The sequence below is a fragment of the Nuphar pumila genome, chromosome 9, assembly GCF_984573655.1.
Source record: "Nuphar pumila chromosome 9, dmNupPumi1.hap1.1, whole genome shotgun sequence".
In the NCBI taxonomy this organism is placed as follows: domain Eukaryota; kingdom Viridiplantae; phylum Streptophyta; class Magnoliopsida; order Nymphaeales; family Nymphaeaceae; genus Nuphar; species Nuphar pumila.
Window position 1 is genome coordinate 2,206,563 of NC_143257.1, and position 66,744 is coordinate 2,273,306.

General features: G+C 38.8%; 2 protein-coding genes and 2 pseudogenes across 3 annotated transcripts; 2 read left to right on the plus strand and 2 right to left on the minus strand.

Moving 5' to 3' along the window:
• The first annotated feature begins 1,592 nt into the window (after positions 1–1,592).
• Positions 1,593–28,607, plus strand: LOC149828184 (uncharacterized). Its single transcript, XM_090018126.1, has 13 exons — positions 1,593–1,724; positions 1,985–2,299; positions 2,762–3,051; positions 3,337–3,568; positions 3,795–4,011; positions 14,906–15,087; positions 15,186–15,296; positions 15,385–15,613; positions 26,245–26,321; positions 26,582–26,896; positions 27,354–27,643; positions 27,927–28,158; positions 28,383–28,607. Exons 1-13 carry the CDS (start codon positions 1,593–1,595, stop codon positions 28,605–28,607), a joined length of 2,847 nt encoding a protein of 948 aa, XP_089874252.1.
• Positions 28,608–41,589: 12,982 nt separating this feature from the next.
• On the plus strand, positions 41,590–42,021 carry LOC149828185 (copper transporter 6 pseudogene; annotated as a pseudogene).
• Positions 42,022–49,009: 6,988 nt separating this feature from the next.
• Positions 49,010–49,751, minus strand: LOC149828186 (F-box protein At4g18380 pseudogene; annotated as a pseudogene).
• A 12,748-nt stretch (positions 49,752–62,499) lies between these two features.
• Positions 62,500–64,941, minus strand: LOC149828187 (uncharacterized). 2 transcript variants are annotated; one of them, XM_090017434.1, is made up of 5 exons: positions 64,593–64,941; positions 64,081–64,446; positions 63,443–63,758; positions 63,222–63,335; positions 62,500–63,116 (listed from the first exon to the last, which is right to left on the minus strand). In XM_090017434.1, the coding sequence occupies exons 1-5, from the start codon at positions 64,818–64,820 to the stop codon at positions 62,983–62,985; spliced, it is 1,158 nt and encodes a 385-aa protein (XP_089873560.1). In that variant the 5' UTR covers positions 64,821–64,941; the 3' UTR covers positions 62,500–62,982. The 2 variants fall into 2 exon arrangements, with proteins under 2 accessions (XP_089873560.1, XP_089873559.1); XM_090017433.1 differs by having other exon boundaries at positions 64,081–64,449.
• Positions 64,942–66,744: the final 1,803 nt, after the last annotated feature.

The following is a 66,744-nucleotide window of genomic DNA, read 5'->3' on the forward strand; positions in this document are numbered from 1 at the left end:
TCTAGCATGCAAGATCATGAGTATATTACAATGCAATAAATATTTTTTTTTCTGATGATAAACCCTGTGTTTGAAATCTTTAAAAGGAGACGCATCCCTCTTCCCTATAAGGATCTCACCGGAAGGCTAAAGAACAGTTACTTCAATGAAAATCCAGAACTCCAAAGTTCTTATATAGCAGGCCAGTAACTCATAGTAAGTTTCTTCCTACACAAACATGTAAATAATATGTAGAAGCTTACTCCAGGAAATTCTTGAAAGAAAAAATAATTAAGATAGACACAAGTACAAAACATGCACAATGTGCACTAATTATATGGTAAATAATTTTCGCTCTCCAGAACATGCACAAAGTTCAACTGACATGCTTCCAATGAGTCTTGCCCATAAATGCAACTCTACACTAGATATAACCAAGAGAAGTTCTCACGCTCTTCAATGTGTGACAAAACCTATGAAAATAGAGATACATCCACTAAATTAGATAAATGTAAGGAAAAGAAAGACAAGGCTAAAGTTCTAAACTTAGTAATTTTGAGACAATACCCCAACAATGCCATGGTGGCTTACAATGGGTGAATTGTTAGAGCTTATGCCTGAGGGCCAATTCTTTCTTTATGTTTTTGCACAATTAAGTGATACCTCATCACTTATTGTAATGGTCTAATTCTTCCAATATTTTAATATAAGTCCGATTTCGTTTCTTAAAAAAAGAAATGGTGCACACAAAGAAAGAGGTCCTCTTTTTGCATCTATGTGAAGCCCCATGCTGTTGATCATTGTAGCCTTCATTGGATGGGCCTTGTTTGATGAAAAGTTGCATCTTAGAAGGTACTAAGAGCACTCACTCTGTTTTTCTTTCGTATGGCAATTTTTGGCCACAGATGGTAAATGTCAACGTCCCTTTTTTAATCATGTTAGGCCCTTGGAAATGTTTAAAAATTGGAAAATTTTGCCCTAACAGGCATCGTGAAATTTTAAACGTCACTTTTCCTTGGAAAAGAATGCAATAAATATTATAGCAACGACAATTGAATTATCACAAGATCCTTGAAACTACCAAGTGTTGTCGGTTGCATCTTACTGTATGTCTGGTCATCAAACGAAACCTCACCAACTAAGTTCATTTACAGGCTTTTTTAGTTAGACTCAGAGAAGGCTGATTCATGAGCTTGATCATGCTTCTTTTGACATATATATGTATTATGATTTTGTAAAAAAATTGAAATTGTGATAATAATGCTTGATTGGTGAACGAAGTGGGAAAGCTGAATCTATCCACTGTTTGCAAAACTATTTAGAGCCCGAAGTTGGTGGTTCTTTATTTAGATTTACGTGACCGAGGAAAACATATGGTTAAAAAAAAAAACAGCATATTTTAGTGTGGTGAAGACATTTGGAGCATTCGCTGCTTCATGTGTGGATTTGAGTCGCACCACCAAGCAATCACCTCTCTGGTTGGCCATGAGATTTTAGTCGATGGTTGGTTAATTTCCAAATTAAGATCCGAAGAGAACCTATAAGATGTTGTTTGTCTTCCTTGTTTCTTGTACTTCAAGTTGATTGTTTTCTTCTTAATATTTCTCATCTCAATGGATCTGAAATTTGTTGTGGTGCTTTTCACATTGGCTCTTTGTGCATACTCAGGCATTGCAGGCGATGGAACGACTTTCAGTGTAGACGACAACGGTGCCAAAGGAGATGGCCAAAGCGATGATACCCAGGTCAGTTGATTTTATTGGTTCTTTGATTATTGGCTCTTCAACCTTTATGCTTTCAGTTCTTTCATGCATTGATGACTAAACCAAAAAATCAATATGGATAAATAGACATGAAATTGTGAATTCTGCTTATAAGAATGTCCAGGTGAATGGGAGATAATAGACTTTTAGTTTTGGTTTCTAGTTATAATATATCCCATATACCAACAGATGTGTTCTTTCTCTAAATATTCGTTTGTTTTGATTATTGGACATATCTGCAGGCATTTACGAAAGCTTGGAGCGCGGCTTGTGGGGCCTCCGGGAGTCCAACTCTCGTAATTCCCAAGAAGAAATATTTGGTGGGACCCCTGGTGTTTGAGGGGCCATGCAAGAACACGGGTGTTTTGACGGTGCAAGTGGACGGAGTGGTGCTAGCATCAACCAACATAAACCTGTACAAGGGGCAGGAGTGGATACTCTTTAACAAGATTACCAACCTCAAGGTCACCGGAACTGGAACCTTTGATGGGCAAGGCAAATCAACTTGGCCTCTCGCCCAATGCCCTTACCAGAAACAGTGCAAAGTCTTACCAGTTGTAAGTTTTCAATTAATTATTGGCACCAATATATATATATATATCTATAGAGAGAAAGAATCACTAGAATATAAGAACTAGAAATATGGCCATTTTCAACAAATTTTTTTTTTGCAAATCCAACCATATGGATGGAGCTTGACATGGTGAATTTGCTAGGAGTCAACCATTGGATTGTGTACTTTCGATGAAAGATGTGATTTGTGAATGCTTGAATAGTTATGAAGATTATGAGCCATTGATTTTAAAGCCTTAAAAAAATCTCATTTATGCATCAAAATCGGAGTGGGTTCTTATAAAACCAAGCATGTAGAACACATCTCTGATTCAAGAGAAAAGAACACAAAATTGAAATTCCTGGTTCACACATTAATTAGTTCTCACATATATCTACCACTCCTTTCTTTTGTTAATTTGATTTACTACCTAATTCGGTTGTTGGCCGTTCTCACTTGTTGCCAGTCACTCAAGTTTTCTTTCTTGACCGACGCCGAAGTTGGGGGAATAACCTCATTGAACCCCAAGTTCTTCCACATGGCTCTCTTGGGCAACAAAAATATCAAGATCCACAATGTCCACATCACTGCACCAGAAGACAGCCCCAACACTGACGGAATCCACCTTGAGACCTCCACCGGCGTCAAGATCATGGACACCGACATTGGTACAGGCGATGATTGTATTTCTGTTGGACATGGCAATGAAGATGTCTACATCAGTGGTGTCAACTGCGGTCCGGGACACGGAATCAGGTATACAAGGAGGCATGGTTCTGTGATGGGGCCGAACACATTCAATGTGTTTGGCCCTTTCGAACGGGGTCGGACATACTTGGCATCCAGTGGTTGGGGTTGAATAATGTGTTCGGCCCCAATCACCAGATATGCTCATGTATACAAGCTGTTATTGACAAAGGCAGGAACAAAATAATACATACACATATGCACACACACACACAAAAGAAACTAATTATACAAGGGTTAATATATCATAGACTAATATGTTTAATTATATTCACCTTACTTTGGAACCTGCAGTGTGGGTAGCTTGGGCAGGTATTCTTACGAGAAGGATGTAAACGGGTTAATAGTAACAGGGTGCACCCTCACCAACACCATGAATGGTGTAAGGATCAAGACATGGCAAGCATCCCCAGCCACGACCTCTGCAAGAAACATGACCTTCGACCACATTACCATTCAAAATGCTGGCAACCCAATCATCGTCGATCAAAACTATTGCCCTTTCAAAACCGCTTGTGCTAAAATGGTAAATTTAACCTCTTTCACCCTTTAATAATTTCCAATTTCTGTCTTTTGTTCACATAAATATCGAATCCTCCATGCAGTAAGTAGCATGCTACAACTACCAACAAGACAAAACGGATGCTCCCCTTTGAATATATATATTGCACGTTTTTCGTTAAATTGCATTGCCATCTTCACTTCTCCATATTGATTAATCATTCATGAAGCTAATTAATCATCTTCTGCAGGCGCCGTCACGTGTTAAGATCAGTGATATCACATTTAGCAACATCAAGGGGACATCCAGCACTCCAGTGGCAGTGACTCTACAGTGCAGTGATGGGTATCCCTGCCAGAACATTAAAGTTCAGGAGATTAACCTCAAGGGCCCTGGAGGAGGGGCTGCAACTGCAGCTTGTGCCAATGTCAAACCCACCTACAGTGGAGCACAGAATCCTCCTCCTTGTAAATGAAGAACAGTAACAACAAACTTATAAGTTAGCTCACTCCCTGGCATGGACAAGTGCTTTGAGTGTAGTGATTAGTTTATTGGCACACACGGCCTAAGATAAGCTGATTTTTTTTTCTTCTTTCTTTTTCATCTTTCTAACAAACGACCAACATGTTGGTTTTTAACAGAACAAAGCCACATGTTTGGTTCTTATGTATGACTGTTTTATAATTGAAAATATTATTTTTCTTGACACTGTCAATTTTGAATCTCATTATCTCTCTCCAATGATGTATTGTAATAAATATATATATATATAAGCAAGCATATATCACTCTTTCATCTTGGATTATTGGAATACCATTCTACCAAATACTAGAAGCTTATAAAAGTCGATTCAACATCACAATATTTTTGGCACACCAACAGTGAGAAGCATATATATATATATATATGGAAGGAGGACCGTTCAATCAAAGGAATATCCAAAATCTACAACTAATGATAATAGAGGGCGTTCCTTCTCTATGTGATTGAGTTTTTCATCAAACGGACTTTACATACTGGATTCATATAATGAGCAACATTTTTTTGGATTATGAATTTTTTATGTTTAGATGCATTTTTGAAAGCACTAAAAATCAACGGCCCACAATACTGTGTATATATTGTAAAGTTTTAAACTCATTGTTAGCATCAACTTTTCATGTTTCAAAAAAACATGCCTATATGTACTAAAGTTTTTGTGTAAAACATATTTCTTGCTAAATAAATTATAAAGAACAAATATATGAGGTCCCATCGATGAGATGCTCAAGAATTGAAGAAGGAAAGTTTGATCGCGTTTGGTTGTAGATTTTGAACCTTCATTTGTTGGACCTTCATCATCTTTTTACCTTTTCTTTTTCCATGAGGACCTTCATGCTCAAGAACTCAAGTTAAATCGCAATCCAAATTATAACAATGACCTTCATCATCTTTTTACTTTTTCTTTTATTTATGAGGATGAATGATTACTTTTTAATTTTTAAAGGACAACACAAATAATAAAAAAAGTCATGTTTTTCCTAAATAGAATGCTTTGGCTTATATTTGAAATTTTTTCTTATGACAAACTGACAAATTATGACCCCTGGCAAAGCTTGCAGTGCTGGGCCAAAGGCAATGTAGAGACTGGCATGAGATGGGGGCTGATTGGAATCCTGCAACTCATTCATGGTAACCTGATTTCATTAATGAACTAGTAGGGGTATGCCTAACCCCAGCTTTTCTTCCAAAAAAAATGACAAGTGATAACAATCATCAACAAAATTAATACCAAGCTAATACGAGCAATATTACTATTATTATTACTATTATTAGGGTTCTTGTTGCTATTATTTTTTTGGATAATCCTAGAGAAAAACCTCCCATCACCGACCTCATATTGGCTCGCCTCCAGTTGGTAAAACACTTGAGGTCTCCCTTGCCTAAGGGAAGCATGTTCCACTCATGAGTTTTGAACTTGTGACATCGCGTCAACAAAGTGGCTTTGATAGTCAATTTTTCACTATTAACCATAACAAACACTATATATATATATATATATATATATATATATATATATATATATATATATATATTAGTTTTGAAATATGAATATATATTAACAGATTTTCAATGATTCTAATAAGTAGATTAGACATATGGTCACCTAAAACACAAGGCATATATTTAGGCATCTAGCTAGATGTACCAAACTAAATATAAAATTAAATGTGTTACTTCATACCAATCACTTTTAACCTTCAATGTTGACACCGTGTTGCAATCTATTGCTTTAAAATGGTCATAAAATCATCTTAGTGGGTATAACAACTGAGCATTAACCAAGTAAGTATGTTCGATGGTTGCGTGTGTGTGTGTGTGTGTGTGTGTGTGTGAGAGAGAGAGAGAGAGAGAGAGAGAGAGAGATCCCCAATTAGCTAAAGCCCTCGGAAGGCTTAGGAGCTCAATAGAGGTAGAGAGGCATGGAGTGGAAGAGGAGAGGAGAGAGCTTGAGTTGATGAAGATAAAGGGAGAGGGTTGGGGTATGTATAGGCCTCAGCCCAACAGCTAGAAATAAAATCCTAGAAAGGTCATTATGTGTGTCCAAGCGGCTAGTAGAGGAGGGGTTATAGCTGGGTTCAATCAACAGACAAGAAGGGTAATTTGCGAGTCCAAAATGACCATGCGAAGTCCAAAAATGTCCAGAAACCAAGGTACAATCAACGATCAACTGAATTGAACGGCAATGACACATTACAAGAAAAACTGTTTTTACTGGCACATCCGTGATAACCTTTATTGGCGCAAGAATGCCCCAGCAGCGGGGCCAGTAAAAGTGTTACCATTAATGCATTTCCTGGCGCAACTTTACCTCGCCAGGAAATGTTGTTTTTACTGGCACAAATTTGAGCCAAAAAAAAAATTAATCTTGCGCAGTTCCGTGCCAGTAAGGATCTTGTCCCAAAAATGGAAAGATCTTCATTGGCGCACTTTTTGCGACAGTAATTTTTTTTTTTAATTATATTCCTTGCACTAAAGATATTGAAAATGATTGGCCATTTTTCTGCAATAAAAAAAATCATTATGCTAAATCAGAAGGTTATAGAAGCTTGATGAACATAGTATCAGCTCGGAGGACAGAATAAGCAAAATAAACAAATAAAAATAAGAATGAAGCTAAAATCATGATTAGATTTCTGCAGTAAAGGGCAGTTCACTAAGCTGGTAAAGAACAATCATACAAAGTTCCATAACATATGGACAAAAGGAACATAATTTTTATTCCATACCAAGAAAGAAAATTTGTTGTCCTTAAGCAAACATATTTAAATGCATGTGTGCATGAGAAAGAGAGAGAGACCTGAATATTTGTAAGCAAAGGAGATGCAAGTTTCTTAGGGTCTGGAGCAGACCAAACAAGTTTGCACATGCAACATTTAACATGCATAAAATGAATGCACAGAAAATGGTGTAGCAAAATTTAAAAGAAAAAGTAGCCACTTTGCGGCATCAGAGCAGAATAAATTAAATTGATGTACAAATTACCAGAACCATCATGCCATGACATGAAGCTTGAAAGATGAGCCAAGTTTTGCAGCTGGAAGGTGAGCTTTAGATTTTATTTTCACAATGGCAATATCAGAGTGGAAGTCTGCATTAACCACATGACCTTCAAATGTTCGACCATCTTGCAATGTGACATCAACCTGACATTTTCAGTTCAAGAAAAAATGAGATGTATAGAAATATGCAATGTGAAAAACATTCATATATAGAACCACCAATTGTCACTATGTTTTCTCATAAACAGATGACACCATAAAGTATGTCTTTTATGGGAGTAGGTTATATATTTAACTAGGTATATCAAAAAATGACAATAAGAGATAGGATCCTTCTGCAAATCACAACACACACAGACAAATAAAAGAAAAAAAATAAGTAACAAGACAAATTATTCTGCAGCTCCCTTTATAAAGCATGGCACATGTCAATGCACTCCATTCTATATGGAAAAAATAGGAACAAAAAATGAGAATTAAAAGATTGGCCAAGGAAATACTACTCAACCAAATGAAAATTCCCAAGGACAATCTACCATTTGTTGCATGTGCTTGTCATCCAACAGAAAGACATGCAAGTCCATCAATTGTTACCTAAGCAAGACAATTAGAAGCTTCTCTCATTGAATTTACTTCAAAAGATTGTGTTGCTAATACTCCAGTAAAAGTCATCATAAGAAATATGAATATATTGTCAATGACAGGTTGGCATGATATTTCACTAAAACTAGAGCCTGCAATAATTAATCAAGTCTTCAGAGGAAAAAAAAGCATCTGCAGCAGCATAGATGTCTCAAATCTCATGCCAATTTTCTGCATTTAGCAACTATATTTCACCAAACTAGTAACCAAGACTATAAGAATAAAAATAAACTACAGCTAACTTGGGGACTGGGTTATAGCTTTGGGATGCCCTTTTTCCTTACATAATACAATAACAGGTAAAATTGCTGCAAAAGATATTCTAAGAAAGTTTTAAGTTTAAGCCGAGACTGTTTTAAGTTTATATCTTTGGGATGCCTTCTTTTCTTACATAATACAATAACAATTTTAAGTTTAAGTTTTTAAGTTTTTAAGTTTTTAAGTTTTTAAGTTTTTTTTTATTTCATTTTAGATTCAGAAGTTGTTTATGTCATGTATGTTGTCTTTCACCTTTTATTATACAATATACTATCGTGGTATAAAACTCATGAGCCATACTATGAAACTTTGGGAGAGGGTGATTGAGTCTAGGTTGAGAAAGGTTGTCATGATATCGGAGAATCAATTTGGTTTTATGCCTGGAAGAACAACTATGGAAGCTATACATCTTCTTAGACAACTTATTGAGAGAAATAAAGAGAGGAACAAACATTTGCATATGGTTTTTATTGATTTGGAGAAGGCATACAATAGAGTACCTAGGGACGTTCTCTGGTAGACAATGATGAAGAAAGGTGTCTCTCAAGTACATTAGTATAATTAAAGATATGTATGAAGAAGTAGTAACCAATGTCCGCACTTGTGGAGGGGTGACAACCAATTTTCCTATAACGGTTGGGTTACATCAAGGATCTGCTTTAAGCCCTTTCCTATTTGCTATAATGATGGATAAGCTTACGAGATCTATTTAAGAAAATGTGCCGTGGTGTATGTTGTTTGCTGATGGTATTGTTTTGATTGATGAGTCTAGAGTCGGGGTTAATGCTAAGTTAGAATTATGGAGGCATGCATTGGAAGCAAGAGGTTTTAAGTTGAGTAAGAGTAAGACACAATATATGGAATGTCGGTTTAGTAAGCAACGAAGTAGTGATGGGAGTGTAGTGAAGCTTGGTGAGCAAGAAATACCGGTGGATAATTGTTTCAAATATTTGGGATCTATCATTCAAAAGTAAGAAGAAATTGATGGAGATGTAAATCATAGGATAAAGGTTGGGTGGATAAAATGGAAAAGTGCAAGTGCCATTGTAGAATGCCATTGCGGTTGAAGGAAAAGTTTTATACGACGACTATTAGGCCTGCTTTACTATATGGTACAGAATGTTGGGCTGCTAAGAGACATCATATTCAAAAAATGAGTGTAGCTGAGATGCGTATGCTTAGATGGATGTGTGAAAATACAATAAAAGATAAGATTCAGAATGAGGAGATACGTAAGAAGGTAGGCATTGCACCCATTGAAAATAAGATGAGAGAGAATCGTTTACGGTGGTTTGTACATATTCGGCGAAGGCCTAATGATGCTCTAGTTAGAAGGATGGAGAAATGGAAAAATATATTAGTTAAAGAGGTCGGGTTGGCCTAGGAAGACATGGATGGAGATGATAGGAAAGGATATGAATGCTTTGAACCTCACTGAGGACATGGCATTGGATAGAAATGATTGGAGGAGAAGGATTCTTGTGGAAGACCCAGAATGATTTTCTTTTTTGGTTCATATCGCCGACCCCAATTGTTTTGAGATGAAGGCGTAGTTGTTGTTGTTGTATGCTATATCAAATCAATCAGTTTAAGCTTAGACTGGGAGTAGAAATTACAGAGAATATACTTGAAGCCAGTTTTATTGCTTATCTTCCATGTCATGGTGTTGCTTGTGCATTGTAGAAATTTATGCATAAAAAATAAAATATTTTCTTTCTTGTTATATCCTGCAAAAGCACTTAGTTGTTACTAACCTAACTGTTTTTTATACTTTGACTTAGTAACGGTTTTTGCCTTCTTTGTATGTGTCGAAAACTGGTTATGGAAAGTTGTTACTAACATGACAGTTTTGTTCTCTAGGTTTCCTGGGTACAGTGCATATATATGTAAGAAGGGAATATATCTTGGTAGTGGTACATAAGTTTGGGCTCTTTGTTAGTGGGTGAGATTAGAGTTGCAATAACATGTGTTCCAGATACCTCATGCAAGGATGATTGGATTGTATAGACTATGCTATGAGCTATCAATGATAACATTTATGCTACCTCATGTGAATGATACCTCATGATAACATATGAATGATACCTCATGCATAATCAAGCTTGCATGCAACATTAATACCTCATGGCACTTTGGATCCTCATGGCACTTTGGATTGTATAGACTGTCAATTACATATATTGCAGTTACTATTCCTTGCATGATAACATTGATCTTTGTTCTATGTCATTCATTCTTCTGAACATATATTTGCGGATATTTCTCTAAATTTAGACTCATTCCTATGAAATGACAAATGAAGTTTTTGTTGTTCAATTGGATTCAACAAAAGAGAAATGTCGTCATGAGCAAATTGATGAGTACAATCTTTAAGGATTCAATAAATAGAGTGTTGACTGGAAAACTACAACAAACAAGCATTGCAGCAAAAATTCACTCTAAGAAGGTAATGCTTCCTCTCTCTTATTATGCTTTTCAGAATTTATCTTCAAAACAAGATTTTTCATTGCCATGGTATTGTGTCAGTAAAGCCTTGATTGTATCAAGTGTAATGCATGATGTATATTGCATCTCTATTTTTTAATTTTTTCTATTAGCACTTTTGCTGGCTCACTAAATAAGTGTGCAAGTAAAAAGATTTTCACTAGTGCAGACTCAGCGCCAGTGAAAACTAGTTATTGGCCGGAACACGGCGCTAGTGAAGGGAACACCACAAGTATCCAGTTTTCACTCGCAACATGTTTGCCACCAGTGAAACCGGTTTCACTGGCTCTCATTTTGAACCAGTAAATAACAACTTCACTGGTGCAATCTTTGCATATTTTCATTAGCAAATGTAATTTGTGCCGCTAAGACCTTTACCGGCGAGAATTTTACTGGTGCAATGAATACACCTGTAAAGACTTTTAATCATGCAAAAGTTGCACCAATAAAAATTGAATTTCTTGTAGTGCAAGTAGGACCTACAAATTTTGAAGAATATTTGAATAAAATATTAATCTAAATACTGGTAAAATTTTAATTCGTTCACGATTAATTTTTATTTGATTTATTAGCACATTTTCAGGTAAACACTAGTAATTTCACTGTTAATAATTGTTTGCAATTGATTGGCAAGTAATGGTTAATTCATACTTTTATGAGGCTCACAAATAAATTAATGATTTAAGAGATGATAAAATTTAATTTCATCCAATAAGCGAGATTTTAATTAAATTCAAATTTACAAAGTTTTAAAAACATATTTGGCTTTGGATCCTAACGGAGGATCCAAGAGAATCAACCCACATATACCTAAGTTTGAAATGCCTGATTAGGGTACACAAGATCCACTAGATCTTAAAATAATATATGGATTTAGATCTTGGTAGGGGATCCAAACAGATCAACACACTTGATTGAGATGGGATCTAAAAATCATTCAGATACTGATCCTGATGAAGTTCCAAGATGACCACAAGTAGGATAGTTTTGAATCTAGTTCAATTAGAATCCACACTATTTGGATCCTAGGGTTCATGGTTTTGGACCCAGTTCAATTAGATCCTTAAAACTCTCCGTATTGGATATGGATTTTTTAGGGGCCAACCCACTTAAAAAAAAATTGGGTTTGACCCAAGAGGGAGTCGATCCACAGGGTTTTGGGTTGGATCTATTTGGGTGAACCCAATCCAAACTAACAAAACATAATATATATATATATATGGGATTGGATCTTGGTCAGGACCCAAGAGGGTCAACCCACATTGGATCCATTTGGATCCCATCAAGGGAAAAGACCCAAGTCTTCCCCTTTTTCCTCCCTAAAACCCTCACCAATCTCCCTAATTCACTCACCAACTCCCCCTCTCACATCACTCATTTTTCCCTATTTTTGTCCCCCTTTCCTCTCATGCTTTCATGCATGAGAGGGCTATAAATACCCCTTCCCCTCTCTTTGTTCCCTCATGTTCTCTCTCTCTTGTAAACCCCCCCCCCCCCTTGTCACCCTCTTTTGTGTTCACAAGAGTTGGTCGGAGGCCAACCGCCTCCTTGTCGAGCCACCACCCTACTGCCAATTGCACCCAGCTGCAGCTGGGGCACCTTTCTCGCCTTCCCTCTCTTCACTGCCTGTAACACCCCAAAATCCTAAACTTGTAAACTTTTTAGGAAAATTTTGAAGCTTTGCAATCAATCCTTATTCAAAGTTTAAAGTGATAGGTCAGCAAAAAATAGTATTTGAAATAATAAGTCAACGAACCTTGGGCACATTACAGGCGAACATTCTATTATATAGTAGATTTGTATCTCCATATAAGCATTGAAACCACATACATTCAAAATAAGGTTTTTGATAATTAATATTTATACAAAAGAGAAATTTAAAAAAAAATTCTTATGCAAAATTACAAGACGTGCTCAAGAGCAAAACAACAGAGAAATAATGGGATCTTAATATCATCACGTCATTGCTCCATTGTTTGTCGTATCGACCTAATCATCACATGTACCCCATAAAATAGACCAGACTTATAAAAATTTGGTAGGTGAATTTATATCAAAATTCAAAACATGACTAACATATGTGTTGTTCTTTTTGTGATGTGCAATTCAGAATAAGTAAAATGAGCATGATAATCTTGTTTTGATAATTAATTGTTTTGAGGGTACACACAAGAAAACTATAGAAATAACTATGATTGTTCGGGGATTTGTTATTCTATGTATTTTGATAACTCAGACAACTAGCTGAGTCTGCTCCTAAGGGGACAGCCAATGACTAAGAGAGAATTATCCATATGCATTAATGGTAAGGGATTTGTCCAAAATTCTGCAAAATTCAATGAAATCTACTACCTAGGATAATATTTGGTAGCCTAGTCCCCTAACTATGATGACCGGGGACACCAAGTCATTGTTACTCGAGGAGCGTAGTTGTTAACAACTTGTCCATGAGAGTTTTTGTACCATCTCATCCTCTCTCTTGACCAAATATAGGCTAACATCTTTTCCTATTTTATTGTTCTAATCATAGGCCATAACATTGAAAACGTTTTGGATAAAAACGCACGTAACAAAATGTTACTCGACAGAGAAGATAAAGATAAACTCAAAGAGAGCGCATGGGATGAAACTATATTTACGCTCAAAAAATACCAAATGGAACAAGATCAGGGTACGCTTCCTAAAATGAAGGAGACGGTTGGCAAATATGAGATGAAAAAGATCGATAAGGCAAAGATTGTGATAGGGATAGATCAGTTGGAAACTGATCGACCTTATCATGTTGCACAGCATGAGACTCCTAAAGTGGTTGAAGAACAACCTTACTTGGATTCATGATATCATATCCCTAAAATCAAGGAAAAATTGTCTCACATTTTATTCTTCATTTGTATTGGTGTCATCTGTTTTTTGACAGCCTTCTCAGTGTATTTATTTGTGAGTTTTTACCCTGTAACATAACACTACAAGAAAAATGCAGATTAGCGACAGACGCTTTCCATCGCTCGTCTGTTGCTCATCCATCGCTAACGTGTTTAGCGATGAATTAGCGACGGAAAGCGTATGTCACATAATCCTGATCGCTAAAATGCAATAGAATTTATCTGTCACCAATCCATTGCTAATTAGCGATGGACATGATCGGTCGCTAAATAAGGTATGATTTGGTTTTGCGAAGGAATGTATTTTGTTGCTAATCCATCATTAAAATTTAACGATGAATATGTATCCGTCGCTAATGTTCGTCACCAATTTAGCGAAAGATTAGCGATGGATTAAATTCTGTTGTAAAATATTGACTAATTTAAATTGGCGACGGATAATATTCGTTGCTAATCTATCACAAATTTAAAAAAATAAAATAAAATAATTTAAAATATGAATATCGAGAAAAAATTCTCGTTATACAATTTATATAACATGTTTATAAAAACAAAGTACACATAAAAACTACATATATGTGAAGAAAATTTAATACAAGTTATAAGTTAAACATATTTAACAACCCAGTGCAGTCCTTGCCAAGTTCTAATTAGTTATAAGTACGTAAAACAAATTAAACACATGAATCTAATCCTTGTCAAGATTTGGGGCATCATCTTCTTCATTGTCTCGAGTCGCCCCTCCATCCAAGCCTCCATCAGCTCCTCTACGCTGATCATCTCCAGCATCCTACAAGAGAACCAAAATATTTGTATTGATAAACAAAATATAATGAAATAAATTATATGCAATGCACCTAATTTAATACAATCAAAGTAAATGGTTGAATGACACATAGACTAGCAATAAAGTAAAGGACAATAACAAACTTCCGATATGTGTTCTAAGATTGACAAAAAAAATTCATAGTGATTCAATCATGCAGATATGTCTTCTAAGGTTGTCAAAAAAAAATCACAATGATTCACGCATGCATATAAAGTTTATAAGACTGTAAAATAAATGTGTTATGTATCACAATCATGCATATATGTGCTATAAGGCAGTCAAAAAACTTTCATAGTGATGAAATCATGCTTACATGTGTTCTAAGGTTGTAAAAAAACTTTCATAGTGACACTAAAAGAAAAATCGTGATTAGCGACGGAAATTTGTGATGGATTTTTTCCATCGCAAATTTGCGATGAATTAGCGAGAGAAAACTATCTGTCGCTAACTTTCAAAATATTTGTGAACTTAGCGACGGAAAAAACTTTCATCGTTAATCCATCACTAAGTAGCAACAGATTGGCAACAAAAAAAAATTGTCTCAATATTTGTCGTAACTTAGCGACAGATAGGCGGCAAAAATATTTTTCCTCTAATCCGTCACTAATTAGTGACGGATTTAGCAACGAAAAGTTTTCCTCGCTAATTCGGTCGCTAATTTTTTATTAGAAATGCCAAATTAGGGCACTAAATTCTCCCTCCCTTTCTCTCTCTCATTACAAAGTGCTTAGGCACTTCACCGCCCTCCTCCTCCAGGTTGACACCGTCGTCGTCTGCGTCATCTCCGGCGATGGCGACGGCGACGACCCCTCTGCCGACGGTGGCACCAAGTCAAGCGGCGTCCTCGTCACCAAGTATCTCTCTCTCCCTCATTCTCTCTGTGTGGTTTTTGTTCTATACTTTCAAGTTAGTTCTGGGGCTAAATTTGGGGTTTTCGGGATGCAAGAATGTGTGTTCGAACAAGCCGTTCCTCATCCATTTCTGCCACAAATGCTGTTGAATAGGTGAGCTTGAGTATTTCTGGTTGCAAGTGTATTGCTGCCATTAGCCAGCGGCTGCATCATCCGCGTCTTCTGCAAACTCTGACAGGGTGTCTTCTCTCAGCAATCCCTTCGGTGGGCTCTCCTTATGGTTCAGAGCATGTTCTTATGGCGCTTTTTCCTCTTTCGGTTCTGACCTTTTTGGTTCTCGTCTGCCTTTCAGTGCTGCGAGGACCAGGCTTGCCTTACACTGAGGCAAGATGGGTCTAGGCGCATGAAGGCAGCGTTCAAGGAGGAGGAGTCAGAGTCGGTCATGATGAAGCGAACGCTGGCTGAGAGCGTGGAGATGGTAGTGGAAGCCGAAGGGGAGAAACAGTGCATGTGGAACACATCAATCTTCATGAATCCGAGGAGGAATTCCCTGTTTATGAGGTCTTGGATGTCGTCCAACGGTGAGATGAAGTAAGCTTCTCTCTTTCTCTGTAGCTTTTCAGTTTCTCGGTTAGGGTTTCATTCACCATTGTGTTCTTCATCATTTTTTTGGCTTGAGATGAACTGGCTATCCATGTTTTGTTATAGTTTCACATTTTTACTCATCCTCCCTTGAGTATGGACAGCTATGTTTTATTGATTTTTTTTAAATTTTTCCACTTTTTTATCATTTGTCTAATAATGATTAAACAATTGTTTTATGTGAATTTATACAGGGGTGTCAGATGGTATTCTATGGAGATGGATGGAGTTGTTACTTATATAGGAGCTAAAATTATTCAAAATGCTTGATTGCTTGTTGAAAAAATTTGAAGACCACTTGAACTGGATACAGAGGGGATTTGGTGTGCACTGCCAGGATCGTTCCGTGAAAACTTCACATTTAGAACAATGTAAATTTCCTCTCACTTGTGATTGTTCTTTGGTAAATTCATTAGCATTAAAATAAATTTCCCCCTCTGGTTGCCAGAGGGCCGACGAGCCCCGCTTGCCCGCAGGTAACCCTTCCCCTTTCCCCTAAGATGGAGCCTCTTTCTTCCCCCTATGGTTGTCGGAGGGCGAGCAGAGGCCTGACAGCCTCTGTCGGACCCTCCCCACCCCTCTCTAGACGGTGGGGGTTGGCAGAGGCCCCAATCACCTCTGTCAGGCCCTCCCCTTGCCCCGATCTGTTGGGCTCTCCCCACCCCTCTCTAGTAGGTGCACAACTGCTCACGCACGTAGATGTGACTCAAATTTCATGCACACAAGCAAGGATAAAGCTATACGAGTACAAGCACTGCCTGTTGAGACTTCCACAAAAGCTCACATTGACACTGTTCACACATTGATGTGTGAATATGTCAGCATACGCGCAATTGCGCAATAGAGCGATATACTCAGGCGAATGTATTTGAATGCCACGTCGCTCTATTAATTATCAAAGTTTGTAGATCAATCGAGATAAAGATTAATTGTAAATTCTGTATGCACTTAGCTGAAGTTCACTGATTAGTGAATTGAGCAAATGCTCAGCTTTACTGAAGGTTGAAAGATTATCCTTTCGCTTCAGCAATAGAGATCTACTTGTCTTATGCACTTGCAGGAGTTAGATCATTCTTATAGTCAACCTGTGAATGGAAAACTACTAAGGAATTTTCAATCGAAAATAGTTTATATGTAATCCTTGTAATCGCACTTAGCTGCAATCAAAATTTTAGTGATTTAGAGCTCAAAGACTCTAGAGCTCGCCGAAGGCTTTTCTTTATCGATTGATTATTTTGATCTGCATTCGATCTTTGCTTCAATGAACTTCTAAAAGGCAACCTTCAGTTTTGTAGAACCGATGGAATGATTGTTAGAATTTGGAATATCGAATGGAGGTGAAAACCTATCTAATCAATGACTGGATTAGTTAGGTCGAATTCCTCTTAATGAGGCCATCTCCTTAGTTGGAGCCAAAACAGAAACTTTATTGATCTAAAATATCACTGTTACAAACTAACTCATTTATAAAAATGGTTGAATGCTAAAATTATAAAAGACTCAACTATTTATAAGTTGAACAAGTGAATGGCGCCAAATGAGACAGGCGGACCAAGATTTAATTCCCTTTAGCGTCAACCTTTAAATCTATGATGGAACCACTTATTCTCTGCATTAAACACATGTTGATTCTCTAACTCAGTTGTCTTTGTTGCTACACTTACTTACCCAGCTAAACTGAACTGTCTTGAACTATATCCAGCTGAACCGTACTGCCTTGAACTTACCAATTGAACTTGTTCAATTGTTCTTGACCCATTCAGCTTGATTCTGCTTGTTCTTCATCTGCATTTTCATTAAGGCCCATATCACTTGTGACATGATGTGAAGCACCTGAGTCCGAGTAGCAGTTGTTGTCACCGCTAGAGTCATTGTGAGGAGTCACATAATAAGCACTGAGAGGAGACATGAGATTGTTCTGAGCATACGATTGCTATTGATAAACATGTTCAGGCTGAATGACCCAGTTTTTCACATATCTGACATATGATACGCAATTTATCATTTTGATATCGACCACCTCTATCATGAAAGCGATCTCAGTTGCCACGGCCTCTTAGAGTAAATCTTCCACGATTTTAGTTTTCATAGTTAGCTTTGAGTGTTGTGTTTACAGTGGCATTAATTTGATCAGGCTCAGTGTCATTGATGCCAATGAGATGTCTTTCTTGAATCAGAAGAAGGCTATAGAGCTCATTTAGAGAGATTTGATATGTACGAGTTTCTATAGAGGTCTTAAAAGCATGAAATTCTGAGGGAAGACCTCTTAGGAGTTGCATAACCAGATCCTCTTCAAGGATCGGTTTAGATGCAACAGTCAACTGATGGAATATAGATTTGGCTTGATGAAAATATTCATCGATAGATTTGCTTCCTTTCTTGAGATATTGAAGTTGACCTTTCAATTGCATTACACGAGATCTTGAATGTGCCACATATGATGCCTTGAGGGTGTTCCAAACCTCAAAGGAGGAACTTAACCCAATCGAATAGATTCACTTAATGATGAAATCAACCAACTCATTAATAGTTGATCATATTTTAGCCAGGCAATATACGAGGGATTTAACTCTGTTGATCCTTTGACATAACGAGTCAGACACGGTTTACTACAGTGGACATAGCCCATAAGATCATATGTGATTAAAATGGGTTTGAATTGCGATTCCCACAGTAAGTAATTTTCTGAAGTTAATTTGATGGACAAGAAATGCTGAAGATTAGTGAGAACCTGGGGAAAAATCAAACTGCTAACATTTGATAAAGGATGTTGATTCCCTGTGCCACTGGATGGAGAGGATGACATCGAACTCGAGGCCATGATCATTGTGCTCTGATACCATAAAAGAACTTTTTTACGTGGTTCGGCCTCAGGATAAAAGCCTATGTCCATGATTCCCTCTCTCTCTCTCACACGATAACATGAGAGAGGGTTTCCATTGATTTTATAAATCACAATACACTTTTTATCCCTTGATTCAAGGGATTTGACAATAAGAGATTTACACAATAATAGGGATTACCTTTAGTAGTTACACATTTCAACAACTTTAAATTTGCACCATCATTATTGTTTCTTCTTTTACCATGTGTGAAAGACATCAATCCAAAAACAAGTTTGGATTCTGGATCCGGATCTGGTTCATGATATCGGCTAATAGAAGCGACCAAAAGATGGTGAAGATAGGTCTCAAGTAAGTAAAGTTCAAATATTGATGTAGCATTCAGAAAGAAGTTGCAAATATTGATGTTAAAAAGAAGCTACCATCAGAAAAATCAGCTCCACAAACAGTGCATCCTCACTTTAACTTATTGTTAAAAATAAGGCAATTATAAAAATCTCCCTTGACATCTTTTATTAAAGACATAACACAAAGAAAGTGTCTTTACCACGAACCCCTAATCCATCATATTGTTGGGTTACCAACAAAGAAATGTTTTATATATATATAGAGAGAGAGAGAGAGAATAACAACTATAGTCACCGAGTTTCCAAACAAATGAAGGGATCTCCTTTATACTTCACCCAATTCACTAACTCAAAAATAAAGGAAGTTTAATTTTTAACATGGTTTCCCAAACCCAATGAAAAGTGGGAGTTTTTTTATATATAAATATATATTTTGGATAAAAAACTAAACAAAAAGAAAATAGCTACCCAATATAATCATGGATTCACAACCACCATCAATTTCAGACAAACCCTACTCAAATTGTGCCTAATGCATGCCACTATCACGTAGGGAGGGGTCAGCACCTCCCTAATTTGCAATTCTAATAGGCATAAGACCCAAACATTGTTTCAACCTCATGTGTGTGTCGAATAAGAGGGAGTTTGGGAAGGGAAGGGGCAGCGTGAGAGGGGTTAGGTAAGAAAAGGGGGATGAGAGGGGGTTTGGGATAGGGAGGGGCAGTGTGAGATGGGGAGAGAGAGAATGTCATGAGAGAGATCACAAAGAGAGAGCGAGAGAGATAAAAGTTCATCAGGCCCTTTTAATAGAAATTACTCTATAATGGCGACATAACTATCATCGTTATAAAGTAAAACCCTATAACAATGAGAGCCAAATCTCATTATTATTGATCTATAACTGCAAGATCTTTTGGCTGTTAAAGTGTTTTAACGATAATATCTAACAGCCAGAGAATCTCGCCATTATATGTATATATGTGTGTGTGTATATATATATATATATATATATATATATATATATATATATATACATATATACATATACATATTGGCGAGATGGGTGCAAGGGCAAGGCATTCCATGGGATATCCAGCTCATCATTATTGATGAAGCTAGTAGCTGCGAGATTCATGACCGTAGTAGAGTAATATCAGTGAGATATTTATGTCCTTCTATTACCTATCAATTAGCATGAACAAAAATCGCATCATTATTGCTTTATTAATAGCGGCGCAATTTTTTCTCGCTTTAAAAGAGTCACAGCTATGGACCCTCGTCCTTGTAGTGACACCAAGTGCACAAATCTCTTCATATTTCCTGCACACCAGACAAATAGACAATCAAAAACATTATATCACTATGACTGGCAGCAAGAGAAGAGAACGTCTGTTAGTAATCTAAAGTATAGCAAAATGCTAGTCTGCAAGTTAGCCCTTAAGGATCATGAAACCATGTTTATAACATACCAAAAAGTTAAAACTAATCAATAGTTCAACAAAGAACTATAGTGGATAGTAATTAGAGAATTATTAAAATACAAGCAATACACATTTTGAAACAATGGAAAATTTTTCAGCAGAATTGAGCTCTCCACTTGAAAGAAATATCATGGTCACTTGCAATCATCCAAACTACAAATATTATAGATCATTTCTTCCTATGAAGCCAATAACCATATAACTGCAATAACTGATCAGAAATGTGCCAAAGTTACTTTTTCAGGCTAGCTTAACAAAAAACAAGACATGACCAAGTGAATGCCAGTTCTAATCCTTTAGTGCAAAAAAAAAATCATATCAAGAAATCAAACAGTTACACTTTAATTAACCTTTTTTTCACAAGAATAAATTGTCTTTCCTTATTAACCTCAATTTAGGCGAAAACAAAAATATAAAAAAAACAAGAAATATAAAAAAAATGAAATGTGGAATTCAAATTTCTAGGAAAGATGCATGTAATTCCAACTAGTGGTAGCATCTTCCTATCAACAAGATTGCCGAGGAGGAACCTATATATCAATGTAGTTGACAGTGAAATAAAGTGTGTCTGGAACAAGTCTATATTCTTCGCAGACCTGAAATCAAAAGGAAAACACATGATGAGATACGAAATAATATCAAACAAGGCTATTTTTTTACAGACCAAAGACCAAAAAACAAAAAGACCCTAATCAAACAGGGATGCTTCCAAAGTCAAATTAGATAGAAATTGCAAGACGTTCATGCTAGAACTATGATTCAGATATAATCAAATATATGCTTGTAGTCATATTTGATTGTGCTTTAGCTGATAGTCAGACACATCCTTGCATAGGGGTGTCAAGGGCCTGTTTTACCCGGACAAAACCCTATTGGGTCCGGGTATGGTGACAAATAAGAAAGACCAATTAAGACCCGGGTTCGGACCCGAAGGTCCAATTAATACATGGACCCGGGTATAGTTTGGGAAATTTTATACTAGACTCTGGGCCCAACCCGAGTAAGAGCCATAATTTTTCAATGTAAAAATTATACAAAATATTATTTTACCAGGTATGGTCCGGGTCTGGTTCATGTAGTTCTTATCGGGTCCGGGTATGGTTTCTCTTATAGTAGACCTGATAAGACCCAGGTCTGGACCCGATACCATACCCAAAAATCTGGTCCAAGTTGGGTTTCACATGGGTCCGAACCAAACCCGACCAGTTGACACCCCTATCCATGCATCTACTTGCATGTCATGTGCACGCTGAGAGAGAGAGAGAGAGAGACGAAAGTAATTCAATATTACCACTCATGAAGATCAACAAAATGTTGAACCCATGAACTGAACAAGAACAAAAGCCAAAACAAATAAAGAAAGCACAAGAGAAAGAACATTAGACAGATAAAAATGGGCTCACACCATAGCCGCTTGCCCATATTGTGACAAAGGATAGGTAGCATCAGTAGGAGGGAGTGGAAGATCACTAAGATGCATACACAAGATCGCATAAACATCTACCAAAATTTTATGCACCAGGTTTTTAATGTTAACTCGAATATGACAAAAATGAGCATCGTTTCGCGCCATCCAAACAAACCACCAAGAGGTAAGCAACCACGTCCGCCAGATGAACCTCCACCTCTTGCTGCGCCTAATACAAACTGGCCCCAAGATCAGATCTAGCGCAAAGGACTCCTCCTTAACAAATACTTCTGGATGCCTCCAGGTCCTACTAAAGATTTCCATAAATATTGGGCAAGACCAGAACAAGTGAAACGTAGATTCTTCTGCAGCTTGACAAAGCATGCACCAACTCGGGAGTTGAATGCCCCACTTCTTTAAATTACTGTGGGTCTGGATCCTATCGTGCAAAATTAACCAAGCCAGGAGTCGCGAACGGGGGGAAGGACCCTTCGCCCAAAGCACATCCTCGGGCAACCAATCAGCCCCTGGCGGTAGCAACGATCTATAGACTTTTTTGGTGAGAAACTCTCCGCTTGGTGCCAACACCCACTGCAACCACTGACCAAAATTTTTGGAGACCTCAAAATGGTGTCTAAAGCAGGCTAAAGCCCTCAACCACGATTTACGCAAGTGCGAGAGCGCCAAACCTCGGGTTCCCAGACGAACCGGAATAAGAGTTGGATCCCCATATTTAGCAAGAAGAAAACTAGCACAAGGGTTATCCGGTTGGTGGGCCAACCAACATTGCTTAGCGACAAGAACAATGCTTCGCAGTCTCGGCACCGGGATGCCTAAACCACCCATACGCTGAGGTAGAACCACCGAACGCCAACCAATCAAGTGACGCTTACCTATGAGTTTACACCCAGACCAAAGAAAGCCTGCCAGCAAGCGTGTCAGCTGCTTCTCTACTCCCACAGGCATCACAAACAGAGACATGAAAAATTCTGGAATAGTTGAAAGAACATGTCTGACTAAGGTTAGACGTCCAACGCTAGAGAGATAAGACGACTGCCACGAAAGCAATTTGCGCTTCACTTTTTGAAGCGTCGGAGCCCAAGCCGCTGAAGATAGAGGCTTCACTTGTAACGGCAAGCCAAGGTACATAATAGGCAAGTCAGAAGTAGTGCAATTAAAAATTCTTTTTCCAGCTGCAAGCATATTGGCATTAACATTGAACATGGTAATAGAGCATTTGGTCTCATTTAGAGATAGCCCGGACATGAAGAGAAAGAACTGAATGATAAGCTTGAACCTAAGCATCTGTTGAACATTTGCACGACCAAAAATGATCATATCATCAGCATAAGTAAGAATATGACCCGGGAAGTCGAAAACCTACAAAGGATCAATGAAACCCGATACAACAGCCCGCTTAAGCAAGACCACAAGACCCTCAGCAACTGCATTGAACAACAAAGGTGATAGGGGGCACCCTTGCCGCAAACCCCGCCCTAGCTTGAACCGGTCTCCTCTGATAACATTGATATTTAACATGGCCTGGGCATTTGAGACCAGCTCTCTCACCCAACCAGAAAAACGACGACCAATACCGAAATTTGCTAACATTTGAAATAAGAATGGCCAATGCACAGAGTTAAAAGCTTTATGAAAGTCTAATTTAAGGACAAAGTAAGGTTGACCGCTATGCTGCAAGGAATGGACCACCTCGGATGCCATGATGAACGAGTGTTGGACCCTTTTATTACGGATAAAGGCGAACTGAGAGTCTGAAAAAATCTGGTTAGCCACCGATTTCAGCCTATTCGCCAAAACTTTGGCAAACATCCGATAGAGAGCACTCATAACTGAGATAGGTTGGAATCGAGAAATATCATTGGCCTCATCATCTTTCGGAATGAGCAAAATAATAGCAACATGCAAATGATAAGGTAGTCTAGAGTTACGATGAAACTCATCAAACATACTCACCACGTCTGATTTAACACAGTCCCAAAAGATTCTAAAAAAGTCGACATGAAATCTGCCAATGCCAGGCGCTTTCCAACCCGACAGATCCTTAATGGCCGAAAAAATCTCATCTTCAAAGAACCTTCTTTGCATATATCTAGCTTGCTCTAGCTGAATTGAGCCAACTAGGATATTACCAAAGACACCCTTCGCAGTTAACGAAGCAGAATATAAGTCCTTAAAGTATAGTGAGACTGCCGGATTAACGTGCTGATTGAGATAAGAAACACCCTCAATGGAGATAGAAGGAACAACCTTCCTCCTATGACGATGGGAAGCATATGAGTGAAAAAATTTAGTGTTGCCATCACCAGCCGCAAGCCATTTCACCCTAGACCTTTGCTTCCAACGAATTTCCTCTTTGATCCTCAAGTTTTTCAAGAGCATGGTTAATTCTAAGGACTTGGCCTGAAGATTGAGAAGTTGCAAATCAGAAAGAGAGTCAGGAGAAGACATAGACTGATACAACTCAGAAATCTCTTGATCCCATGCGGCTATTTGCTGAAATTTCTCCACCTTACGACTATGAAGCCAAGCTTTGATATCCTTAGCTAGACGAGAAAGCTTATTTTGAACACGTAGCGCGGCCCAATGCACATCAACAGTTTTGTTCCAAGAATTAGTAATAACAGTGAGAAAATCTGGCTCCTGAAGCCACCATTGAGAGAGAGAGAGGCAATTATGAGCGCGAGAATCATACTTGAGATGAGAGTGAAAATAAGTGTATGATTTTCGCTCTCATCTCAAGTACCTCAACATCTCAGTCAAGAGAAAGAATGGCAGATTTAGCTAATATCATCAGTAATATTACACATTTAGTCTTGGCCTTGGTCTAGCATGCAAGATCATGAGTATATTACAATGCAATAAATATTTTTTTTTCTGATGATAAACCCTGTGTTTGAAATCTTTAAAAGGAGACGCATCCCTCTTCCCTATAAGGATCTCACCGGAAGGCTAAAGAACAGTTACTTCAATGAAAATCCAGAACTCCAAAGTTCTTATATAGCAGGCCAGTAACTCATAGTAAGTTTCTTCCTACACAAACATGTAAATAATATGTAGAAGCTTACTCCAGGAAATTCTTGAAAGAAAAAATAATTAAGATAGACACAAGTACAAAACATGCACAATGTGCACTAATTATATGGTAAATAATTTTCGCTCTCCAGAACATGCACAAAGTTCAACTGACATGCTTCCAATGAGTCTTGCCCATAAATGCAACTCTACACTAGATATAACCAAGAGAAGTTCTCACGCTCTTCAATGTGTGACAAAACCTATGAAAATAGAGATACATCCACTAAATTAGATAAATGTAAGGAAAAGAAAGACAAGGCTAAAGTTCTAAACTTAGTAATTTTGAGACAATACCCCAACAATGCCATGGTGGCTTACAATGGGTGAATTGTTAGAGCTTATGCCTGAGGGCCAATTCTTTCTTTATGTTTTTGCACAATTAAGTGATACCTCATCACTTATTGTAATGGTCTAATTCTTCCAATATTTTAATATAAGTCCGATTTCGTTTCTTAAAAAAAGAAATGGTGCACACAAAGAAAGAGGTCCTCTTTTTGCATCTATGTGAAGCCCCATGCTGTTGATCATTGTAGCCTTCATTGGATGGGCCTTGTTTGATGAAAAGTTGCATCTTAGAAGGTACTAAGAGCACTCACTCTGTTTTTCTTTCGTATGGCAATTTTTGGCCACAGATGGTAAATGTCAACGTCCCTTTTTTAATCATGTTAGGCCCTTGGAAATGTTTAAAAATTGGAAAATTTTGCCCTAACAGGCATCGTGAAATTTTAAACGTCACTTTTCCTTGGAAAAGAATGCAATAAATATTATAGCAACGACAATTGAATTATCACAAGATCCTTGAAACTACCAAGTGTTGTCGGTTGCATCTTACTGTATGTCTGGTCATCAAACGAAACCTCACCAACTAAGTTCATTTACAGGCTTTTTTAGTTAGACTCAGAGAAGGCTGATTCATGAGCTTGATCATGCTTCTTTTGACATATATATGTATTATGATTTTGTAAAAAAATTGAAATTGTGATAATAATGCTTGATTGGTGAACGAAGTGGGAAAGCTGAATCTATCCACTGTTTGCAAAACTATTTAGAGCCCGAAGTTGGTGGTTCTTTATTTAGATTTACGTGACCGAGGAAAACATATGGTTAAAAAAAAAAACAGCATATTTTAGTGTGGTGAAGACATTTGGAGCATTCGCTGCTTCATGTGTGGATTTGAGTCGCACCACCAAGCAATCACCTCTCTGGTTGGCCATGAGATTTTAGTCGATGGTTGGTTAATTTCCAAATTAAGATCCGAAGAGAACCTATAAGATGTTGTTTGTCTTCCTTGTTTCTTGTACTTCAAGTTGATTGTTTTCTTCTTAATATTTCTCATCTCAATGGATCTGAAATTTGTTGTGGTGCTTTTCACATTGGCTCTTTGTGCATACTCAGGCATTGCAGGCGATGGAACGACTTTCAGTGTAGACGACAACGGTGCCAAAGGAGATGGCCAAAGCGATGATACCCAGGTCAGTTGATTTTATTGGTTCTTTGATTATTGGCTCTTCAACCTTTATGCTTTCAGTTCTTTCATGCATTGATGACTAAACCAAAAAATCAATATGGATAAATAGACATGAAATTGTGAATTCTGCTTATAAGAATGTCCAGGTGAATGGGAGATAATAGACTTTTAGTTTTGGTTTCTAGTTATAATATATCCCATATACCAACAGATGTGTTCTTTCTCTAAATATTCGTTTGTTTTGATTATTGGACATATCTGCAGGCATTTACGAAAGCTTGGAGCGCGGCTTGTGGGGCCTCCGGGAGTCCAACTCTCGTAATTCCCAAGAAGAAATATTTGGTGGGACCCCTGGTGTTTGAGGGGCCATGCAAGAACACGGGTGTTTTGACGGTGCAAGTGGACGGAGTGGTGCTAGCATCAACCAACATAAACCTGTACAAGGGGCAGGAGTGGATACTCTTTAACAAGATTACCAACCTCAAGGTCACCGGAACTGGAACCTTTGATGGGCAAGGCAAATCAACTTGGCCTCTCGCCCAATGCCCTTACCAGAAACAGTGCAAAGTCTTACCAGTTGTAAGTTTTCAATTAATTATTGGCACCAATATATATATATATATCTATAGAGAGAAAGAATCACTAGAATATAAGAACTAGAAATATGGTCATTTTCAACAAAAAAATTTTTTGCAAATCCAACCATATGGATGAGCTTGACATGGTGAATTTGCTAGGAGTCAACCATTGGATTGTGTACTTTCGATGAAAGATGTGATTTGTGAATGCTTGAATATTTATGAAGATTATGAGCCATTGATTTTAAAGCCTTAAAAAAATCTCATTTATGCATCAAAATCGGAGTGGGTTCTTATAAAACCAAGCATGTAGAACACATCTCTGATTCAAGAGAAAAGAACACAAAATTGAAATTTCTGGTTCACACATTAATTAGTTCTCACATATATCCACCACTCCTTTCTTTTGTTTGATTTACTACCTAATTCGGTTGTTGGCCGTTCTCACTTGTTGCCAGTCACTCAAGTTTTCTTTCTTGACCGACGCCGAAGTTGGGGGAATAACCTCATTGAACCCCAAGTTCTTCCACATGGCTCTCTTGGGCAACAAAAATATCAAGATCCACAATGTCCACATCACTGCACCAGAAGACAGCCCCAACACTGACGGAATCCACCTTGAGACCTCCACCGGCGTCAAGATCATGGACACCAACATTGGTACAGGCGATGATTGTATTTCTGTTGGACATGGCAATGAAGATGTCTACATCAGTGGTGTCAACTGCGGTCCGGGACACGGAATAAGGTATACAAGGAGGCATGGTTCTGTGATGGGGCCGAACACATTCAATGTGTTTGGCCCTTTGGAACGGGGTCGGACATACGTGGCATCCAGTGGTTGGGGTTGAATAATGTGTTCGGCCCCAATCACCAGATATGCTCATGTATACAAGCTGTTATTGACAAAGGCAGGAACAAAATAATACATACACATATGCACACACACACAAAAGAAACTAATTATACAAGGGTTAATATATCATAGACTAATATGTTTAATTATATTCACCTTACTTTGGAACCTGCAGTGTGGGCAGCTTGGGAAGGTATTCTTACGAGAAGGATGTAAACGGGTTAATAGTAACAGGGTGCACCCTCACCAACACCATGAATGGTGTAAGGATCAAGACATGGCAAGCATCCCCAGCCACGACCTCTGCAAGAAACATGACCTTCGACCACATTACCATTCAAAATGCTGGCAACCCAATCATCGTCGATCAAAACTATTGCCCTTTCAAAACTGCTTGTGCTAAAATGGTAAATTTAACCTCTTTCACCCTTTAATAATTTCCAATTTCTGTCTTTTGTTCACATAAATATCGAATCCTCCATGCTGTAAGTAGCATGCTACAACTACCAACAAGACGAAACGGTTGCTCCCCTTTGAATATATATTGCACGTTTTTCGTTAAATTGCATTGCCATCTTCACTTCTCCATATTGATTAATCATTCATGAAGCTAATTAATCATCTTCTGCAGGCGCCGTCACGTGTTAAGATCAGTGATATCACATTTAGCAACATCAAGGGGACATCCAGCACTCCAGTGGCAGTGACTCTACAGTGCAGTGATGGGTATCCCTGCCAGAACATTAAAGTTCAGGAGATTAACCTCAAGGGCCCTGGAGGAGGGGCTGCAACTGCAGCTTGTGCCAATGTCAAACCCACCTACAGTGGAGCACAGAATCCTCCTCCTTGTAAATGAAGAACAGTAACAACAAACTTATAAGTTAGCTCACTCCCTGGCATGGACAAGTGCTTTGAGTGTAGTGATTAGTTTATTGGCACACACGGCCTAAGATAAGCTGATTTTTTCTTCTTCTTTCTTTTTCATCTTTCTAACAAACGACCAACATGCAGAACAAAGCCACATGTTTGGTTCTTATGTATGACTGTTTTATAATTGAAAATATTGTTTTTCTTGACACTGTCAATTTTGCATCTCTCTCCCTCTCTCCAATGATGTATTGTAATAAATATATATATAAGCAAAGCATATATCACTCTTTCATCTTGGATTATTGGAATACCATTCTACCAAATACTAGAAGCTTATAAAAGTCGATTCAACATCACAATATTTTTGGCACACCAACAGTGAGAAGCATATATATATGGAAGGAGGACCGTTCAATCAAAGGAATATCCAAAATCTACAACTAATGATAATAGAGGGCGTTCCTTCTCTATGTGTTTGAGTTTTTCATCAAACGGACTTTACATATTGGATTCATATAGTGAGCAACATTTTTTTGGATTATGAATTTTTTATGTTTAGATGCATTTTTGAAACCACTAAAAATCAACGGCCCACAATACTGTGTATTGTAAAGTTTTAAACGCATTGTTACCATCAACTTTTCATGTTTCAAAAAAACATGCCTATATGTACTAAAGTTTTTGTGTAAAACATATTTCTTGCTAAATAAATTATAAAGAACAAATATATGAGGTCCCATCGATGAGATGCTCAAGAATTGAAGAAGGGAAGTTGTTTGATAGTTCGTTTGGTTGTAGATTTTGAACCTTGATTTGTTGGACCTTCATCATCTTTTTACCTTTTCTTTTTCTATGAGGACCTTCATGCTCATGAACTCAAGTTAAATCACAAGCCAAATTATAACACATGTTGTGCAACATGATAAGGTCTATCAGTTTCCAACTGATTCGACCCTACCACAATCTTTGCCTTATCGATCTTTTTCATCTTATATTTGCCAATTGTCTCCTTCATTTTATGCATCTTACCCTGATCTTCTTCCATTTGGTATTTTCTGAGTGCAAATATAGTTTCATCCCGTGCACTCTCTTTGAGTTTATCTTCTCCGTCGAGTAACATTTTGTTACTTGCGTTTTTATGCAAAACAGTTTCAGTGTTATGGCTTATGAATGGGACAATAAAATAGGGAAAGATATTAGCCTATATTTGGTCAAGAGAGAGGATGGAATGGTATAAAAACTTTGATGGATAAGTTGTTAACAACTACGCTCCTCATGTAACAATGACTCGATGTTCTCGATCATCGTAGTTAGAGGACCGGGCTACCAAATATTATCATAAGTGGTAGATCCCATTGGCTTCTACAAAAGTTCAGATGCATCCCTTGTCATCTATGCCGCTGGAGAATTTTCTCTAGATCATTGGTCGTCTCCTTAAGAGCGGACTCAGCTAGTTGTTTGGGGTATCAAAAAACATAGAATAACAAACCCTCAGACAGTCTCAGTTGTTTCTACATTTTTTTGGTGTCCACCCTCAAGACAGTTAATTATCGAAAAAAGATTATCATGCTCATTTTACTTATTCTGAATTGCACATCACAAAAGAAACAATGCATATGTTAGTCTTGTTCTGAATTTTGATATATATGCACTTACCAAATTTTTATAAGTCTAACCTTTTTTGTGGGGTACAAGTGTTGATTAGATCGATACAACAAGCGATGGTGCGATTACGTGACGATATCAAGATTCCACTATTTCTCTATTGTTTTGCTCTTGAGCACGTTTTATAATTATGTATAAGTTTTTTTTTTAATTTCTCTTTCATATAAACCTTAATTATCAAAAACCTTATTTTGAATTTATGTGGTGTCAATGTTTATATGGAGATACAAATCTATTGTGTAAAGGAAGGTTTGCCTGTAATGTGCCCAAGGTTTTGTTAAACTACCATTTTAAACTTTGAAAAATGATTGATTGCAAAGCTTTAAAGTTTGCATAAAAAGTTTACAAGTTTGGGATTTTGGGGTGTTACAGGCGGTGAAGAGAGGGAGGCAAGCAAGGTGCCCCAGCTGCAGTCGAGTGCCACTGGTGGTAAGGTGGTGGTGCGACAAGGAGGCGGTTGGTCTCTAGCCAGCTCTCGTGAACACACGAGAAGGTGACAAGGGGGGGGGGGGGGTTACAAGAAAGAGAGAACATGAGAGAACCAAGTGAGGGGATAGGTATTTATAGCCCTCTCATGCATGAAAGCATGAGAGGAAAGGGGAGGTTAATGGGAAAAAAAGAGTGATGTGAGAGGGGGAGTTGGTGAGTGAATTAGGGAGATTGGTGAGGGTTTTAGGGAGGAAAAAGGGGGTGACTTGGGTATTTTCCCTTGATGGGATCCAAATGGATCCGATGTGGGTTGACCCTCTTGAGTCCCGACCAAGATCCAATCCCATATATATATTGTTAGTTTGGATTGAGTTCACCCAAATATATCCAACCCAAAATCCCGCAAATTGATCCCCTCTTGGGTTAGACCCAAAAAAAAATTTAAGTGTGTTGGCCCCTAAAAAAATTCAGATCCACTAAGGAGAGTTTTAAGGATTTAATTGAACTGGGTCCAAAACCAAGAACCCTAGTATCCAAATAGTGTGGATCCAAATTAAACTAGATTCAAAATTATCCTACTTGGGTTGGTCATCTTGGATCTTCATCAGGATTCGTATCTGAATGAGTTTGAGATCCAATCTCAATCAAGTATGTTGATCTATTTGGATCTCCTACCAATATCCAAACCTGTACACTATTTTAAGATCTAGTGGATCTTGTGTGTCCTAATCAGACATTTCAAACTTAGGTTTATATGGGTTGATCCTCTTGGATCCTCCATTAGGATCCAAAGCCAAATGTATTTTTAAAACCTTGATGTGCCTGTGACTCGAGGCACTTTTATACTAGCAATGCAAAGATCACAATTTGCATCATGTATTTTAAGAGGAAAACCCTATGAGTATTTCTAGGAATTTTTGCATATTTTTTTATGGATTACGAGGTAAGGAGTTTTATGCCAATTATCGATAATTATATAATATTAAAATATATATATGTGTATATATATTGTACATGTGACCCGAGGCTCTTTTATGCTAGCAACGCGAAGATCACAATCTGCATCATGTATTTCAAGAGGGAAAAGCCTATGAGTATTTCTAGGATTTTTTGCATCTTGTTTTATGAATTATGAGATAGGGAGTTTTATGCCGATTATCGATAATTATATAATATTAAAATATATATATTTATGTAAAAGGTATGTATATATATTCAGTAATATTTCTTAATTTGATTTACTCATGTGTTGCATAATTTATATTCACATGCATTGGATATTTTACAAGTAAAATATGGTATTTATGTTTGCATGCATTAGATAATTTATGAATAAAATATGATATTTATGTTTGCATGCATTAGATATTTTGAGTAAAATATGATATTTACATTTACATGCAATGGATAATTTATGTTTGCATACTTTAGATATTTTACAAATAAAATATGTTATTTATGCTCACATGCATTGGATAATTTATGTTCGCATGCATTGGATATTTTATGAATAAAATATGATACTTACGTTGGAGAATTTATGTTCTCATGCATCATTTGAAATATATATACATGAGCTGAAATATGTATTGGTGATTTGATATACACAATTGAAATGTTTTGACTATGCAATTGCAGGACTTCGACTATGTGGACAGCGGTCTCACGTATATTGAGTTCTTTGATATGCATCAGAAAATTTTGAATTATCTTGACTTATTATTCGAGTAGTATTTATGTTGAATGCCAGATTTATTAAAGTATCTTTGTTGGTTTTCAAATACAAATGAGTTATCTTTTGGAAAACCTGCATACTCATAATTTAATGCATAAGAAAATATGAGGTTTCAATTGGCCATATTAGGAAGTCAATATATATATGATGATATGGTTCTATATGACACTGAAATGTCGCATGATATGATAAACTATTTATGGCATATGTTAGAACTTGTGATTCAAAAAATAAGACTGATGCCTTACTGATTATAGATGTAAGATATGTTTTTATTTGTACTGTAAGGCATATAAGGCATATAAGGCATACATGTACATGTGTTAGTTTGAAAAGAAGCTTGGGTTGGTAAGAACCCTTATGGATGCAAGAGTGTACCATAATAAGAATATATGCACACATAATAATAATTGAGTGGGTATCACCATCAAGATGCTCAACTGGTTTAAAAGAATCGGATCATAATGAATAAATTGTGATGATAATATGTAAGGTTACCCTGAAGGAGATCCTTCGGCTATTAAGCCTCGAGCGCCAGATTACTTGGGCCTAAGAGAACTAAATTCAAGAATGAGAAATTGTGTTACATTGCTTATTTTGAAGTATGCTGATTATGATTACTATCACTTAGGATTGAGTGTTGATATTAAATTGAATGTCATTAATTTGTATTTCGAATATATGTGACAAAAGCATGAGGATCTTTAGCATGGTTCTGAATAATGTTATATGATATTTATGAACTTCATATAAAATTATGATTGATGTGAACAATCCATGATATCATGTTATATTTCTTTTGAATACCTTGTCCCTTCTATCTGATTTCTTTTAATTTTATAGATATCTAAATTGATGAATGGTAATATCATTAGAATGTATGTTTTAATGTTGTGTAATTACTTGTGATCTGGTGTGTACCTAATAGGCTTTCATAAGTTCGTTCCTTTAACATTTCAAGTATTGAGTAGTTATGGTGATGCGATGGCAGAATCATGAACCAGACTTCTATTCACTTTGGGTTTTCCTAGGACTTGTATAAGAAAATAGTTTGAATATTTAGAGACTATCAAATGAGTTTTCATGACATTGGTATTGTTGGTTTTATGTTTAAACTGCATGAGTTTAAAAATAGATATGAATGTTTTTTCCTGCTATGATTTGAAATTTGATTCATAAATTTAGATTTACTATGGTGTACCTAGTCCCAAGTCCTAATGGGAAGTAGATTCAATCTTATGTTTTTGGTAAACACATCTAACCCACCCAAAGTTATACTTACTTTGATTAACTAAAAGGTTTATGATGTACTATTGTTTTAGTTTTAAAAAGACCATTTGCAAAATTTTAAATTTTTCCTAAATTTTTCAAGTCAAAAACTTTTGGAGCATTAGAGTGTCAGCACCATGATCCAACAGGTCTGATATGTTGAGCACATTACTATTAGGCGCAATTCACAAACTTGATATATAAGCTCCTAACTTATGCAAATTTAAATTTAACCACCTTGGGTTTTAAATTATAAAAATGTGTAAGTTTCTTAGAAATTCCTCAGATGGCTACCTTGACCTAATTTTTACTCATCTAACAATAATTAATAACACCACCGTGGAGTCGTCGGTATGGGCAAAGATGAAAGAGGTTGTTGAATTTATGTCTCAAAATTATGCATTCACCTAGTTGAAACTCTTGACTTGACTTTGACCAAGCCACCTAGCTAGGCTAAGCTCATGGTCATGCTTAATTTGACTTCAACTTTCTACCTTTCTTCAAATTGGCCATTAGAGAAATTAATTGATGGTCATTATTAAACACTTAAATGAGTTAGCAGTTATATGACTATTGGATACCAAATTAAGTTAGTTGTTTTCAAATGTTAGTCACTAGCCATTGGATATAACTGTTACACATTTATTTTTAAATAGTTGAACATTTATTCATGATCATTTGACATTTATTCTTTACCATTGAACCTAAGCTTATATATAATAGGATTCTTTTGTGAGATAATCATCTCTTTTATTCTGTTGTATCTCATCCCTCACTTTTTCTATCTAAAGCTACTCAAAGGTGATCGTGTCATTGTAGGTGACCTCTATAGTGCAAGTTGAGGTTGTGTTTAACGTGAGAAGGCTTGTTTGGTAAGAGCAGCTAGTGCACGTCACCTTATGTTGGAACGTTGCAGGTTCAAAACCCAATGTTATAGTTGTATAACTGATAGGGGTCGGCATGCCTAACCCTAGCTAGCCTTTCAAAACAAAAAAAAAAAGTCATCAGCTGAGATGCACAGATTTGCGAGATTATTCCTTTTCTACTACAAAAATCTTTGTATGATAATAAGTGACCAAACAATATCTTGCTTAGTGGGAATCAGGGGTGTCAACTGGTCGGGTTTGGTTCAAACTCAGGTGAACTCAGACTTAGATCTATTTTTCAGTATTGTATCGAGTCCAGACCCAAGTCTAATTGGGTCAACTATAAGAGAAACCATACCCAGACCCGATAAAAACTACATGAACCAGACTTGGACCATGCACGGTAAAATAATATTTTTTATCATTTTTATGTCGAAAATTTGCGGGTCGTAATCGGAACTCGGGTTTGGCCTGGGTCTGGTATAAAATTTTACAAACTATACCTGGATCCATGTATTAATCAGACCTTCGAGTCTTAATCGGGTTTTCTTATAAATCACCATACCCAGACCTTATAGGGTTTGATCGAGGCCGGGTCGGGATAAACTAGACGCATTGACACCCTTAGTGGGAAGTATGGGCCGCCTGCAAGGCCAGGGATCAAACTCGACTAGTGCGCAAGTGTGTCAGTCACATTCAGAGGTGAATCATGTAAGGCAGGGTGGTCGTGAAGCCCCACCCGAGGTTTTCCCTCACATCGACAAGGTTTTTCGTCCTAAAAAAAATAATAATAATAATAAGCTTGTTTTAAATCAACAACTCACGAGCAATATACGTCTCTAAAACCTTCTTAGCGACCCAAGGATTTTGATTTGGTTAGGTCCACATGGCATTCAAATTATTGTTTTTTTCTTTACTATTGTTTTTTATGAAAATAACTTTATAAATGCAATCTACATGGCAATCAAATGATTCACATGATCACATTGCCATGACCAAATCTTACATCAGCACCAAAAATGAATATGTGAGGCCAAAAGCACGTAGATACAGTGAAAAGATCAAGTGCAATATGATTACACAAATATTTGTGCATTAAGCACTTGATCACCCTCCATCTTCTTGAAGACAGGGCATGTCAGGTGTGGTACCCAAGACCTTATGGAGGGCAATCGGGTGCTTAATGCACAAATTTTTGTAAAATCATATTGCACCCGATTCAGACTTGTAGATATATGGGCATCCAAAATGAATGATTTTGTAACATAGAGTGAGAGGGTATGGGGTATATAACGATGAATGCAAGGAATGTTAAGTTTGGGTCTAGGGTTGGCACTTCTAATGATGTCATCCATGTGGTTTGCACACAAAACTCCATTTCTAAAAAAAAATTTAGAGTGAAAAAGCCACTTTTAGGGTGTGTTTGATTACCTTGGATCTTCATCGAGGTGTGGGGCCCATGCCTTGATCCAACCTCCTTACAAAAGCTGGATCTCAAAACTGAAGCTTTAAAATCCAGTTTCGGCCAACATTCCCCTCAGTTTCGAATCTCTACTTTTAAAACTTTAGTTCTTAGATCCTATTGTGGTCAGAGAAGTGTTATGTTAACCATGGATACTTTAAGGAAGTGATTTGACATCTTCACCGTCCATTGATTTATCTCACAAGTACCTCATGGTCTTTGTGCATATTGTAGACGGTGAGGATGCCAAATTACTTTCCTAAAAGTAATTTGGCAGATTACATGATTTGTTCTCATGGATCAGAGTCAGTGTCTTAAGTGTAAAACTTTGTTACACCACTTAATTGATTATTTAGGTCGTTGTTTGATGTATTGTTCCAGTGGAATTCAGACAAAAATTCTATTGGGAACAGAGATTCCAACAAACGTTGGACTTGGTAGATGCACAGAACACATCTTCCACATTAAAAGAAAAAATTGTTTGTAACACCCCCTTCCCTGTTACGGAAAAAATTGGACGTGGGAAACGAAGGGATGTTACATGGGAAAAAAATAGGCGGGGGAAGGGGTCCCCAGACTCTCTCTCTCTCTCTCTCTCTCTCTCTCTCTCTCTCTCTCTCTCTCTCTCTCTCTCTCTCTCTCTCTCTCTCTCTCTCTCTCTCTCTCGTCGGCCACCCAGCAACTGCCATCTTCGACAACCACCGCGCTGACCATCTCTGATCACCACTGAGTCGTCGACCATCGGATTTGTCTGTGTCCTTTGAGCCTTGCTCTTCTAGCTGTGATGACACAACGTGCTACCTCTCCCACCCGGTTATTAGGCAGTGGCCGCACCACCACTTTCGTTTCTTCCACCGGCATCAAGGGGTTTCGGCCTTGACAGCCACCGGCATCAAGGGGTTTTGTTTCTCAACCTGCAAAAGGGGTTTTACAAAGTGAAAGGGGTTTTGATAACTGGCGTCAAGGATTTCGGGGTTTCGACGACCGACGTCAAGAATTTCAACCATCACCGCCAATCCAACCTGGTGAATCACATGGGATTCGGCAGCCGTTTTTCCAGATGGGTGTCAGAGCTCCTTATCAATGCACAAGCCATGGTGTCCATTAACGGGGTAAAGGGTGAGCAGTTTTCATTATGGCGCGGCCTACGGTATGGATATCCGTTATCTTTGCTTTTGTTTAATACATTGGTAGAAGGACTTGTGGTGGTTCTTAGACGCACACAGACAAAGGGTTTCATACAGTCATTGGATATCCAAGGTTTTTTTGGGCATATTATACAATATGCAGACGATATGCTAGTCTTTGGAAGGGCTTCACTACAGCAGATGCTTCGCGTAAGGCTTATTCTCATATTTTTTTCAGCTTTGTTCAGGCTGAGGCTCAATGAAAATAAGTGTTCGGTCATGCTTCTGAATGAAAATCTGACCAGTCAAAACGTAGTGAAAAAAAATTCAACTGTGCTTTAGGGCCGTTGTCGATCAAGTACTTGGGGCTCCCCCTACAAGTCAAGTCAACCTCTAAAACATCATGGGCACCGGTTGTTGACAAGGTGTGTCTTAAGCTCCAGTCTTTGTGTGTCAGATATTTGTCTCTTGCAGGCATAATTACTTTGATCAGGCATGTTTTGTCAGCGATTCCAGAATTTTTCATGTCGATTTGTGTCATGTCGGTCAATGTTGAGCAACAGCTTAAGCGCGTTCTGTCAAAGTTTTTGTGACGTGGTGTAAATGGACCTTATAAGAGGCACTTGGTGGGATGGGACTCCATCGTTATGCCAAGACCTACGGCTGGCTTAGGAATTTTTGCTTTGCATAAAAGGAGTATGACATTGGCTGTGAAGCAGTGTTGGTTGGCTCATACTTCACAGAATGCATATGCAAACTTCCTCCGGCTGAAATATGGTCTAATCGATATTCGCTTGTTGTTCGTCGAGGGGCTCGTGGACCATACATATCACATTTGAGGAAAATGTGGTTTAGGGCATTGTGTTTGTTTCTTGACAAGGATTTGGACGTGGGGGTAGACAGATCTTGGCTTCAATGGGCAATCTCGAATGCGAGAGTTTTCCAAGTCCACAAGGTCTACCGTTCTCTTTTAGCTCTAGGTCCAGGTTGGATCCCCAAAAATGCTTTATAGGCGAAGGGACCATCTTCGAGGACCAAGATATTGGCTTGGTTGATTCTTCATGACCGGATACAAACCCATAACAATATCAAGAGGATGGAGTTTCAGTTTCTCAATTGGTGTGTGCTTTGTCGACAAGCTGAAGAAACTACACAACATTTTTTTTGGTCTTGTGAAGTGTTTCGAGAATTGTTTTCTAAAACTTGGAGGGCTTCATCAGTTGTTGTGCGGGAGGGCTGCTTTGCGTTAGATCTTATCCTCGACCTTGCTATAATTAGACGCGAAAAGAAGTGGAGGACTATTTGAAGAGTTTGGTTATTTACAGTGTGGTGGTTCATATGAATGGTCAGAAATGATGCTACTTTTCAGAATGTCCCGTTCAACCTTAATTGTTTGACTCATAGGGTCTTGGCTAATGTGTATGCTATTTTTCGCATATATCTCAAAGACCTGCCTCCACCACCAACCGATCCCATCTAGATGTTTGTGGTCCTTGATGAGTTTTACGTTCTGTGTTCGGGTTTTTTCTGTTATTTGTGTAAATGATGTTTTCATGTTTTGTTGTTGTGTTTGTGTTTGTGTTTGTGCTTGTGCTTGTGGGACTCAACGCTTTGTTGAGTTTCACTTTTAAGTAATGTTGATCGCTTTTCGACTCTCTCTCTCTCTCTCTCTCTCTCTCTCTCTCTCTCTCTCTCTCTCTCTCTCTCTCTCTCTCTCTCTCTCTCTCTTTGTGTGTGTGTGTGTGTGTGTGCAGGCTGGGCGAGACTACTAACAGTCGGTGAAGCCACTGGCGATTGGAGAGGAGATCGGCGAGGCCACCAATGAAGTTTGGAGTCTGTGGATTTTTTTTCCTCTTCCTTCGGTTCCGTTCTTCTTCGTTTCTGTCATAGCTCGCTGAAACTTTGGAGGTATGACTCCTATCCCCATCTTCCTTCTTCTCTCTCTTTTCTCTGGTCGGCACTACATCTTTTTCTTCTTCTTTATTTTTTTCTTGATATGTGATTTTAGGGTTTGATGAGATTCGTTCAGGATTTACTTTATTTATCCATTTAAATTATTAGGTTTATGGTTAAGGTTTCTTGGTTCTCTGTTTCATTTTTTTCTTCTGTCTTTTATTTGGTGGATGCGATAGGATTGCAATTAACATTGAAATTATTATGGCCTTCAATTTTAGGTTTTCCATGTGTGTTTTATTGGTTGTGGTTAAGGTTTTTCATGCATATTTTATTCAATTAGGGTCTTTCTCCCTTTTTTATTAGGTTAGATTTGATTAGGGTCTTTCCTCTTTTTTTATTTTCTTTGATCTTCTTCTCTCTTTTTTTTCTTCTTTTCTTCTTTTCTATTAAAATCTTAATTAAGGTATTCTCCTTCTTCCCCATTTTGATTTTTTTTATTTTATTTGATTTTCTTTAAACATTTTTTTTAGTTTGATGGCTTGTCCATGTTGTCCGTAACAAACATTGGACTTTAGAATATAGAACGGTTGAAACAAACATTGGACTACTGTTCTGTTCATTCTGTTCTTCTCTTCTGTAATTTCATGGACAAAACCATCAAACATGCCCTTAAAAAACAAGAGCATGGGGTCAATTTGTTACTATTTTATTCTTAGCGTTTCTTTTCAGATTTTCTTCTTTCAACGGTACCATGTTCCCAACTCTGTCAAATCCTCTTTTTTAATCAAAGGCCAATATTATTTGATCTTCTGCACATTGGAAACTTTTTTCTTGGTTCTACCTTTTAGCCTTGTTTAAGTCAATTAAAAAATGGCAATTCTAACCTGAGTGTGATTGGATATAATTATTGATATTAGGTTGCAATGCATATGTTCAAATGCGGTACACCTCCTTCCAATATCATGCTAGTCGATAGGGTCTACTTAGCCTGCAGCAACCTAAGATCTTTCTTTTAAGCAACAACTGAGTTATATCGTCACCCTCCATTACCGTTTAAAAAAACCAACAAAACTCCGGCCAAACTCACATGGTTTCACTCCCCGGAGGCGAAGGGTAAGCCCTCGGAGTTTTACACTGTCAGGACAGCGACGGTAAGTACAGCAGACAGAGCCAGCATGAGGTGGTTTCTTTGGCAAAAAAACAACTAGCATGGCTTAAAATAAAATTACAGTATAGGTCATCCTAGCATGCGTATTGAAGATTAATTTCCATTTGTACCTTACATATTTATTAGTATAATATTTTTATGTCAAAAGATTAATAAAAGACAAACTATGGTTTTTTTTTATATATGTTTTATTTAATTTGTTAAACACTAGGGCTGGTAATAGAGCCGAATGAACTGAACAGGGCATGTTTGGGCTCGACTCATCTATTAGTTGACCGAGGTTGTAACTTGGCTCGTGTCCATGTTTAGCCAAGCTGAGCTTGACCTCAGCTAGTGCCTCAACGAGACAAGCCAAACACAAGCTGGCTCGTGTAAAATAATCCATGTTAATTATCTGGTAAAATATATATGTATATATTACCTTAAAATTATATGTATTTTATATATTACAATAATAGTTCATATTTTATATATTTTCAAGCATCCTCTTCTTTATGCTTAAATTCTATACATTTTTCTCTTTATATTTTTACACTAAAATATATATATTATACAAAATATTTTTTTTATCTATACGAGCTGAGCTGAGCTGAGCCGAACACCCTGTGTTCAGTGTTAACTTGTTTAAGCTAAATGAGCTGACAGGTCAAACTGATCTGAGTCACGGGCTGCTGAGGTCGTTTACCAGCCCTACTAAATACCAGACTTCTTAATTGGGTTGGAATAGTTTATGTCCTTGAAGGATAAACCTGTGAGGGGCATTGCTACATCGGAATGCGATCCAAAATGTGATACTAGCAAACAAACATACTGAGCATACTGAGCACATTTATGGAGTCAAACTGAGAGAGAGAGAGAGAGACTGTTGACCTGGTCAAAGGATCAGTACATAAGTGCCCCACTTACATCATGGTATGGTACTCATGTCCTGCACCTTGCCACACCAACCAATCTCTCTCTCTCTCTCTCTCTCTCTCTCTCTCTCTCTCTCTAACCCAACAAATTTGATGAATGCTCAGGCTTATGCTTATCTTTTAGATAGGCTGATCAGATACAATGTAATTGCACACTTAAGTATGCTGCTGCACCTGATCACGCTTCATTTTTGAGTTGCAGCCTGTCAGTTGAGGGCAGATGGTAGATAAACAGGCATAGCAGCACACTTAAAGCATGCATTCACATGTCACCTGATCTCAGTTGATTCTGAGCATCAGCCCATCACAATCCTATCCCTTGGTCTTCACGCTCATATTGGATTCCCACAATGCTCATAATAAAAATAAAGCATACCCTAACCATAACCCTCACTGAAGAACTCACCAAGAGAGAGAGAGAGATGGAGGGAATGAGGATGGCACCCACCAGCGGCGAAGGCACTGGAGTGCAGCAGAAGATGATATCGATACATATGACCTTCTTCTGGGGTAAGGACGTGGATGTACTGTTCGATGGGTGGCCGGGGGGGAGGCTGGGCCTCTACGTCCTCTCCCTGATTTTGGTGTTCTTGGTGTCCATGTTGGTGGAGTGGCTCGCCTTCTGCAAGTTGGCCCGGCGGGTTTCGCCAGATAGCGCAGCGGCGGGGCTGCTGCAGGCCCTCCTCTACACGCTGCGTGTGGGATTGGGCTACTTGGTGATGCTCGCGGTCATGTCCTTCAACGTGGGCGTCCTGCTGGTTGCCGTTGGCGGCCATGCCTTGGGCTTCTTGCTGTTCGGGAGCAGCGTCTTCAAGCGTCACAGGGAGAATGGTGAAAAGCATCAGAATGGGCTCCCAAGATCCTGTTAAGACATACATCTGCTATACCTATGTTGGGACTCTCTCTCTCTCTCTCTCTCTCTCTCTCTCTCTCTCTCTCTCTCTCTCTCTCTCTCTCTCTCTCTCTCTCTCTCTCTCTCTCTCTCTCTCTCTCTCTCACCATGTTTTCCCATTTCATGGTAGTTGTTACCATTTCTTAACTCTTGGTAATAGTCTCTCTCTCTTCCCTTTCATGGTAGTTGGTACGGTGGTACCATTTCTTGAATCTTGGTAATTTTGGCAATGCAATGGATTAAACATGAGGAGAATGATTCAAGCGCGTTCTGTGATTCTTTCTTTTCCAATCTCCCTGTGGTTGTTGACACAAATATATAGAATGGGTTACGTGGGAAATTTTATGCCAACAAGTGTTTGAGTTTGCCTGGTTTGGTATTGTTCATGAAGAGGCTGCTGAATACAGGGGTGTATTTTTAACCTTTTGGTCGTCGTGATGCTTGGCATGAGAACCACACAGAGGAAGTGCCCCTTGTTTCTTCGAGGCTCCGTTTGTGGTTTTGAGGGGAGAAAGAAGCCTTTCTTTCTACTCTCTGAATAGATTACCGAGAAAAATAAATTAAAGAAATGATGAGGCTGAGATGAGATGTTGGTGGACACGTCCCATTCGAACTCATAAAATAGGCTTAGCAAACTGAACATGAACAAGTGTTCAGCTTGGCTCAGTTCAGCTTATATAGGTTCATTAGTAAACTATTTGGATATATTTTATATCATGAAATGTAGTCTGTAGCCTACAAGGGCCTGGCTCATCTGGTAGGGGTGACTTGCAAATATCATCAATTTGGTGGGACGTCATAAATTCAAAACCCACTCGAGCTTAGTTTAATAGGTTTATGGTTCAAACCCATAACCTATGTCCAGTTTTACAAAAATAATTGTTTTAGTAAATGAATCAGTTGGAGCTTGGCTAATTTAGCTCAGACTTACTATGAGTTCAAACCCAGAACAGAGCCAGAAATCTTGGTTAGGGTGGGCGCACACACACATATATATATATATATATATATATGGAGAGAGAGAGAGAGAGAGAGAATTTTTACCAGTCTTTCAAGTTGCCAACTTTTTATTTTGGCAATAAGAAAAATGAATAATATACATAAGGGAATTTTTATGTGCAGTTGATTTATTTGTGTCCGAACGAGAACATCACGAAATAAAGTGTGCTGGTTCATAAGTCACTAAATCAGCCAATTTTTAACTAGCAGATGACAAGTGTCAGTATAATATTAAAAATATATAAAAAAAAGTTGAGTCAGCTCGTTGCGAGTCAATTTTTGGCCAGTACGATACGACTCGGTCTGAATCAGCCAATTCACAACCATCTAACACAGGGAAAAAGAATAAATTGCACCTAGCTAAAGTATGATTTTAGTGACACAAGAAATCCACAAACCAAAAAGGAAAATCTATATGAGCACTTGGCAGATCATGATGATTGTGTTTTTAATGTGGTATAGTTAAAGTGATTGGATTAACTTTCTTTTTGGGGGGGGTGGCATTAAAAGATGCGATCACAAAAGAAATCTCACAATTTTTGTTTTTGCCAATTTTCTCCACTAAGAAATTTTTTTTTTTGGTATACGTTAAATTTAAAGAATATAGGGAAAACGATTAATAACATATGGAAGAAATATAAGGTTTTAAAAATAAAATATTAGTCTAGCAAAATATGGCCTGTTTCATTTATTTATTTACTTAATAATGAAATATTTTGCACTTGGGGACAAGTGGGATAAAGCATGTTATGCTTTTCCACAGATTGATATCACTCAGCTAAAGCTTTTCTCTGGTCCCCAAGTGCAAAATACTTAATAATGTTAGGCATCAAGTATATTTAAAGTGCTTAAGAATAGATAAAATAACCATTTTAACAAATGCTAATATGAGAAAAGTGGTATTGTGCTGAATAAGAAAAATGCAATCAAGTAAAGAATTTCCCACAAAGTTTAGTAGTAATTAGTGTAGAAACATGTCCATTTCTGAGTGGAAGTAAGCATAAAATCTGCACTTGTAGACCCTGCTATAAGATATACAAACAAAAATAAATAGGCTATAAAATAGTAATGACCATGCAAATGTGATCAGAAGGCAAACTTCATTATAAATTGATCTAACTACAGCCAAATTATACTAGAGAATCAAATACTTACCGGCCCAATATTCTGAGAATATCCCAACTGGTGCAGTATTGAGATTTCAACCTGCTTTAGAATGCATAGCCACCATCCTCATGGATTGTCCTCTCTATAATCTTGCTGTTAGGGGGGCGTTTGACTGCTTGTCCAAGCTTGGACAGAACACACTATCCAGCACAGACCTGACTGTTCTTGTCCAGGACACAATGTCCTGTGGGACCTCTTTATTTATTTATTTATTGAACACTGTCAATCCCCCGCCCCCCTCCCGGTCACCGTCCACATCGTTCCAAGGGGGAGGGGTCGGTACGACAGAGTCGCGCAAGACGCCTATTCAAACGAACCCTTAATTTTCAGTTGAATCATTCCGAACAGCAATATGTCCCGTTTCTTGTCAGAAAGTCCACATCTGAATCTGAATTCTTTTAGCCAATATCCAATTAGTTGGATCTGGTATTGGTCATATATGACCCGAATCCAAACCATTTATATCCTTAATTTGCAGAATATATAACTACATAAAGAAATCAATTCATGTTAATCGAATGAATGGAAGTTCAAGAGAACCTAAATGAAGAAAGGCTAAAGCACATCAACCATCGGTGATGTGATCATTAATTTATTTAGATATATAACGTAAAATAATAAGACATTAACAAATTAACAAACCTAAGACCTAGGTCATTCTGGAGCAGAACCGATCGAGGAACAGATTTCATGAGAAAGTCTACTAGGGAAATTCTCATGGAGCAGTCAGTTAGTTAGGAAACAAAGTATCTCATGATTGACTAAGTCATACTTTTCTCTAAATATATATATATATATATATATATATATATATATATATATATATATATATATATAGAGAGAGAGAGAGAGAGAGAGAGAGAGAGAGTCCTTCCCCCAAGCGAAAAACCCCGGTGGGGCCCCATGACCACCCTGCCTTACGTGGCCCTCTAAAAAAAACTGTTTGATATGTTGGAAAATAATCAGCTTATCCTTGAAAAAGAAAGAGATCATTTTTTATGCAGTGTCACTGCATGCTTAGCATACAGCTCCACTATTGCTGACCATTCATCTCAAGAAATGCCAAGATGGATGCAGGCAAGTCGCTCCACATTGCATATATTGTGAATCAAAAAGGAAAATGTGATTATCATTCAAAGGATCCATTTTGCTTATAATAATTTTAAAAAATGGTAAAAATTATGTGTTTTTCTAAAAACCTTATAATTTCTCAAAATTCACCTGATGATCAAAGCTGCAAAGAGTTGAATGTAAAAGAATTATTTTAACCTTTGCATGTGCGAATTTTCTCTCAAATATGTACCTAAGTAGTGCATCCAAGATTTATGATAGGCTGTCACAGATTTTTTATCTAGAAAAATGAAGGATTTTAAAAAAACACAAAAAAAAACAAAGAAACTAGACAGAAATATTTTTTTATTGATATATACTTGATTTGTTGAAAAATGATGAATGAAAATTGAGATATAGTCCCAACAACGTTCCTAAAACAAGAGATTAAGGAGTATAGTTATGCCGATTCTGATTATTCTATACTATTTTTTGACAATCTATGCCAAAATTTTGAAAAATTAATAAAAATGATAAAGATGGATTATGGCATTTATTTTTCTACACCACAAAGATCACATTTATCTGATGAAGAGTTATAAAGAAACATTCTTTGAAAGATAGACTGTTCAGTTGTTTCTATCTGTAGATCATATTTTGTTCTGTTTTTATAACTCAAAAAAAGAAACTTATAAGGGTTTCTTGTTCTGACTCAAAACATTAAAGTTATAGTGTCTATGTCTCAGCTTTTTAATGACTATAAAAATACAGGTTTTTAAAGTCAAATCTAAGATATACAGATTCGATAACGGAGACTATTCTAAAGAAAATATATGAATATGTGAACTTTATATATACGGATTTTCTCATATATATATATATATATATATATATATATAGAGAGAGAGAGAGAGAGAGAGAGATTTTCTTCTAAACATGTGAATTTTTTTCTTAAATATATGCAAAGTCTCTCTTTTATCAACATGATCCTTTTACATCTAGCTATTTGTTGTTTTTGTCATCAGGCAGATTTGAACAATTATTTTTTTGTAATAAATTTTTTTGTTCATTCCGTCTTCCTAAATTAAGGGAGGCAACTATATCCACTAAAGCAATACCCCCATCTTATCATATTTTTCTAGATAAATAAGTGGCTTTATGGATAAACCAGCCCCAAGATTAGAGACCTAGTCGTGATGGCTGCCATACTTAAGAGTCATTTTCTTGGCAATCGTAAAACCATGTGGGCTTATCCCTTGCCTTGCCTCTAGGGAGTCACCGCGCTTTGGCTTGCGCAAGAAGTGACACATATGAAATTTGAACCTAAACCACCTGCCTAGCAGCCTAGGTCTCATCCCACTATGCCAAACCCGACTCCTCTTGGTCTATGGATATTTCTTCTCTTTTCCGAGTACAGAAATCAAATAGAATCTCGAATTGATTGGACATGAACCAAGTCATTGCAACACAACCTAACTGGGCCACAAAAAATTGGGTCAGCTTGGTCAGTTCTTTCTATGTTTCCAACAGGTCTACACCTGAACCCACCTTAAGTTAGTAGCACAAATTGGTGGTTATTAGAGTATGAACCTCAGTCAGACCTGAAACAAGTCTGAGGTCTGGCCATTCCTTGACGTGGAACTGGATATGGATCTGAAGCAGATCTAACCAAGTTGGATGGCCCTTGCACGTGAATTAATTAGGTGGATCCAGATTTTACCCAGTAAGTACACTGCAAGTAGGTATGCAAACGGTCCAGATCCAGAACAGCTAAACACATGAGGGATTCTGAACAGCCAAAAATTGTTAAACCTCCATCTTGGATCCAACACATTTGCATCGGTTCCTCAAAGTCAAAATTGTTAAACCTCCATCTTGGATCCAACCCATTTGCATCTGTTCCTCAAAGTCAGTGCACAACCTGGACCAACTGCGTCCAACCCATATATCTAACCTCTTTACACTTCCAGATCCCAGTTCGGATCCACTGACACCCAGTCCGAACAATAGGGCTAGCTAACCGAGTTAAGATCCCGCTCATGGTCCTGTTTTCCATGTGTGGCAAAGTGAGAGAGAGAGAGAGAGAGGCGTCAAAAAGCTGGTTTCATGGTTCTGTTTGGGAGCCGGAGATGAAAGGGGAGATGGTATTTAGTGACGGTTTAATTAATACCACCTACCTTCACTGGTATTTCGGAACTTTCGATCAAGAACATCTCCATCAAGTGAGATGTAATATTGCCAAAGAATTATCAATGAATCTGTTATATCTAATATGACATAATCTGCGCTCAGGCTTCACAGAGGAATTTGCCAAAGACAATGTAAAACTTAGAGAGAGTTGATGTTTTTTCACAATTCATTTTCAAGATATGCGCTCTGACTGTTAGATTTGTTAAATTTATCTTATTTACTGTGTTTTTATTTAGGGTATGGTAAATGTGAAAAATGTAATTTCTCATTTTTAACTTAGGTAAGTTTCAAATTTTAAATTGCTTAATTCAAAGAGGAGATAGAAGAGATCATCGTGAATCCCTTGAGTGAATTGGGATATAATAGAGATCGGTGACTTGTTATCGTCATCTTTTATTTTGCATTGTATATACACTACAAGAAAAATGTGGATTAGCGATCGACGTTATTTGTTGTTCATCCATCGCAAATCCGTTGCTAATACATTTAGTGACGGATTAGCGATGGATTGTGTCAGTCACAATTTTTTGGTCGCTAAATAGCAACATAATTGATCTGTCATTGATTTTGTCGCTAATTTATGATAGATTAGCGACAGACATGATCTGTCACGAGTCTGCCGCTAAATAAGCACGAATTCGGTTTTGCGACAGATACATATTTGTCGTTATTTTAACGATGGATTAGCAACGGATTACATTTCATCGCAAAACCAAATATTAGCGACAGATAAAATCCGTCGCTAATCCATCACAAAATTTTAAAAAAAATTAAAAAAAAAATGTTTGAAATATAAATATCGAGAAAAAAATTCTCGTTATACAATTTATATAAGTTGTGTATAAAAGAAAAAGTACATATAAGCATAAAGTATTAGTGTTGATAAACAAAATTTAATGAAAGTTTATTTCTCATGAGAAATAAGTATTGCATCTGTATCATAAATAAAATAAGATGAAGAGTTTGTTTACCAAAGCATTTGCTAACACCAGTTGCTTTATCAACAAAGACTTTAGCACTCAATACTTGACCAAAAGACTGAAAAGCATTTGCAAGATCCTGATCACCAAATTCTTGAGGAATCTGATAAATAAAAAGATTTGCTCCAGAAAGACCTGTTTCACAAGAGATATTTGTATACATCCAGTTAATACCGAAACAATCATTAAGTATACCTTAAAATTGAAACAAATACAATACCTCAATTCATAGTTATTTCACTGACCTTCAAAATTGTTGAAGAAACCAAACCACAAAGCAAGTCCTAAAATGCATCCACATAATTAAAAAGAATTGATGATAGTATTGCAGGTAGATGTCTGACCATACCTTTACACGCTTTCTATCCAAATCTTCTGTGCCACAAATAGGAAAGACACCCAAAACAAAGCAACTTAAAAAGAAATGGTAGACCTGATGCACATAAAAAAGCAGAATTACTGACAACTAAGGAAAACGGATACCACAATAATCTACAAAAAGATGTATATGGAAACATATCAACTCTAGAGCAACAAGTAATATATCAGACATCAAATGCAACAGTAAGAGAGTTTTTAAGAGATACTCTGATCTACTCCAGCTTTACAATGGCACACTGCCATGATGCAATTTCTATGAGCAGCAAGACATCACTCTTCCACATTGAGCACTGGATCAATCCCAAGCGAAGGAACAATTAAAAAGAATAAAAGAAGGGAGAAAGAAACAATTTCTTCCCCAAGAGAAGGAACACTTTTCCACATTGAGCATTGGATCAATCCCAAGCGAATGAACAATTTCTACAAGTATCAAGACACCACTTTTCCACATTGAGCACCGGAACTCTGCGAGTTGCTCCTTCCCCATGCAGAGCATCCCCTGCCTGTCGACATCGGTGAGAACCAGACTATCAAGCGTCGGATGCTCTGCCATGATATGGGAGGAGGTAATGCCGGGCGGAGGCGGCGATCAGCGAGGTGATCGTCCAGAAGATGTGCAGCTTCAGCCCGTCGTTCGTGTAAAATGACTCTGGGATGTTTCCCTGGTCCTCGGGGCCGCAATTGTGGTCCCTCTCGGCTTCAATGGCAGATCGTCGCCAGCAGCGGACCACTGGCGGAAGGAGGTGGCGCCGAGGATGGCACAACTCTCGAGTGAGCTCCCAAACTCAGCCTTCCACTTGAGGAGGGTGCCGTCGTCAACGTCGAGCTTGTTGTTGGCGAGCTCGATGTGAAGCCAGCGGAGCTCCTTGAAGGAGCGAAGGACCTCGCAGGGGGAGTGGTGGGAGACCTCCACGAGGATGATGCGCTTGGAACCGATCATCTACTGGATGGCCTGGATCGGCTGGAGGAGGATGCCGAGGAGCAGATTGGCGAGGTGGGCGAGGACGTTGCCCGGCTTGGTGTCGCTGCCGATAGAGGGGTCATCGATGTCGCCGAAGATGATGCAGTCGACGCGGACGATGACGAAATCAGCCTGGGGGAGGAGGGAGGTGAAGCGCTCAGCAGAGCAACGGTCGAGGGCCTTCATGTTGCCTAGCTTGTTCAGGATGAGGAGCAACATGGAGTCAGGAAGCCGATCGAAGTGGTCCACCACCACCATCGACATCCCAAGCCACTCGATAACGAGAGAGAGAGAGGGAGGGAGAATTTTGCACCCTAGATTGATCGGTTTAAATCGAAAATTAGAGACAAAAATATTCTATTGCAAAATTCATTACAAATTAGCGACAGAATTATTTTGCCGCTCATCCGTCGCGAAGTTGCAATGGAGTTTGGGAAAGAATGTTTTCGTCGCTAATTAACGATGGATTTTGAGACAACGCAAATCCGTTGCTAATTCCAATTTTAAAGATGACTAGTTTTCTCTAGCTAATCTGTCGCAAATTTGAGATGAATTATTTCCGTCGCAAATTTTCATTGCTAATCCGCATTTTTTTTGTAGTGATATTATGTAATTTATAAAATATCAATAAAAAATCATAATCTTTCACCACTACATTTTTTTTATTTGATGTCATGATTTTTCTACACTGACTGATGGTACGAACAAATCCGCTTCATTCAAATACACAAAAGATCATAACTAGGTTTAAACACAACTATTTTACCGATTAAGTTGGCAACTTTGATAAAGAATTATATGATGTGTAGATATGATGGAAAGAAAAGGAAATATATTTGATTAAATTGAAGTCTTAGGACATGCAGAGGAATCACAAAACCCACAACCATGAAAGGCACTAGCCACCCACCCCGATCCCCCCACCACCAAAGCAAAACCATGTGTCTGACTTGACCCAACATGTGTTTGATGCATGAGATTCTCTTCACACCATACCTTCCCCACACAATCTGCCAACTTCACCACTTGAGCAAGACTGCCTGCAGGCACAGCATATGATTTGCTAGAGTTTGGGCCCCATGATCATTCATCACCTTAGTGCCTCTTATCATGAAAATTAATATCCAACACTAAATACCAAAGCAGATCAGATCTGGTCATATTGTATACAACCGATTCTTTGGTTACATTCATCCCCGCTGTGCATTTCACTTGATGAAGATGTTCATGACTCCCACTCATAATTCTCAAGCGCTCCGTGCCCAAGTGAGATGTGCAGTGGGGAATGAATATGACTGATGATCGGTTACATACAATATGACCTGATATGCTCTCATTAAATAGTGTGTAAAGGTGGGGAAGGGAAGGCCCTTGCACTGTTGGAGTCTAAAAGATAACTTGAGCTATATGGGTTGGAAATATAATGGTACCCTATGTACTTATGGTTGTCCTGACGGCAATGAGGGCAGATTAGGTGCAATGTGATTGTCACTTTTGGTGTGCTGCTGTACATGACAACCCACCATCTGTTGTTGGGCCCTACAACTGACATGCTGTGATGGGTAGGGGTGGCAATTTCTGACACTACCCGCCAACCCACCTCTTAGGCGGGTTCGGGTTGGGATTAAGCCAACCCGTTTAATAAACGGGTCGACCCGCGTAACCCGTTTATTAAACAGGTCGGGTTGGGGGTATGCCAACCCGCCAACCCGGCTGACCCGTTTAATAAACGGGTTAGGCGGGTGGGTCAACCCGCCAACCCGACCCGTCTACCAACCCGCCAACCTGACTACCTGCCAACCCGCCAACCTGAAAACCCGTTTACCCGACCCAACCCATTTATTAAATGGGTTGGCGGGTCGTGTCGGGTTACCCGTTTATTAAACGGGTCGGGTTCGTGTTTGCCACAGCCGACCCGTTTAATAAACGGGTCGGGTTCGGGTTGAGGTATGCTGACACGCCAACCCCACCCAATTGCCACCCCTAGTGGTGGGTGATCGGGTGCAGTACATTAAAAGTGTGCAATCACATAGCACCTGTTCCTCCCTCGAAAGCAATGGCTGGTTTCTTTTAGAATGCCCAAAGTGGTGGAAAGCAGGTGGGACTAGAAGAAGACAGACCGCCAGGCTGGTGCCTAATGACAAGCGCTCTACTTGTTTGGTAGGAGCTGTTAGTGCACTTCACCATGTGTTGGGACGTTGCAAGTTCAAAACCCAATGGTATGTTGTGTAACTGGTGCGGGTCTGCCTAACCCCAGTTTGCCTTTCAAAAAAAAAAAAAGTGGAGAACTCAGCTACGTTGCTCCCATAGCACCTACTCTCTGCCTACTAGAAGTCAGGTTGCATCTTCTCAATCAGACCTTATAGATTTACTTAACACAGTTTATTTGATAGGAATCATTTTTTTTGACATAAAATTAAGATTTTTTAAGTCATAAAATTTGTATATATTGTGAGCCGTTGATTTTTTAAGATTATAAAAAACCTGCATATATGTTATATTTTCCACTAAATAATGATTGTAGATTCTATATGTAGGGTCTGATCAATAAAAAAATGCTGAAAATTATTGAAAATTTGAAGCTTTTATTAGGTGAGAGTAGGTACTGTGAAATTATGGTATCATTATATATAAATTAGAGGGTAGGTAAAGCCAAAGTAATAGCAGATGAGACATATCTTTAGGGATGGCAGTGGATCGAGAAGCGGGGCTCTGCCCCGCCTCGTCCCTTTTGGATCAAGGATGGAGGACATGAAATGGGGATGAAGGAAGGGGTGGAGGTTAAAATCAAAACCCATGCGGGGATGGACTTACGCTTCCCTGTCCCGCCCCATCCCCAATCCTTCTTGAGGGATGGCAATGGACCAAGGGAAAATGGGGCCGCCTCGCCCCATTTGAACCAGGGATGGAGGACATGAAACAGGAATGAAGGTTTGGATGGAGGTCTGGATTTTGAGACGGAACTGGGGTCGAGACCTTTCCTTCACCCCCACCTCAGTCCACTGCCATCCTTACAAATTTTAGAGATTGCATGCAATGCATCCACAGCTGGTGGAGGTCCTACTCAACTATTAGAACACTTTTTTTTTTTTGATAGTCAAGCTGGAGTTAAGCAGACCTCTACCAGTTCATTGAATGAATTATCAGCTATAATCTGTAAAAAAAAAAAAACACCCATGCAAGAGCGGGTGCCGATCCGGGGGCAATCTTTCCAAGACTCGTACAGACCCAAAATCACTCCATTGTAAGCAAGCTTACTGATGAAAGAATACAGTTTTTTTTTTTTATTTACGATGAGGAACTCGATCACTTAGGATCGCGACACATTGTCATCGAGATCTAGTCATTCCTAACGTCACACCCACCGTGAGATCTCATTGTTGCAATTTGTTCTGACAAAATTCGACTCTGCAGATGTGATCTACAGGGTTCTTTTAGTGAAGATTGGTGTTTGAATCGCCAAAATCTGACTTATTTGCACAACTTGTCATCGATGCAACAATCAATAGCCATAAAAAATACTAAATTTTATTATTTAAAACCATATTTTAAGTTAAAAATATGAAATTCAAGAGTCGACTCCTGTCAAATCAATTATGTGAGATCCAATTGGTAGGGTTTGTTTTAATAGAAATTACTTGCAACTGTGAGATCTCACTTGGGTATGACGTTAAGGATGACTGGATCTCCATTCACCCCTGTCCTGAGTGGTGAAGTGAAATTGAACTTAAAGATGGGATTTTCAAGAAAGATACTATCCAAGAGTCGATACCTATCAAATCAATCATGCTGGGTCTAATCCGTAGAATTTGATTTAATAGGAACAACTTGCATGTATGACATGCAGGATCCCTCCACTACTCTGATTTGACATCTTGATCTTTAGATAATATTTCATCAGCTTTGATTTGACATCTAGATCTCTCATTCGGTTCCTTGAATTTAATCAAACCAAACTACCTAATTTGATAACCTTTCAAGTAGATTGAACCTATCCTAAAAAAAACTGTGAATCAAATTCAATGATCTAATATCCAAATGCAAAAGATCAGAATGAGGTGTTAACTACACCAGATATGTCTGCTACTGCACCACATGGTTCGACCTCCTGGCCCACGTTTTGAATTCGAACTTTTGAATCCAACCCTTCTCTGCAGCATGAACCAGCAAACAAAGTAGCTCGTCTCCATCTTTTAAATAATGCACTACATACTTCCACAGGCCAGAGAGAATATTGTACTCTGGTTGAAGTATACTGATTGCAGCAGAATGCTTCAATTGTATTGCCCAGTACTGACGGCTAGAGAATGAGAAGGATCAGTCTAATTCTTCAAGTCATGAACCTCAATCAAGAATGGAGAATCCAAGGTCCGGATCTGAGACAAACCAAGATGGTGTTGGTTCATACGGGTCAGACGAATTGGGTCCGTGCACCGACTAGGTTCCTTCTACCAAGTTGTGCAATGTCCATATGCAGATGAGTGAGACTCAGTCCAGCAGATGAGTGAGACTCAGTCCTGAATGTGAGTAACAATAATGTAGGGGTATCAATGGGTCGGGTTTGGTTCGGATCCAAGTAGAACCAAACCCAAACCTAACTTGTGTAATCTCAGTCCAACTTCCAGGCAGGTTCTTGGGCATGTTTCAAACACCCAGATTTGGAGTCTAAAATGAAACCATCTTCAGGAGTCTTGATCTGGACTTGGTTCCAACTCAATTTGTTTGATCAGATTCAGATGTAATTAACTAAACCAGTTTCAGACCAGGACCACCCTCTATTATAGTCCAGTACTGCTGACCATTCAATGTGATTTGGATGCCCCTTTCCCACATGTTTTTTTTTTATAACCCGAAGAAATCGAACCCGGACACCGAGACATAGTTCTCATCCCAGTGGCCTAAAACTTTGATGCTAGGACCCTTGCCCTCAGAGCCTATGCTAGGTGTTTGCTTACTCAAGGGGTAGCACCAGCGGGAATCGAACCGGAATCCTTCGTATTGAGTTGGCCAGGCTTATTTAATCGATAACAATGGTACTGTTTCTACAAAGGAGGGAACCAGATTGTTTTTTTAATTTATAACTCGAAGAAACAGCACCTGAGACAATGACCTGGTTGCGCTGTCTCAGCCTGCCATACCTATGGTCATACCGGCAGCATAAAACTCCAAGGATAGGACCCCTGCCCCCAGAGCCTATGCGACGCATTGGCTTGCAGAGAGGGGTGACGCCCCATGAAAATCGAACCTTGACTGCCGGTCTAGTAGGGAAGGCCCCATCCCACTATGCTAACCCCCTTGGGGCAACCTAACTAGATGCTCATCTGGCAGGGCTAGCTGGTAAATGTCACCAAGTTGACTGGATGTAAATTAGTAAGTTTCCATCAGGCCAAAGTTGGATGTATTCACCAACAGGGGCTTCACGTGATTGGTAGGAGTTGTCAGTGCACATCTCCTTGTGGTGGGACGTTGCAGGCTCAAACCTCAGTGGTACTTTGAATAGTAACTGGTGGGGTCTACCCAACCCAGCTTGCATTTAAAAAAAAAATTGGGTAAAAGACGGGTTACAGGTTTTAGGCTAAAGAACTCGGTAAGCGAGACAACCTAAATAGGGTGAGATTTAATAAATAATAAAGGTAGAAGAAAAGAGAGAGTTGAAAGAAGAGAAAGCATCATTCAACATTACCAAAATACATCCAACGAAATATTGGACGAGAGAGGAACATAGACGATGACTGTGCACAGTTCAGAGTACAAGTAGATCCAACCCCCCATCTCTACTATGTAATTTAAGAGCCAGATACACATCAGACATAAACCGCTGACTTAGCGTTTCGAAATTAAATTTGATGCCCCTGAAAAGGATATCGTTTCTTTCAATTCAAATCACCCACCATGCTGAAAACAACCATACCCGCCACAATAATCTCTATTTTTTTTTTTCGTTTCGTAAAAATCATGGGACCAAGCAAGAGGTCCTTAATAACAAAACTCGAACGAGTTTGAACAAGTGGTGCACCCCAAGTTTGAAAAAATAGGTCTAGAACTACCGGGCAAAACCAAAATAGGTGAGTCGTGTCCTCTACTGTCGCAAAGAACACATGTACGGATAGGTGAGAATTAAGGGTGTGAATGGATCAGGTTTGACCTGGACCTGACCCGTACCAAGCCCTATAAGGTCAGGGTTTGGTAATAAAGGAGGAGGCCCAATTAGATTCTAGGTAGGACCCAGAGGGTGAGAATAGTAAATGGAGCTGAGTATGGTTTGTGAAATTTCATAACAGATCCAGGTCTGACCAGTTCTGATTAAGATTAGTGATTGTTTAATGTAAAAATGTAAAAAAATATATATATATTGTCAGATCTGGACTAGGTTTGTTTCATGTAATTCTTATAGGACCCGGGTATGGTTTTTCTTATTGCAGAGCTGATTGGACCCGGGTTCAAATCTAGTTAGGGGCACCTTAAAGTCAGATCACAGTTTTGACGTACCTGGGTCCAAACCGGATCCGACCCGTTAACACCCTTAGTGAAAATGTAGGCTGATTTTAGCCGTCCAAATTTTGCATTTGGTTAGACGGTTAGGATCAAATGCAGCATCACACGTCACAGGATACAATCCTTTCTCTGGCTCATCTCATTCGGGAATCATGGATCTCGTTTGGCATTTGTGGGAGGGGGCCCACACTTCCGCACATCTATCAAGTGAGATGTGCAGTGGGGATTGAATATCACCACTAAGTTGGTCATATACAATACGACCTATTCTGCTCTGCCATGTGAATTGCATCCGGAGTATTTTTTGGATCAAAATCCAATCCAATTCTTTTTTTTTTCTCGCTTTCTGTTACATGCAAATTGCTTAGTTTTTCAATTATTTTTACCACACCCAGTATTACCACTTGTGCTTCCGATCCAGACCAACTCTACCATCTTGGATCTTTTTGAGATCTGCATCCAGATTCATGTACACATTGTATATTTTTTATTTGGATTCGGACATGATAACATCCTGATAAGATCCAAACTGTTTTAAGCCCTATTTAAGATATCTTGGAGTAGGTTCCTTAACATTGTTTCATCTTCCATTTCTTGGTTGTGTTCAACTTTGGGTCATATTTTCTAGGTGTTTCTGCCATGATTGTAGGGGTGTCAATGGCTCGGGTTTGACCCAGACCTGACCCGTACCAAACCCTACAGGGTCAGGGTTTGGTCATAAATAAGAAGGTAGGATTAGAATCTGGGTCGGACCTGAAGGGTCCGATTAATATATGGAAGTGGGTATGGTTTGTGAAATTTCATAGCAGACCTGGGCCCGACCCATGTTTCGAATAAGATCCATAACTTTTCAATGTAAAAATAATAAAAAAATATTGTTTTATGGTGGGTTCGATTAGACCAGGTCTGGACACAGTACCATCATCCCAAGTTAGGTTTGGGTTTGGTTCTACCTGGATCCGAACCAAACCCGACCCATTGACACCCCTACATTATTGCTACTCACATGCTGGACTGAGTCTCACTCATCTGCATATGGACATTGCACAACTTGGTAGAAGGAACCTAGTCGGTGCCCGGACCCAATTCGTCTGACCCATCTGAACCCACACCATCTTGGTTTGTGTCAGGTCCGGACCTTGGATTCTTCATTCTTGATTGAGGTCCATGACTTGAAGAATTAGACTGATCCTTCTTATTCTCTAGCCGTCAGTGGTCAATACAATGAAGTATTCTGCTGCAATCAGTATACTTCAAACACAGTACAATATTCTCTCTGGCCTGTGGAAGTATGTAGTGCATCATTTAAAAGATGAAGACGAGCTACTTTGTTTGCTGGTTCATGCTGCAGAGAAGGGTTCGATTCAAAAGTTGGAATTCAAAAGAGAGATTCGGGTCTATCTAGTCTAGTTACACCTCATTTTTGATCTTTTGTATTTGGATATTAGATCATTGAATTTGATTCAGGATAGGTTCAATCTATTTAGAAGGTTATCAAATTAGCTAGTTTGGTAAGAGACCTTCATATCAAAGTTTTGATGAATGAGAGATCAAGATGTCGAATCAGAGTGCAGGGATCCTGCATCTCATGGATGCATTAGACCCACATGATTGATTTGATAGGAAGATAGTATCTTTCTTGAAAATCCCATCTTAGATTTGCATAATGATGGCTTTATCAGGAACTATTGTAAGTTCAATTTCACTTCACCACTCAGGACAGGGTTGAATGGAGATCCAGTCATCCTTAACGTCATAACCAAGTGAGATCTCACAGTTGCAAGTTGTTTCTATTAAAACAATTTCTACCAATTGGATCTCACATAATTGATTTGACAGGAGTCGACTCTTGAATTTCATATTTTTAACTTAAAATATGGTTTTAGATCATAAAATTTAGTATTTTTTATGGCTATCGATTGTTGCATCGATGACAAGTTGTGCAAATAAGTCCGATTTTGGCGATTCAAACACCAATCTTCACTAAAAGAACCCTGTAGATCACATCTGCAGAGTTGAATTTTGTCTAACAATGAGATCTCAAGGTGGGTATGACCTTAGGAATGACTAGATCCCGATGCCAATGCGTCTCGATCCTGAGTGATCCAGTTCCTCATCGTAAAAAAAAAATACTGTATTCTTTCATCAGTAAGTGTGCTTACAATGAATTTCTGCATTTTTTTGTTGATCAGACACTACATATATGATTTACAATCATTAATATTTAGTAAAAAATATAACATAATCATTATTTAGTAGAAAATATAACATATATGCAGGTTTTTTATAATCTTCAAATATCAACAGCTCAGAATGTATCAAAATTTTATCACTTAAAAAATCTTAATTTTATGTCCAAAAAACATTATTCAAAACTTGATTCCTATCAAATAAACTGTCTTAAGTGTTAAGTACATCCAGAGCCAGCACGATCAGTCTTCATGCCAGGTGCAGTTTCTTCGAGTTATAAATCCAAAAAAAAATATTAATAAAAATATAAACATGTTGATATAATCAAGAGAGTTTTGAAAACAATCCAATTTATCACAAGATTGTTCTTCATTACGAAGTTCCTATAACAATATTTGTGGCATATATGATACTTAAAACCTTGTCTCAATGATTTGTGGACCCGATGATGGGAGATTTGGATTTGACTTGAAAGTTCTAAAAAAAATCAAAAAAGAACCATGAGGACACCGAATTTTTTGATTTTTAATTAATAAAAAGTTGTTTTGCCGATATTTTAACATTAAAAATGGATTTTTGTTAAAAAAATAAAATGCAATAAACTAATTTAATAATATTAAAATAATTGTGTACGTGTCGGTGTGTTCTCTTGTGTCACCAGGGACACGCAGCCAAAATGGCATGTCCTTGTGACAGCTTAAAACCTATAGATCTATTCGAGCTCACCCGAGCCGAGCACCAACAGTTAATGCTCGACTCCTTTAAAGTAAAATGATTTGCTCATGACTCGGCTGGGCCTGTTGCATGAACTAAGTGCAACCGAATCAAACCGAGTCCAGCCATTCTCAGCTAGTTTCTAAGCCCTACCACCCACATTAGGATGTAACGAGCTAGCCCATCAACATAAACTGAGTCACACAGCACCAAGTCTCCAAAACATCCAAACCACGGTTCGTACAAAAGGTTAAACCAAGAAAGAAACCCACAGTGGTTACAAATAAGGCAAGATTGTACATATTGGGCTTGTTGACAGATCGGGCTTGACCCACTCCCAACTCAGATTCGATCCTATAGAACCCCAGTTTGATAGTACCATTGAAGTGAATCCAGTTAGTTCGTCGGGTTACGGACATTGGATCCCTGTTGTATACGAACCTGTCTGTTTGTTTTAAACCAGACCGGGTCTGACATGAGTATCACTTAAGATCCATAATTGATCACTATAAAAAAAAACAGTGGCACACCAGGCAAAGCCAGCGCGGCTAGGTCTCTGATCTTGGGTGTGGTTTCTTCATGTAAATATCAAAAAAAAAAAAATTTATTTGACCAGGTTAGACATGTCATCCATCTGTGATCTCTGGTCTGGTTCTGTTTATATTAGGTCCAGTCAAACCGCTGCTTATATATGTATATTATACATAATTATATATAAAATATATTATATATGTGTATATATATATATATAACTCACTCGTGACTTGGCCGAGACATGACATGACTCGGCCGAGTTTTGTAACAACCGAGTTACACCTGTTTTTGACCTAGTGGCAGAGCGATCCGGATCAACCCAGCCAGTTTTTAAACTTATTTTACGAGTTTGAAAAAACTCTTGACAAGCCAAACACGAGCTGAACCACCAATGGACCCTGACCCATCCACCAGTCCTAGCTGTACCCCAAAGAAAGTAACCATGGAGGGTCAAAAGGGCACTAAATTGAACACTCAGGATCGCACATGCAAACATAAATATAAAGAAAACGCCCCATTGACAGCCAGTGTTTCTTTTCTCGCTTTACCCCAATTTCGAAGCAGAAAAAAGGGCAAAAAGAGGCAGAAGGACCATTACGCCAGCTAGTAAAGAAACGAATAAACAAAACACTATGCTGGCCCGGTCAGACCAAACCAAACCCACCTGGTCTGTCCTCATCACGGCCAGGGTCCCACCCACCGAGACCACAACACCTTCGTGCCGAAGCAAACCAATGGCACCTTTTTTTTTTAAAGGCAAGCTGGAGTTAGGCAGACCCCTACCAGTTATACAACGATACCATTGGGATTTGAACTTGCAACGTCCCAACACAAGGTGACATGCACTAGCTACTCCTACCACGAATGCCACCTTCTTCCCACTCAATTAATACAGAAAACACAAAGGCTCTGCTTGGGAGCCAGAGTCGAGAGGGAGATGGGAGTGAAGAACTCGTTCAAACTCATAAAATAAATTCAGCAAACCGAACATGAACAATAAGCCTACAGCTTATCACATATATACTCGTTGAAATCACAACATGCTTGATGAAGCTGCTAAGATAAAGGCACTGGATCAAACCCCAATACGCTGCCCGTAGCTTTCAGAGGTGCCCAGCGTGTGGTAGGATGTAGGGGTGGCAAAATCTGACACGACCCGCCAACTTGGTTCTTAGGCGGGTTCAGGTTTGGCTTAAATGGGTTCGTGTCGTAAATGGGTCGACCCGCCTAACCCATTTATTAAACGGGTCGGGTTTGTGTTAGGGGTATGCCAACCTGGCTGACCCGTTTAATAAACGGGTTAGGCGGGCGAGTCAACCCGTTACCCGCCTGCCAACCCTCCTGCTAACACGAACCCAACCCACCAACCTGCCTGCCAACCCGTTTACCCAACCCACCCGCTAACATGAACCCGACCCACCAACCCATTTACCCGACGCGTTTATTAAACGGGTTAACCGTGTCATATCGGGTTACCCATTTAATAAATGGGTCAGGTTCATGTTTGCCACAGCTGACCCATTTAATAAACAGGTCTGGTTCGTGTTGAGGTATGCTGACCCATCAACCCGCCAACCCAACCCTAGTAGGATGGTCATGAGCCCCACCAGAGGTTTTCTTAGCCTAGGAGAGGATTCCTCTAAAATATATATATATATTATCAGAGAACAAATGATCGGCCGGAAAAGTGGAAACTCCCGAGGGCTAATCCATCGCCCAAGACAGTGACCGTAAACAAGGCAGGCAAAGAGAGGACGTGGAATTCAAAAGAAAAGAGTATATGGCTTTAGAGAGAAAATCATATTGCTTTGAAGCAATGCGTTCTTTTGTAATTCAGTTACTTCCAACTCTGTAACACTGAAGTTTGCCTGAAAGCTAGTTTAGCTACGACTCAGTATAAGCTACAAACTTGGCTCAACTCAATATACAAGAACCAACCAAACTTCCAACACAATCCAAGCATATGATATGAATCGCAAAAGTAGAATCTAGCCACGGTTTCAAATTGATTTCGAGATTCATTTCGAGCAAAATCAAGATTAAACTTGAATCTAGAGCTCATAATCCGCACTAGGATATTAATGAAGAATCAAGAACATACCAAATAAACTCTGATCTCTCTCTCACTCATGCCCACAAGATAAAATTACCCAACTTAATGGTTGCTATTAAAGTAGAATCTAACCACGGTTTCAAATTGATTTCGAGCAAAAATTAAGATTAAACTTGAACCTACATTAGTAGATACTTGGATCTAGAGCTCAAAATCAGGACTAGGATATTAATGAAGAATCAAGAACATACCAAATCAACTATGATCTCTCTATATATATATATCATTCCCACAAGCTAAAATTACCCAACTTAATGGTTGTCATTAATGTAGAATCTTGCCACGGTTTCAAATTGATTTCGGGCAAAAATTAAGATTAAACTTGAACCTACATTAGTAGATACTTGGATCTAGAGCTCAAAATCCGGACTAGGATATTAATGAAGAATCAAGAACATACCAAATCAACTCTCTCTCTCTCTCATGCCCACAAATTAAAATTACCCAACTTAATGGTCGTCATTAAACCAATGCCTGTGGCACATACATAAAATCTCTCTCCTAAGAAACATGAGTCCACAGATGGTTGTCATAACCACTTATTGTAGGGTAAATAATAAAAGCCCAGACATGGCAGCAACCAATGCTGGTACGGCAAATACTCTCTCTTAAATGATATACAGCTAGCACAAACACTAGCAACAATAAAGAAAAAAAAAGTACAAGCAAAAACCGCTGCTGTTAAAAGCAAATTTCTTTCATTCCACTATAATCATCAGGAGAGAGACAACACCGTTTGTCCCCCTCTTTTTTTTGTTTAATTTTCCATGCTTTTATCCTGTACTACAGTACAATGCCCAATTCCGCTTATTGTTTTCCGGAGGTGGTTTTAGGGGTTTCCCCCCCCCCCCAACCTGGTATCCCAAAAACTTGCAGACCATAAAGAAGCTCCCCCCACACCAGCCAAATTTTTCACAGCAAGGACAAAATTACATTTATTACACAAAAAAAGCCCCCCCTCCACAAAAACTGTTTCACCTAGCCTATCCCTAGAAACAAAAACATACCTCTTATTATTACCATCATATCATCTAAACCACTACACAAAAAACTTGCAATCTAAAACCAGTAATCACTGTAAGAGAGAAACCCCAGCAAAATATTGAGGATGATGACGACGATGCTTCAAATGTATTAGTAGAGAAACAGATAGAGAGGTCGATGTCAATAAGTCCATTCTTGAGGTAAACGCAACTCGTTGTTGATGACTGGTTGCTGTTGAGGGCGGATGGTTCTCTGGGGAGGAAGGAACCCACTGCTTCGACCAAACGATCCGGGGTTCGATGCAATTGATCCTTCTGCATCATATCACAGGAGAAAAAACCAATGTCAACCACAGTGTTTATGAATGGATTCAACAGAAAACAAATGGGCACATAATATATATATAGGGTGTGGCCTACCATGGTCATGAACAAGACTACCCAGGTTGTAGTTTGGTTGTGCAATGCCCATATCATCAATGTGGAGATTCAACGCTTGAACAACCCTTGCCGGCAACAGAACAGTCGAGCACCCTACGGAATCACCAAAATCAACAACACCAATCAATCGATAACCCCAAAACAGTAATTGTTTCTGCAAGAAACAGTGTTTTGAAGTGTGCCCCACACAAAAAAATTACCAGATTTCTTCCTGAAATCGGCCGGATTACTGATTCTTCTTGGAAGGAAAACGCCAGTACCAGAACACTCTCTTTTGGACCCGGCGTTGCTCAGAAAGACCGCCCTCATCCGGGTGTTGGCACAAGAGTGGTTCTGAAGAGGAGGCCAAGCAGAAGATGGGAGGCCCAGCGGACGACCGCGCTGAGCGTTTGTGCTGGCCCTTGCCCAGCTCTGCATCTGCTGCGAATGAGCGATTTTGGTTTGCTTCCCCCAACCCTCATGCTGCTGCTGCTGCTGCCACTGCCGTTGCCGCTGCTGTTGCTTAAGCAGCTCAAACTACATACCATAAATCACCATTACAATAAATCATAGTTATTAGGAAACGAAATAGACACGAGAAGCGATGCATCAGGTGAAAGTGGGGAAGCGAGTGACAAAAAAGTAATACGATGCGGGATGAATCGAGTTTATAGTGTTTGGGAAGCGGGTTTGCCAAAGCTTCCCTTTCAGAGAAGGGGGAGTTTCTCGCCTCCAAAGCGAGTTTCCGGGGAAAGCGAGCTACTCCATGCAGCAAGAAGGTTCCGGTAACTATGCAATAAACACCCAAAAGGAATTTCGATCACAGTAGTAAAGGGGAATCTTTGGTTTTAGTCCTTACATGAGCAGCAAGAGCGCAGGAGTCCCTACTGTTGTTGTCACTCCAGCAACGCTGGAGAGGAAGCCCGGAACCGTTAGCGGGTTTCAACTGGACGCCGGGCTTCCCCACCGCTACCGGTACCGGCTTCCTCGGCGGGCCGAGGAGTCCCCTTCCCGGATTCTTTGCTCCCTCGCTCATCTTCATCCTCACCACCTGCCCCGCCGCGGCGTACAGCAGCTCCCAGGCGTCGTCAGTCTGGTTCAGCGGCGTCGATGGCGGGGAGGACACCTGAGACGGCCCGTTCGAGCTCCCCCGGCTGCCGTTCGAGTCCAGACTCCGGCCAGACCAGCTCCCCACCGTGTAGAGCGTCGATTGCGGCGATCCCACCTTCTCCAAACCCCCCAAAAACCAATCAGCGACAAAAACCCGAAAACGCAGGAACCCAAATCACGGAATCCCGAAAACAAAGGTACCAATCACAGAAACCCCAAAAGGCGTAAAGATAGAAAAGATCCGGAAACAGCGAGTTTTACCTTCTGCGCGGCGTCCTTCTCGTCGTCCTCCAGCGTCGAGCGAGCCACGCGCTGGGTCAGCCCCGCCATGTAGTCCTCCTCGTCGCTCTCCGAGCTCACCACCGACTCGACGGGCGAGGAGTCGAAGTAGGGGAACTCGCAGGGGAGCTTGCTCTCCAGAAATCCCATCTCCTCCGATAAGAATCGAGACGGCAACAAGAACTCTCCGTCTTCGAGACCTTCCGTCATTTTCGGTTAAAAAAGAGGCAGAAAGAAGGGGACAAAGGAGCTAGCGGGCCAATCAAAGGTCTAGAGAGAGAGAGAGAGAGAGAGGTGGGTGTTTGCTGCGTTTAGAAGTAACAATAATAGTATTGGGGATAGGCGTAGCGGGCCCAACAAAAGAGAGAGAGAGAGAGAGTTGGAGTTATGAAGAGCAGTTTTTAGAGAGAGAGAGAGAAGGTGAAGAGTTGGAGTGATGAAGAGCAGCAGGTTTTAAAACCAAACCCTTTTAGGGTTTTGGAGTTTTGCTTTTTTTATTATTATTATTATTTTATTTCTCACTTTTTATATAAGTTAGGGGTTCAAGCTCAACTAAAAATGTTTAGACTAAGCAACAACCTGCCGTGCAGGTGGGTGCGTTTCACAAGCCAAGGTCAGACAGACAACTGTTAGGCCCCCCTCCTTCCAACCTGCCATGTGCAGGACGGCCGAACCGATAGACGGTGCCTTTCACACACCCAACCCATGTTAGAAAAGCAAGAAACCCTAATTTTCAAAACCCTAGTCAAAGGCTAAAAGTTTGTTTTATTATATAACCTGAAATTCTATGATAAGGCTTTCTTGGTTTTGATAACAAGTGTTGAGTGTGAGTTATTTGAACAATAATTGTTTTTGTTGTTTTCAAGTCTTTTGCTCTGCCTCGGGACTCACCTCATAGGGCTCAGGTGAGTCTGGTCTTGGTCTTGGTCTTGGTCTTAGTCCAAGGAACTCAACTATGTTGGCCGTTAGTTGAAACTTTTATCAGATTGTTTGTTGTTGCATTATATATAAGGAAAGCAAAGGAAAATCTAGGGCATGTAATATTGCACTCATTCAGTGTCTTTTGGAGATTAGATATGATTTCTCATGGATTTTGGCTTTGTGGAATTTGGTGGATGTTGAAATGTTCTTTCACTTTGTTTCCCTTTTTCTTTAGATGTTGTGAACTTCTTCACTTTTGGCGAGATTTTTTAAAAAAAACATAAATACCTTGATTTAAACGTGATATTTACATTTTAAACGGCTATTTATCACGAAAAAATCATGTATTTTTTTAAAATATTTTTTATTAATATTTTCTTAAAAAAATAATTTTTATATTTTTTGATTAAGATATCCCCTTGAGAGTTGAGTGTCATAGAGATCTAATTAGGTCTTTTAGGTTAGGGGGTGTCAACGGGTCGGGTTTGATTAGGACTTAAGCAGAACCAGACTCAAACCAGATTTGAGATGATGGTACCGGGTTCGGTAATCGGACTCACCATAAGAGAAACCATATCAGGATCCTATAAGAACTACATGAGCCAAACCCAGACCATAATCTGCAAAATAATATGTTTTATCATTTTTTTATTAAAAAGATATGGATCTTAATCGAAACTCGGGTCATGCTTGGGTCTGGTATAAAATTTCACAAACCATACCTGGCTTCATGTATTAATAGGACCCAAAGGGTCCGACATTATCACCTAACCCTAGCAATTTGTACACGCTTGCATGACTCAAATGACCAAGACCCAACAGTTCTATGGTTAGTAAAAGTGTTTATATGTACCCAGGAAGGCTACTCCCATCTATAATGTCAGCAAGTTACAATACCTACCAACGCTTAGGAGTGTCAACGGGTTGGGTTGGGTTTGGATCCAGGTGAAAACAGACCTTGCCCTGATTTTTGGGTAAGGTATCGGATTCAGATGTGGGTCTAATCAGACCCACAATAAAAAAAATCATACTAAGACCCGATAAGAACTACATGAACCAGACTTGGGCTATACCAGTAAGACAATATTTTTTATCATTGTTACATTGAATATTTGTGTGTCTTAATCGAAAGTCGGATCATGCCCGAGTCTGGTATAAAATTTCACAAACTTTACCTGGGTCCATGTATTAATTGGACCTTGCGGATGTGAAA

Bases quoted from the DNA above. Each gene is read 5' to 3' on its own strand.
- LOC149828184 (XM_090018126.1), top strand. From the start codon at position 1,593: ATGGATCTGAAATTTGTTGTGGTGCTTTTCACATTGGCTCTTTGTGCA. The intron at 15,614-26,244 runs GTGAGATGAAGT...GTGCATACTCAG, and splicing joins GTCTTGGATGTCGTCCAACG to GCATTGCAGGCGATGGAACG. The intron at 26,897-27,353 runs GTAAGTTTTCAA...ACTTGTTGCCAG, and splicing joins AGTGCAAAGTCTTACCAGTT to TCACTCAAGTTTTCTTTCTT.
- LOC149828187 (XM_090017433.1), bottom strand. From the start codon at position 64,820: ATGACGGAAGGTCTCGAAGACGGAGAGTTCTTGTTGCCGTCTCGATTC. The intron at 64,450-64,592 runs GTAAAACTCGCT...GGGGGTTTGGAG, and splicing joins AGAAGGACGCCGCGCAGAAG to AAGGTGGGATCGCCGCAATC. The intron at 63,117-63,221 runs GTAGGCCACACC...GATATGATGCAG, and splicing joins TAGTCTTGTTCATGACCATG to AAGGATCAATTGCATCGAAC.